The sequence below is a fragment of the Erinaceus europaeus genome, chromosome 7, assembly GCF_950295315.1.
Source record: "Erinaceus europaeus chromosome 7, mEriEur2.1, whole genome shotgun sequence".
Lineage (NCBI taxonomy): Eukaryota > Metazoa > Chordata > Mammalia > Eulipotyphla > Erinaceidae > Erinaceus > Erinaceus europaeus.
In genome coordinates, this window is record NC_080168.1 from 74,490,903 (window position 1) to 74,549,320 (window position 58,418).

Below are 58,418 nucleotides of genomic sequence, written 5' to 3' on the forward strand. Positions count from 1 at the left end.
TTTATCCACTATGCTACCTCCCGGACCACAAGACTACAGAACTTTAACTCAGGCCCTCAGGAGTGGCCAGGGGCAGGAGCTAAAGCCCATCTTGCAATATCCCCAACCTTATCCCTCCAGGCCCACTGTTGGCATGGAGTCTGAGAATCTGAAACAGAAAAAAAAAAAACCCTGAGGCAAGTCTGACTATTGGCTTAGAAGGATGAGCTGGCTTCAGGCGGCGGCGTATGGATGAGCTTGCTCCTGGACCCCACCCTCCACAAGCGGCGGGCTTGGAGTTCACTGAACCCGCGAAGAGCCCGGCGCTAACAAGTTTGTCCCCGCTGCCGCTTCGTAGGCGGCACCTACACGCGCCGCGTCTCGCCGGCCGCCCTGTCATGGCCGCCCACTCGGGAGAGGGACTTCGCTACGCGGAGTACTCGCCGCCCGCGAATAGATTGGCTGACGCGGACATTGACCGGCGCCTGGTGAGTTCTGCTCGCAGTCCTCGCCTCTTGCTGGCTCCTGAATGCCTGGCCTGGCCTGTGTCGCCCCAAGTCCCTGACTCTCTCCTAGACCCCGGCTCCCCCGCCGCCCTGTCCCACCGCTCAGGAGGCTTCTTCAGAGGGAGCCATGGTTAAATGCCAAGACCTGGCTGGGTCCTGGCTGTGGCGCTCCCCGTGGAGCGCACTCTTCCGTGAACGACCCAAGTTCAAGTCCCCAGACCCCACCTGCAGGGGGGAAGCCTCCCAAGGAGTGAAGCGGGTGTGCAGGTGTCTGTGTAACTCCCTCTTCTCTCAATTTCTCTGTCTCTGCCCATACATGAGTAACCTAATAAAAAAAAATTCTTTTGGTGTAGAGGAGATAGCATAATGGCTATGCAGAAAGACAGTCGCGACTGAGGCACCAAAGACCCACGTTCAAACCCCCAACAAGCCAGAGCAGAGCATTGGTGCTGAGGCGCCTTTCCCTCCCCTGCTCTGTGCCTCTGAATTACTCGATCTGGAGTGGTGAAGCTCCAGTTATGATAATAAAAAAAAAGTCAATATACACCTTAAAAAAACAAACAAACAACTAAGCTTTGAAGATTTGAATTAACTTCAGAGACAAGAAGGAAAATGTTTCAGGTGCCAGTAGTTGTGTCTAGAGAGCTGTAGGGCAGAAAACAAGGTCCCATGGGAAAATGTAGAGGCTCAAGTGTAGAGCTGGGGAAGGACCTGCCGAGTAGAAACATAATAAAAATTATGCATGTGCTTTTCAGCTTTTTTAAAATCATCTTAGAGAAAAGTGAGGTAACTGGATATAACTTTAACAGTGAATTATTGTTATTATTTTTACCAGTGTACTGCTTAGCTCCTGCTTTTGGTGGTGCTGGGGATTGAACCAAGGACCTTTTGTGAATCAGGCGTGAAAGTGTTTTTGCATAATTATTATGCTAGTCCCCAGCCTGAAGTATATTTTATTCAACCCATATATACACAATAATATTTTAAGACAAAATTAGGAAGGTTATTATTAATTAACTTATTTATTACCAGAGCACTGCTCAGCTCTGACATATGGTGGTGCAGGAAATTGAACCTGGGACTTTGGAGCCTCAGGCATGAGTCTGTTTGCATAAGCATTATGCTATCCACCCTCGGCCCTATTATTTATTATTATTTGCCACCAGGGTTATCACTGGAATTCAGTGCCTGCAGACTACATTCCTCCTTTGGGGCCCATTTATTTCAGGTAGAGAGTAAGAGAAGAGATACCAGCTCTCATCTGTCACTTGTGAAGCTTCCACCTTGTAGGCACTCCCATGTGGTGGTGTCAGAATCTAACTGAGGTTCTCACCTCCTTACTTGACTTTTTTTTTTTTCAAGAGACTGATTTATTATGAGAGAGATTTCAGCACTGTACAACTCTGGCCCAAAGTGGTGCTGAGAACTGAATCTCTAGCCTCTGGGACCGCAGGCATGCACGTTGGTGTTCTAGCAGGCTGAGCTATCTTCCCAACTTTGTTTGTACAATGTCTTTGAAATCTAGTATGTGTTTTATGTTAACAGTTCATCTCATTTTGAACCACCTATAGTTCAAGTGCTCTGTAGACACTTGTGGCTTGTGCCTGCCATGTTGATCTCATAGCTCCCAGAGATAAATGGGAATTAGAACAAATGAGACATCTGGCAAACCATATGGGAAAATCGGGATATCCTGGGGAAAGTTTTACCATTTTGATGAGTTTTATGCAGAGGAGCAGCAGTCTTACTGTGTACAAGAATAATAAGCTAGATGGAGAGAGTTTGGGATATTTTTTAAAAATGTTTGTTTACTTCCTTTTGTTGCACCTATTGTTTTATTGTTGTAGTTATTGTTGTTATTGATGTCATTGTTGTTGGATAGGACAGAGAGAAATGGAGAGAGGAGGGGAAGACAGAGAGGCGGAGAGAAAGATACTAGACACCTGCAGACCTGCTTCACCACTTGTGAAGTGATTTCCCTGCAGGTGGGAAGCCTGGGGCTTGAACTGGGATCTTTAAGCAGGTCCTTGCACTTTGTGCCACGAGCACTTAACCCACTGCTAGAACAGGGATCCTTATGCTGGTCCTTGAGCTTGGCGCTGTGTGCTTAATCCTATGCGTTCCGCCTGGCCCGGATTTCAGATGTTTTAAGGCATTTGGGTTAGTAGCCCTCCATCCACCAAATATCCATCCTGGTATACAAAGTGTTGTGACAGTGAAAAAAAAAGACTTCATAATTTTGCAGAATGTCCTGTAGGGCCTGGTTAGTGAGTATCACTGGCATGTCAATCATCAATATTGAGGTAGGAGATACAGCTTAGTAATAACTTTGACGGACTTAGAAGCACTAAGTGATGGAAACTAAAAAATGGTGTTAGGAAAGAATAAGTGACCTTTTTGTGTCACATATATAATAACCTTATTAAAAATAGGAAAAGAAGAGGACCTATTGGGGGTTGTAGTGTTATGTGGAAAACTGAGAAATGTTATACATGTACAAACTATTGTATTCACTGTCGACTGTAAAACATTAATCCCCCCAATAAAGAAATTAAAAAATTTTAAAAAATAGGAAAAGAATGACAAGTCGAAACATTTTTTATAATCTATTTATTTTCCCTTTTGTTGCCATTTTTTTTTATTGTTGTTGTAGTACTTGTTGTTGTTGTTAGAAATGGAGAGAGGAGGGGAAGACAGGGGGAGAGAAAGATAGACAACCTGGAGGTCTGCTTCTCTGCCTGTGAAGTGAACACCCTGAAGGTGGGGAGCCTGGGGCTCCAACAGGAATCCTAAGCTGGTGGTGCTTAACCTGCTGAGATACTGCCCGACTTCCGAAACATTTTTCATACCAAGTTTTTAAAAGTGCAGTTTAAGATTTGTGTTTGTTTTTACCAGAGCTCTGCTCTGCTCTAATAGTGGTGTGAGGGATTGGAACTGGGACCTAGGAGCCTCAAGAGTCTTTTTGCATAACCATTATGCTATCACCTCCACCCATTTAAGGTTTTTGAAATACATATCTGTGTTTATATATTGTAACTTTTCAATTAAGAATAAAGAATTAATGTTCATTAGCCTGTTTAGGAGATTAAGGAGATTAAAATGTAGTAAAAAAATGCCTGTTAGTACCTTGAATTAAATAGCATTTTCCACTTGTTTAATAATCAGAGGTCCTAGTCAAATTGTCTTCTATGGAAAAGTAGAATAGGAACTTTGTAAGAGTGTATTATCAATTTCTGAAGCAGTTTGAACAAAACCCAGGGTGTGTATGTGTGTGCCAGCTGGGCCTTCTGCATGTATGATTCTATGCTATGCTACAGGGATGACATTTTATTTCATATAGAAAAAATCTGTTGCTTTTCATCATTTTACACATAAGAAAATGGAGGCTCAACGAGGTAACTAACTCACAGTCATATAGATAATAAATAGTAGTACTAGGCGATGAAACCAACTTTGACTCTATAAAGTCCTTGATTTATTTTTATTTATTTATTTTTACTGTGTCATATTGCTTCTAAATCACATAGATATCAGAACTGAGGAAATTCAACTCTTAAGAAATGATGTGCAGTCATGGGTTTTGTAGTAATTTTCAGAAACTCCAGATACTTCAAGGTTTGTCTTAAAATTCTTTTTTTGGGAGTCGAATGGTAGCGCAGCAGATTAAGTGCACGTGGCGCAAAGCTCAAGGACCAGTGTAAGGATCCTGGTTAGAGCCCCTGGCTCCCCACCTGTAGCGGAAGTCGCTTCACAGGCGGTGAAGCAGGTCTGCAGGTGTCTTTCTCTCCCCTCCTCTGTCTTCCCCTCCTTTCTCCATTTCTCTCTGTCCTATCCAACAACGACGACATCAAAACAACAACAATAACTATAACTACAAAACAAGGGCAACAAAAGGGAAAATAAATAAATATATATATATATATATTTTTTTTTTTTTTTTTTTACCGGAGTACTGCTCATCTCTGGTTTATGGTGGTGCAGGGACTTGAACCTGGGACTTCAGAGCCTCAAGCTTGAGAGTCTCTTTGAGTAACCATTATGCTATCTACCCCCCCAACCCTGTCTTAAAATTCTTAAGCATGAATGCAGAGTTAATTTTATTTGACCTTAACTCAAAAAAGGGAAAGAGTACTGTGTAATGAATTTTAAGCTGTTTTAAGTATTACCACTAAGAAATTGCCATCTTATAGTAATGTAGGCTGATATAAGGGAATAAAATAGTTATCAGAAAGTAGGTTGGTTTTGCAAGGAATAAGCAGAGTTAGAGTGTTGTAGGTGAGGTGTCCTTCAGATGTAAGTCAGGAGAGAATTTAGGGATAATTGTCAGGGACTTCAAAGTCAGTATATAATAAAAACATACGAGAGTACATACTGTAGAGAACTCTAGCCGCAACAACGGAGATGTCACTAATTGTGCAGTGATGCCTTTTCTCTGACTCTTTTTGGCTTTAAAATAAGCTGCTGGGAGCAGTGGAATCTTAAATGTGTGAAAACCGGGGCCATAAAACACAAATAAAGCAGGTGAGAGGGTTTTGTGATTGAAGAGGGTAAATGCATTAAGCCCTTATGAGCAGGTGAGATCATTCCAAGATTTCCCTCTTTTGATAGCTTTTCTTTCTTTCTTTCTTTCTTTCTTTCTTTCTTTCTTTCTTTCTTTCTTTCTTTCTCTCTCTCTTTCTCCCTTCCTTCCTTCCTTTCTTCCTTCCTACCTTCCTTCCTTCCTCCCTCCCTCCCTCTCTTTCTCTCTATTTCTTTCTTTCTTTCTTTCTTTCTTTCTTTCTTTCTTTCTTTCTTTCTTTCTTTTCTCCCTCTCTTTCTTTCTTTTTTTCCCTCTGGGTCATCACTGGGGCTTGGTGTTTGCACTACAAATCCACTGCTCTTGGAGGCTATTTTTCCCATTTTGTTGGCCTTGTGATTGTCGTTGTTGTTGTTGGACAGGACAGAGAGAAATGAGAGAAAAATAGACACCTGCAGACCTGCTTCATCGCTTGTGAAACGACCCCTCTGCAGGTGGGGAGCTGGGGGCTCGAACCAGGATCCTTGTGCTTTGTGCCATGTGCGCTTAACCCACTGTGCTACCGCCCAGCCCCCTTGATAGCTTTTCTTCTTGATTTTTAAAAGAAACAGTGGAATTATAATATCATATAACAGTTACAATAACCATGACTGTCATATTTACAATGTTATGTAACATATTTATACCTAATTTATACCATTTATCCCCACTCAAAGAATAGTTAATCATAATTATCTTCATTTTACAGATGAAGAAGCTATAGTGTAGAGGTTAAGTCTGTAATTGTCATGGAGCTGACAAGTAGAGGTACAGAATTCAAACTGTATTTCATTAATTCCAATGTCTGATCCCAAGACTTTACTTTAGTAATAAAAGATAGAAAGCTAAGAATATATAACAACAGAGCCTTTTGGTAGACATTAGTAAGAATCAAGGAACTCATTATCTGTGCTCTGCAAAGCACCGAGGACTAGCCTGACATTGAACAAAACTTTTTTTTTTTTAACATAGAGACAATGAGACTGAAAGGGACTACATTTCTGATACTCCTACATTGTGATGGGGGCTGGCCTTGAACCTGGGTCGCATACATGACAGAGCAGTGCACTACTTAAGTGCACTACTATTTCGCCAGCTCTGGACAGTATTTTTTTTGTTATTACTTGCTTATTAAAAAAGAAAAAATAAATATATAATTAACACAAGAGAGAAAGAAATCAGAGTCTCACTCTGACATATGGGATGCTGGGGATCAAACTTAGAACCTCACGCTTCCATGTTTCTACCTTATGCCATCTCCCAAGCCCGTTAACTTAATTATTATTATTATTAATTTAATTTTTTATTTTATTTTTTTATCAGAATACTGCTAAACTCTAGCTTAATTAGAGAAAGATAGAGAGACCAGAGTACTGCTCAGCTCTGACTTTTCATGGTGCTGGGGATTGAATCTGGGACCACAGAGCCTCAGGCAGGAAAGTCTTTTGCAGAACTATTATGCTGTTTCCCCAGCCCTGTGACCTACCACACTTAATGTGGACAAGGAAAACAGCTTATGCTATTAGAAGAAAGTAGAGACAGCTTTATGTGATATCAGTGGGTCACTAAATAAAACGTAACTTGAAAAGATTACTCTTGGGCTATAAAATAGCTCAGGTAGTGTAGGGAGCATGCCTTGCCATGTTCACGAGCAGGTTCAAATTGGGTTTGAGCCCCACCACTAAGTAAGAGTGCCACGGCAAGTGGTCGCACTGGTGCTGTGGCACCTGTCCCTCCCTTGTTATTCTGGGCGGGGAGGGGAGAATAATAAATTAGCATGAGAGCTGAAATCACATGTGCAGGAGGTTCTGGAACCACCCCCAAATTTTTGCTTGTCCACATTGACTTTTTCAAATAGACAGAGACAGACAGAGAGAGGGAGCAAGGGAAAGACAGCAGCACCAAATCTTTCTCCATTGCAGTGAGGGCTGCACTCAAATTTCAATCAAGAGCCAGACAAAGCAGGCACCTTCTTCGGGTGAGCTATCTGGTTAGCCCCCCAAAATTATTTTGTTTCATTATTTATTTATTTATTTTTAAGATTTTATTTATTTATGAGAAAGGAGGAGAGAGAAAGAACCAGACAACACTCTGGCACCCATGTGCTGCCGGGGATCGAACTCAGGACATCATGCTTGAGAGTCCAAAGCTTTTCCACTGCACCACCTCCTGGACCACCCAAAAGATTATTTTGAAAGTATCATTTAAGGCTTTAAGTTTTTGGATTTTTTTTTTTTTTGTGTGTGTGTGTGTGTTAATTATGCTAGAGAGTAGGGAATTATTCATTTGGGATTAGCCTAAGAATTTTGTTTCTAAATGTCCGGGTTTTGGTTCATTGTGCTTTGTTTTTGTTTTGTCTCTTTATTTACTCTTAAGTTATGCTGCCGAAATTAGTGCTTACCTGAGGTTTAAGATGAATTAAGTGGTTTTAATGTGAAGCAGATGCAGATGTAGTTTACTTTCTTTGTACTTAATTGAAGGTTTTCATGAAAATTGGTGTTTTGAGAGACTTCAAATATACTTGTTTTGAGCAGTGGAAAAACAATGGTAAGGACCAGATGGATCAATGTGGATTGATACAATTTAAATATGAAAATCTGGACTGGAAAGATAGCATAGTGGTTATGTAAAAAATAAAACAGAATTTTAGTGTCCGAGGCTCTGATGTCCCAGGTTCAATCTCCAGCACCACCACAAAGGAAAACTGAGCAGTGCTGAGGGGAGGGGAGGGGGTGGAAGAATGTATATGGAAATCTATGAAATTTATGTCAGCATGAAGATTGTAGGCAAGAATAATTGTAAAAAAACTTTTTTGTTATATCTAATACTTTTTCTTGAATATAAACTCCCACCCATCCTTCTTTTGATCTGTATGTGTAATAATTCTTCCAAATTCTGCTGAGTTGCCAGCAGCCTTTCTTGTTTCCTCTTTTTTCCTCCTCTTTCACTTGCTGTTGTTTAAATTCAGAGTGCTCTCTTTGTAGAAATTGAACCAAATAATAAGGCAGCATAAAACACTGAGTTCAGCAGTAAGTGATTTGCTTGTGATTAACCCTTGAGAATAGTCACTGCAAGGTAACAAAGAAAGAATATTATTTGAGACAGTCTCCTCATTCTTTTTCTTTAGTAGAGGAGACTCCACCCCTCCCACAAGTATTGTGAGTTCACATGCTATTTTCCTTAGTCTGTATTTATCCTATTTATGTCATGTTCTTAGACAAAGTCCAAAAAGCGAACTTTTGCCTCCCTCCTTCAGTTCCTGTTCTCTGGGTTAGGAGTTCTGGCTTCTGTAGTTGCTTTTCCAGTGGACATGGGCATTGGCAGGTCGATCCATATTCTCAGCCCATTTCTGTCTTTCCTTAGTGATTAAGTTTTTAACCAACAAATCAAATTTGGTGGTACATTGTGAAATGATTACCACATTTAAGGTAATTGACTTGACCATCTCCTCAGTTACTACATGTGTGCTTTGAGATTATTTAATATATACTTTATTTATTTATTTATTTTACCAGAACACTGCTCAATTCTGGTTTATGGTGGTGCCAGGAGGATTGGAGCCTCAGGCATGAGAATCTCTTTGCATAACCACTATAATATCTCTCCCCCCAGCTCTCTTAACTTTTTAAAATATAAACCTTATTTTTCTTATAGCTGCAATTAAAGGTTTCACCAGCATCACCCCATTTCCACTGTCAGTTGCTCCTGATAAGCATCATTCTATTCCACTGTGCACTGAGCATTTTCAAATGCCACATGTAAGACTACATCATTTGTTTTTCTATATGTGGATTATTTTATTTTGCATCATATCCTCCGGTTCATCTATGTTGTCACAAGTTCTGGAATTTTCCTCTTTTATTTTTATTTTTATTTTTATTTAGAAAAAGAAAACACTGACAGGACCATATGATAAGAGGGATACAATGCCACACAATTCCCACCCACCAGAACTCCATTTCCCATCCTTCCCCTGATAGCTTTCCTATTCTTTAACCCTCTGGGAGTATGGACCCATGGTCATTATGGGGTGCAGAAGGTAGAAGGTCTGGCTTCTGTAATTGCTTCCCTGCTGAACATGGGCATTGGCAGGTTGATCCATACTCCCAGCCTGTCTCTCTCTTTCCATAGTGGGGTGGGGCTCTGGGGAATTGGAGCTCCAGGACATATTGGTGGGGTCGTCTGCCCAGGGAAGTCTGGTTGGGATCATGGTAGCATCTGGAACCTGGTAGCTGAAAAAGTTAACATATAAAGCCATACAAATTGTTAATTAATCATGAACCTAAAGGCTGGATTATTTTTTTAAATGACTGTGAATATATTTTATTTTTCACCTTTTTTTTTTTTTTTTTTTTTTTTACCAGAGCACTGCTTAGTTGTGGCTTATGGTGGCGCAGGGGATCAAACCTGGGACTTTGGAGCCTCGGGCATGAGTCTCTTTGTATGACCATTATGCTATCTAACCCCCACCCATATCTTCATGTCTTTAGTTTTGACATACTTATCCTCAATATGACAGCTAAGGATCATTTTTGAATTGTAAGTAAATTCTGAAAACTGCCCAAGATAATCATTCAGAGAAAAAGCCGAGACCACACACCACAGCTTCCTTCAGTGCTATGGGGGCCGGACTTGAACCCTGGGTCAAGCACATGGCAAAGCTGAGTACTGTCCAGGGAAAATGTTATTTTGACAGTCCTCTAGTTTCTCTGATCTCCCTGTTTGTTTTGTCTTGCTTGCTTTGTATTGTTTGTTTTGTCTTGTTTGTTTCTTCTTCCTTACCCACATTCTGCACTGACTTCCTGAGTCTTCAAGTATACCTGGCATGCCCTTATACCTCCTTATTCCTTCTATCACTGTGCTCTTTCTTTAAATACTGACTTTTTAATTTTCTTGTTTGTTTGCTTTTTTTTTCTTCTTTCTTTTCCCCAAAAGACAGTGAAGCTTATTATTATTTTTTTCTCTGAATGTGCCACTCTCACTATATTAGCACACATACACTTCTTTTCTGGTAACACTGGGGCCTTTTGTGTATGTGCCATTCCTACTACTCCTGAGCTAATCCATTTATTTATTTATTTATTTATTTATTTATTTATTTATTTATAAAATAGAAGCACTGGCAAGACCATAGGATAAGAGGTGTACAGCTCCAACCACCAGAGCTCCGTATCCCATCCCTTCCCCCTGGTAGCTCTCATATTCTTTAAGTCTTTGGGAGTATAGACCCAGGGTCATTGTGGGGTACAGAAAGTGGAAGGTCCAGCTTCTGTAATTGCTTCCCCCGATGAACATGGGCGTTGGCAGGTCGATCCATATTTCCAACCTGTCTCTCTCTTTCCCTAGTGGGGCAGGGCTCTGAGGGAGTGGAGCTCCAGGACACATTGGCGGGATCATCTGTCCAGGGAAGTCTGGTTGGGATCATGGTAGCATCTGGAACCTGGTGGCTGAAAAAGAGTTAACATATAAAGCCATACAAATTGTTGATTAATCATGAACTTAAAGGTTGGAATATTGCAGATGAAGGTTTGGGGTCTCTGTTTTAGAAATAGCTAGTAGATCTTTTTTAGTTATATTCCAAAGGACCCATGACTTTATTAGTTTTTGTCCAAGCCTGACATCTGATATGCAGGTGGACCCAGGTTATTATCTGGGGGAGATAATGTCATGGCTGGAAAAAGGGCTAGAAAGCTGGATGAGGGAAGAGAGTAGCTCCCAGATAATGGGAAAAGTATAAATATTGTTGACTGTAAATCCCATCGATTTGATCTGGGGCCCATATTTGGCATAGGAGCCATGTAACCTCTACATCCTTGTAGGTCCGAACTTGCATTCTGTGGTCATCAGTAGGAACATTCCGAGTTGCACCAGTTTCAGGACTCATCTTCTTCAGGTGGTAGAGTATGTTATCCAACCCCCTTTCGGAGGATGGAACATTCTCTACCATTGTTGATTCACATTGAGGGCAAGGTCCTGTGGGGGCCCCAAAGGGGTCCATTATGTTGTTCTTGATGGAGATGATCAGTGATAATGGAGAGAGGGATCTATTTGAGGTCTAGGCTCATCATGTCTGTGTGGGAATCCTAGGACTCCCTGACTAGGGCCTCAGCTGATGGTAGTGACTAAAGAGTCATCATTAAGAGTCTTTTGCCCTTATCCAGCTTTTGTAATCCTTTGACAAGGTTAGCTTTGGAGTGAGTGATTGAGGGACGTGCAATAGGAAGTAGGTGAGGAGGGTATCTAGGTCTAAGTCGAAACTATTTCATTAGGTACTTTAAGGTGTCTTTTTACGTCTTTCTATTTGCTTGCTTCATTTATTGACTGACAGCAAACTATTGTGCACTTTTGCTTTAATTTTCTTATTCTTTATTTCACGTAGAGCCATAGAGAAGGAAAGACACTGCAGCACTGCTCCCCTGCTATAGTGCTGCTCCCATGCATGAGGTGTTGGGGGTTGAGCCTGTATAGGGTGAGCAAGTTCCTGACCCTGCATATACTTCTTTGTCTCTGCAGTACAATGCTATTTCATATGTTTCCCATTTGCATTGTTTCATTGTCTATCTCTTATGCTAAAAATATAGCTTGGCAAGGATTAGAATGTTGTCTGATAAACCCTTCAGTTTTAGAAATGTGACTGGCACAAAGTAGGCACTCTGAATATTTACAGGGATTAGCCATTTAGTCAGACATGGGAGATAGCCTCCAGATGACTGCTTGATAAATTACCTGATTCTTATTAGTTTATTTCTCCATGTATTTATGTAACCTATCAGTTATTTATGGTTTCCTACATGGACATGTGGATATCTGTTTCATTTTTGTAATAAACTTTTCCATATGGACCCTAGCTTCATAGCCTTTGTCTTTTTTTGCCACCAGGTTATTGCTGGAGCTCAGTGCCTGTGCTTTGAATCCACTGCTCAGTGGCTATTTTTTCCACTTTTTTTCTTTTCCCTCTTCTATTTTATTTGGTAGGACAGAGTGAAATTAAAAAGGGGGATGTGGAAATAGGGAGGGAGAGGGAGCTGAACTGTAATGCACTGGGTTAAGCGCATACAGTGTGAAGTGCAAGGACTGTAGCAAGGATCCTGGTTTGAGCCCCAAGCTCCCCACCTGCAGGGGGTTGCTTTGCAAGCAGTGAAACAGGTCTGTAGGTGTCTATCTTTTTCTCCCCCTCCTCTCTCAATTTCTCTCTGTCCTGTTCAACAACAACAGCAGCAGCAATAACGACAGTAACAACAACAATGGAAAAAAAGATGGCATCCAGGAGCAGTGGATTTGTAGTGCAAGCGTCAAGCCCCAGTGATAACCCTAAAGGCAAAAAAAAAAAAAAAAAAAGAGGAGAAAGATAGACATCTGCAGACTTGTTTCATCCCCTGTGAAGTGTCCCTTCTGTAGGTGGAGAACGGGGTCTTGAACCCAGGTCTTTTATTTTTATTTATTTATTGGATAGAGACAGCCAGAAATTGAGAAGGAGGGAGAGACAGAGAGGAAGAGAGACAGACACCTGCAGCACTGCTTCACCACTCTTGAAGCTTTCCCCCTGCAGGTGGGGTCTGGGGGCTTGAACCCAGGTCCTTGTGCTTTATAACATTTACATTTAACCAGGTGCACCATGCAGCCCCCTTGAACCCAGGTCTTTGTGCATGGTTAGGTGATCGCTGAACAGGCTGTGCCATGGAGTCCCCATTTCCTGTCTTTTATCTGTTAGACTTTGCATATATTTACCTCATCCAGGATGTTTTGAGGCATGATTTTGCATTAGTTTCTGAATTAATTTGACTGCTATTGTCCATATTTTCCACTTCAAAAAGTAATTCTTGGGTGGGGGTTGATAGCATAATGGTTATGCAAAGAGACTCTCATGCCTGAGACTCCAAAGTCCCAGGTTTGATTCCATGTACCACCATCAGCCAGAGTTGAGCAGTGCTCTGGTTAAGAAATAAATAAATAGAATAACTTTATAAGAAAAGAGGCATCTGGATGGTGGGGAATGTTTCAGAGACTGTTCTCTTACCACTAGATCAGACTTTTTGAAAAAAATACCAGATTCTCTGCTAGATTTTAGAAATTTAAAGATCACATTCACTACCTCTAGAAAGTTCATTTTGGAATGGATCAAATAGACAGGTAAGTTAGATCTGCTAGTCTATTATAGAGTTTTGCTTTATTGAGGAGGTGGGTGGGGAAAGCTTCACTGCTAGATGACCAGGAAGCTATTTGCTGAAAAATGAGGAATTTTTTCAGTATAGCTGAATAGAGCAACGGAGATGAGTGAGAGTAAAGGCGTGAGTGTGAAGATTGGACTGGCACATAGTATCTCCATTTTTGCAGTATGACTATTTATTTATTAAGATTTTATTTATTTATTCATGAGAAATGATAGGAGAGAGAAAGAACCAGACATCACTCTGATAGATGTGCTGCCGTGGGTTGAACTTGGGACCTCATGCTTGAGAATCCAAAGTGTGCCACCTCCCGGACCACTATTTAAATAAATATTATTTTTTTATTTATTTGTTTTTATCAGAGCACAGTTCAGTTCTTATGGTGGTACTGGGGGTTTAATCTGGGACTTCAGAGTTTCAGGCATGAAAGCCTTTGCATAGCCATTAAGCTTTCTCCTCTTTCCTATTGATCTTATCTCATAAATCATCACAAACTTCCTATAATAGATGTACTCCCATTCCTCATTTTACACATAAGGAAATAGACCTAAGAAAGGTCAATTTTGGCTCAAAACTGCTAAGTATTGAGTTGAAATTAGAGTCCAGCTGTGAAGAACACTGAAGCTCACGGTCTCTTCATAGGACCATAGCTCCTTACATCTCTGTAGAGGTGCATGAATGAATGCTGTCAAGACTTATGAAAAGAAAGTAAAGGTTTAGGATCATAAAGGCAAAACATGAGGGAAAAATATCAGAAGGCTGAGGAAGATGACACTGAGCAGAGCACAAGTACCAGCAGACACAAACCAGACGTTTAACATAATTTTATTATAGATTTAACATTCTAGGAAAAGTGTTCACTATGATAACTCACAGGTCTTTTTTTTCTTTTCTTTTTTTCTTTTTACCAGAGCACAGCTCAGCTCTGGTTTATGGTGGTGCAAGGGATTGAACCTGCAACTTTGGAGCCTGAGGCTTTACAATCTGTTTGTGTAACCATTACGCTATCTACCCCTGCCCCTCACAGGTCATTTTTTAAAAAAATATTTATTTATTTCCTTTTGTTGCCCTTGTTGTAGTTATTGTTGTTGTTGTCGTTGTTGGATAGGACAGAGAGAAATGGAGAGAGGAGGGGAAGACAGAGAGGAGAAGAGAAAGGTAGACACCTGCAGACCTGCTTCACTGCTTGTGAAGCGACTCCCCTGCAGGTGGGGAGCCGGGGGCTTGAACAGGGATCCTTATGCCGGTCCTTGAACTTCACGCGCCATGTGCGCTTAACCCGCTGCGCTACCGCCAGACTCCCCTCACAGGTCATTTTAAGACAAGTGGTTTTATTGAGAACTTACCATTTGTTCGTTTCTAAAGTGTTTATGTTTGGAATTAAAAATAATTCTTTTAAAAATTATCTTTATTTATTTATTGGATAGAGACAGCCAGAAATCGAGAGAGAAGGGGGCTTGAACCCAGGTCCCTGCACAGGGCAACATGTGCGCTCAACCAGCTACACCACCACCCGGCCTCTTGTTTGGAATTTTTATGGTTTTGTTTTATGCGTAGACTGTTTAACATCTTAAATATTCATGCATTATATATGGGTAAAGGCAATGCAGTGAAAACCATCCTTTGGCATTTCTGACAATGTGTAGTTGTCATGAATCTTAAAAGCTGAATGAAATATCATTGCTCATTATCAAATAAATTTGGTGTATGTATGCTATTGTCTTTGTTTTTTTTGTATTTAAATTTTTTAAATTTATTCCCTTTTTGTTTCCCTTTTTAATTGTTGTAGTTACTATTGTTGTTATTGATGTCATTGTTGGATAGGACAGAGAGAAATGGAGAGAGGAGGGGAAGACAGAGAGGGGGAGAGAAAGACAGACACCTGCAGACCTGCTTCACAGCTTGTGAAGAGACTCCCCTGCAGGTGGGGAGCCAGAGCGAACTGGTATCCTTACGTGGGTCCTTGTACTAAGTGCCACCTGCGCTTAACCCACTATGCTATTGCCCGACTCCCCTATTGTCTTTGTTTCTTATGGTGACAATGATGACACTTCTTGGTCATCACTGGGGCTTTTACTACTCCAAACCAGCATTTTTCCAGATATAAAGAGACACAGCATTGAAGCTTCCTCCAGTGTAGTGAGGGCAGGCTTGAACTTGGATGGTATACCAGCCCAATAATGAGACTGTTAACAATTTCTCTTGGGGGGAGAAAGAAAAAAGCCATCTGGATAGTACAAACTAGTTAGGTTCCTGGAAGCTGTGGTAGAGCATCTTGAAATTCTGGTTTTAGAGCCAGTAAATAAAGCTAAATTACACTGAGCTTACTTAGGCCAAAAAGCACAGGTCTAATGGTGATCTGTGCAGCATGAGTTAGTTCTGTCTTCAGTAGGCTTTCTAGGCATCAGCTTCCAAAGATGTTCATCCCCAAAGAGATACCAAGAGAAGAGGGTCTCAAGAGTGAGCTCCTTCCACAAAGTTGGCTCTTAAACAATTTTCAAATCTTGCTTTATAAGACCCTACCCCTCACACATTGTTGTTAGTCCTGTGCTGATGCTAATCAGGCCCACAAGGCCCCACCTTCCTCTTAGTTTACTATCTTCAACAACTAAGTCATGATGAATATGCCCAACAACTTTCTAAATTTGTTATAGACTCAATATTTTATATTTTTCTTATATAAACATATAAACCACTGTTCCAAAACACTAGTTTGGATTAGTTGTAAAACAATCTGTTGATAAAAATTTTGAGTGACTTATAACAGACTTTCCTTTTTTTCCTAAAGATTTTATTTATTTATTTATTTATTATGAGAAATGATAGGAGAGAGAGAAAGAACCATACATCACTGGTACATGTGCTGCCAGGAATTGAATTTAGAACCTTATGCTTGAGAGTCCAGTGCCTTATCCACTGTGCTACCTCCTGACCACTCTTTTCTCTCCCTCTCTCCCTCCCTTCCTTCCTCTCTCTTTCTTTCTCTGTCTCTCTCCTTCCTTCCTTTTTCTTTTTCTCTCTCCCTTCCTTTCTTTTTTCTTTTCCTAGAGCACTGCTTAACTCTGGCTTATGGTGGTTCTGTGGATTGAACCTGAGTAACAGATTTACTTTTAAAGCGCGCGCGCGCACACACACACACACACACACATACGCTATGTGTATACAAATGTATAGAAAGATCCATTTGTTTTTAAGTAGATAATTACCAAGTTTTTATAGCAAAATCAATAAGTAGTATGGAACTATATCTCTATGGGAGTGTGGCAGTTGTGCATTTGGTTAAACATACACATTACAGTGTACAAGGACCCAGGTTTGATCTCTGGTCCCCACTTGCAGGGGGAAAGCTTCACAAGTGGTGAAGCACTGTTGCAGGTATCTCTCTGTCTCTTCCTTATCTCTATCCCCCCTCCCCTCTCAATTTCCCTCTACCTAATAATAAATAAAAGTATTAAAAGTAAATAAATTTATTTAAAAAAAGAATTATACAACTATTACCTTACATTTGTAAATCAACATTAATTCACTAAAAATACATTTAAAAGTAATAGAAATTTAGGTAGATCATTTTCAGGCTTAGAAAATGTTACTTTTCTAATACCTGTATGTTTGAATCTTTAAGTGAAATAGCTCAAAACTTTAAACTGCCCGTGGCAGTCTTGTGGATATTAAAGAGGAGGGTAAGCTCATACCATCCACTGTCTCCTACACACGTGTGATATACCTTTGGCAACTTCAATACAGGCCTGAATTAGAACTCTAAATTTCCCAGATGAAATAGCAGTAGTACTCTACTCTAGTTTCTGTCAAATCACCATGTTAGCCAAATTCAACTTTAAACATTTAACCTGGCTATTGCAATTACTGTGCTTATGATGCTAACACCATACCTGACTCAGCATTTCACACTTTTAACTTGTCTTTTTGGTGCAGTATTTGCTGTTCTGTAACTGAGAATTTCATGTTTTTTGGGGTTTTTTTTGTTTGTTTTTGTTTTTCCTTACCAAAGCACTGCTCAGCTGCTCTGATTTATGGTGGTGTGAGTGGTTGAACCTAGGACTTTGGAGCTTTAGGCATGAGAAAGTTTTTTTTTGCATAACCATTATGCTATCTACTCCCCCACCTCCACAATTTCATTTTAAAACTTCGTTGTAGGGTGGAGGGTAGATAGCATTATGGTTATGCAAACAGACTCTTATGCCTGAGGCACCAAAGTCCCAGGTTCAGTCTCCTGCACCACCATAAGCCAGAGCTTAACACTGCTCTGGTTAAAAAATAAAAAAAAACCTTCATTGTTTTTAAAAAAATTCAAAATAAAAATTATTTTATTTTATTTGTAAAAAGGAAACATTGACAAACCCATAGGATAAGAGGGGTACAGCTCCACACAATTCCCACCACCAGAACTCCATATCCCATCCCTTCCCCTGATAGCTTTCCTATTCTTTAACCCCCTTGGAGTATGGAGCCAAGGTCATTGTGGGGTGCAGAAGGTTGAAGGTCTGGACGAAGTAATTGCTTCCCCACTGAACTTGGACGTTGACAGGTCAATCCATACTCCCAGCCTTTCTCTCTCTTTCCATAGTGGGGTGGGGCTCTGGAGAATCTGAGATCCAGGACACAATGGTGGGGTTGTCTGTTCAGTTAAGTCTGGTTGGCATCATGGTAGCATCTGGAACCTGGTGGCTGAAAAGTGAGTTAACATACAAAGCCAAACAAATTGTTGACTAAATCATGAATCTAAAGTCTGGAATAGTGCAAATGAAGAGTTGGGGGGTGGTCTTCATTTTGTACATAGCTAGTAGGCATATTTTAGTTATATTCCAAATTGAAGCTTATTCTTATGCTTGCCACTGGGCCAAAATGATTGTGTATATAAAAGAAACAACTGTTTGCCTGAGGATACTATGCTGAAGTTTAAGTACATGTGAAATAGCATAGTGGTAAAGCATACATGAATTGTCTTCAACCATAGTAAAATAGTAGAGATGATGATGGAATTTTTTGATATTTACACAGTTATGCTACGAACCAAGGGCTATTTAAAAGCCCCAGTAGGTGTTACTGGTTATTTTATTTTTCAAAATGACAATCAAATAAAGATACAGTCAAGAATTCTATGTAAGCTTCTTGCTTAGCCTCCAGATAACCTCTCTTTGTGCTACTGTTTCCTTCAATCCTTCCCTCCCTCCTTCCCTCCTCCCACCAGGGTTATTGCTGGGGCTTAGTGCCTGCACTATGAAACCTTTGCTCCTAGTGGCCTTTTTGTTGTTGTTGTTAGTGGCCTTTTTTGTTGTTGTTGTTATTGTTGCTGCTGCTGTTGAATAAGACTAAGAAATTGAGAGAGGATGGGGAAGACAGAGGGGGAGCGAAAGATAGACTCCTATGGACCTGCTTCACTGCTTGCAAAGCGAACCCCCTGCAGATTGGGAACCTGTGGCTTGAACCAGGATCTTTGCACTTTGTACTATGTGCACTTAACCTGGTGTGATGCCGCCCAGCCCCCTGTGCCTACACACACACACACACACACACACACACATAAGTGTGTATATATATATATATATATATATATATATATATATATATTTTTTTTTTTTTTTCTTTATCCTATTTTGGTCATTCACAACTATGAAGAATTGAGAGAAATTATTGTTTTAGGGTTATTTAATTTTGTGTCTAAAAAGAAATAATAGCAACTTTTTAGCGAATGAAAAAGGTTAGAGGATAAATATTATTCTGCTAGAATACAAATTATATTCTTAATTTGGGCCAGTGAAGTTTTTAATTTAATTGCTTATCTCTAAATGTCTTGGTTTTTCCTTAGAAAGCTTTATGAGATGGATTTTTATTCTTATTTGAGGGTATAAAATCTAGTTTTAGGGGCCGGGTGGTGGTGCACCTGGTTGAGTGCACGTATTAAAATGTTCAAGACCTGGGTTTGAGCTCCCAGTCCCCACCTGCAGGGGGAAAGCTTTGTGAGTGGTGAAGCAGGGCTACAGGTGTCTCTCTGTCTCTCTCCCTCTCTATCACCCTCTTGATTTCTGGTTGTCTCTACCCAATAAATAAAGATAATAGAAAATAAACATAAAATCTGGTTTTATAGTATAATAATTTTTTACCTTAACTTAAAGTTGTGTTAAACTTTCAAATAATATTTTAAAATTTATAGTTGATTACTTCCAAAAGTAGAAGCTATTTTGAAATTAACTGGAAATGTAAAGTAGTAAGTCACATACTTTTTGTAGAGAAGTAAAAATCTATTTATTACCTTCTAAATATGTCTTTGCAAAAGGTTAATTTTGTAGGAGGGACAACTGTGGCAGAAAGATTACTTTTGAGATAAAGCCTTCTCCTAGGAAGTACCTGATCTGTGGAGAGGACAAAACTTAAGTCTACATGTCTCTTTATTATTATTTATTTTATTTATTTATTTATTCCCTTTTGTTGCCCTAGTTTTATTGTAGTTATTATTGATGTCGTTGTTGTTGGATAGGACAGAAAGAAATTGAGAGGAGGGGAAGACAGAGAGAAGGAGAAAAAGACACCTGCAGACCTGCTTCACCGCCTGTCAAGTGACTCCCCTGGAGGTGGGGAACCAGAACCTGGATCCTTATGCCAGTCCTTGTGCTTTGCCACAAGCGCTTAACCCGCTGCGCTACAGCCGACTCCCGCCCTTTTTGGTAGCTGATGTGGTTGAATTTTCCTTGTCTTTCCAGGAACCATGTTTAGTGCCAAGTAGTGAGTTACTCAGAAGTTTTGAGTCTCAGATGTATGCAGGAGATAAATGTTTAGTCCATTCTTTTTCCTATTAGTAGTTTTCGTCATACTTGTTTGATTATTTTGTCTAGACTCTGAAAAAAACAAAAGGGCAAGGGGTGATTTCTTTCCATGCCTACATCTCTTTCTTCTTCTTTTATCTGCTTCACCGCCTGTGAATCAATGCCCCTGCAGGTGGGGAGGTGGGGAGCAGGGGGCTCGAATGGGTATTCTTACTGGTCCTTGCGGTTCCCGCCATGCCCGACTCCTGCCTACATCTCTCCGACAAGAAATTTTAAGTCTAGTAATAAAAAGTTTTGGATAATTATCTAGACTTTGTCCTCAGCATGAATAAGTAATATTTGATTGTACAGCTCTTAGTCACTTATTGAACAGCCTTATTTGCTCCAGTGATCTACTTAATTTAGTTTGCTTCCGCTATTGTTTTTTAAAGGTTGGAAGGACTTGTGCTTAATCTTTTTTGTTTTTGTTAATTATAGCTGCGGCACCCCCCCCCCCCCCTTATTGCATGGTTGAATGACTGAAGAATGAAATGTAGATGACAGGTCTTTTTTTGTCACTTTGTCATAATAAAAAAAAGTGTGTATGTGTGGGTGGGTGGCACAGAGAAAAAGTGGCCACATGAAGGGAGTGGTGGATTCATTGTGCAGTCACTGAGTGTCAATGATAACCCTGGTGAAAAAATTTTAAAAAGGTAATATAAGGAGTTGGGTGGTAGCTAAGCGTCTGTGGCGGGAAGCACAAGGACTGGCATAAGGATTCCGATTCAAGCCCCCCCCCCCACCTGCAGGGGAGTCACTTCACAGGTAGTAAAGCAAGTTTGCAGGTGTCTGTCTTTCTCTTCCCCTCTGTCTTACCCTCCTCTCGCCATTTCTCTCTGTCTTATCCGACAACGATGACATCAATAGCAACAATAATAACTGTAAACTATAAACAATAAAACAAGGGCAACAAAAGGGAATAAAATAAATGTTAAAAATAATATTTTTAAAACTCAGTTACACTCAAAGTAATAGTTATTATTTTCACTTCATAGGCACGAAGTCTGATAGCTGTTGGACTGGGTGTTGCAACACTTGCATTTGCAGGTAAGAGATAAAAAAGGACATATATAAAAATGTTGAAATATATACATATATAAGAAATGCTTCTGAATAATGGCTTCTGTGGTGATTCATAAGCAGAGTTTAGCAATCTTAGGTTATGACTGGTGGTGGTAGGACTTTGGAGCTTCAGGCATGAGAGTCTCTTTGCATAACTATTATGCTATCTACCTCTGCCCTCTTTCTGATATTTCTTTAATTTTGAGCTATATTGTACTATTAAAAAATCTTTAATATGCTTGTCTGGGAAGTGGAGCTGCAGTGGAACTTAAAAGCATAAGGTCTCAAGTTTTATCTCTGGCATAGTATATACTACAGTGATATTTTATTCATGTTCTTTGTTGTCATAAACAATTTAGAACATGCTTTGCTAGAGGTTGGTTTTTTTTATTTTTTATTTTATTTTATTTTATTTACCAGAGCACTGCTCAACTCTGGCTTATGGTGGTGCAAGGGATTGAACCTGGGACTTTAGAGCCTCAGGCATGAGAGTCTCTTTGCATAACCATTATGTTATCTACCCCTGCCCTTGTTAGAGTTTCTTATTTAACAAAATTAACAATCTTCTCCAAAACAGAAGATTCCGGGTGCCTCTGGGTGACAAGTCTAGCAGATGGAGACTTGTCTCAAGTGGCCTCCCCCAGGGCTCTGTTCTGGCTCCTACGCTATTTAATATTTACATCAGTGACCTCCCAGAAACTTCTTCAAGGAAGTTCATCTACGCCGATGACATCTGCTGTGCAACTCAGGCATCAAAGTTCGACATCCTTGAGGAAACACTCACGAAAGACATGTCTCTGATATCTGATTACTGTAAAAAATGGCGACTAATCCCTAGCACTGCAAAAACGGTATCATCTGTTTTCCATCTACACCATGCCTCAGCCTCGCGTGAGCTTAATGTGCAGCTTGGCGATACGAGAATCTGGCATGAAGCCCAGCCAGTCTATCTTGGCGTTACTCTCGATCTCACTCTGTCATTTCACAAACATCTCATAAAAACTGCAGCAAAGGTGGGCGTGAGGAATAACATCATTGCAAGACTGGCCAGCTCCTCATGGGGCGCGAGCGCTTCCACACTACGATCATCATCTCTGGCATTATGCTATTCCACTGCAGAATACTGTGCCCCAGTATGGTTCCGTAGCCCCCATGTCCACTTGGTCGATTCCAAATTATATTCCTCCATGAGGATAATTTCTGGAACCATCCGTTCTACCCTGGTTCCATGGCTGCCAGTTCTTAGCAACATCGCCCCGCCAGATATTCGTCGGGATGCGGCATCATCTAAGTTCATTTCCCACGTCTACGCTCGACCGGACCTGCCAATATACGCGGATATCTTTGCCCACCCTGTTCAACGCTTGACGTCTTGTCACCCAATCTGGTCCCCTATGCCTACACTGAACTTCTCTGTTCCAGTCTCTTGGAAACAGAGTTGGCAGTCAGCTGAGGTAAAGAACAAACACCTCATCACAGACCCCTGCAAGCGTCAACCCGGCTTTGACCTAGCACGTTATGATTGGGCCCTCCTCAATCGCTATCGAACAGGCCATGGCCGGTGCGCCACTATGTTCCATTGCCAGGGAGCCAGAGAGCCAGGGAGCCAGAGACGACCGGAACTGCCCCTGCGGCTACAGACAATGACCCACATAGTCAATGACTGCCACCTCTCCAGATTCAAAGGAGGTCTCGAAACTTTACATCAGGCTCAACCTGACGCTGTTGACTGGCTACGGAAGAAGGGCAAACGCTAGAAGAAGTAGTAACAAAATTAAGTGAAGTTTTGATTACTAGGGTGCTTATGAAATTAGAGCACTATGGGGTGTACCTGGTAGATTATACATTTTAGCATGTGGTTCATCAACCTGCCTCCCTTCCCAACCTGCAATGCTGCAAGTTCGTTCTCTCTCTCTCTCTCTCTCTCTCTCTCTCTCCCTCTCTCTCCCTCTCTCTCCCTCTCTCTCCCTCTTTCCCTTCCTCCCTCTCCCTTCCCCTCCCCTCCCCTCCCCCTCTCCTCTCCCCCTTCTTCCTCTCCCTCTCTCCCTCTCCCCCTCCCCCCCTTGTCCCTCTCCCTCTCCTTCTCTCTCCAGAGCACTGTTTATCTCTGGCTTATGGTGGTATGGGAGATTGAACCTGGGACTTTGAAGCCTCAGCCATGAGAGTCTCTTTGCATAACCGTTATGCTATCTGCCCCTGCCTTAGCAGGTATTTCTCTATCTTTCAATTTCTCTTGTCTCTATAAGAAGAAATAAAGCACTATGGTCAAATGGGTTTTCATAGTAGTCATCCTCAATGAGAAACTGATAGTAAATATTCATGGTAAATATTTTCAGTATAATTGTTTTTTTCATTTCAGGTAAATTTATAAAATCATTTCTGTGTTATAGACAGTTTTTGTCTTCTATGTCTCAAATTCTGAAAAGTAATATAGTCATTTTATGCTTATGAATATTTTTTATCCATAAAGGGACTTTTAAAATTATTTATTTTAAATTTTATTTTATTTAAAAAAATATTTATTTATTTATTTCCTGTTGTTGCCCTTGTTGTTTTATTGTTGTAGTTATTGCTGTTAATTGATGTCATTGTTGGATAGGACAGAGAGAAATGGAGAGAGGCGGGGAAGACAGAGAGCGGGAGAGACCTGCTTCACTGCAAAGTGACTCCCCTGCAGGTGGGGAGCCAGGGCCTGGAACTGGGATCCTCATGCCGGTCCTTGTGCTTTGCACCACCTGCGCTTAACCCACTGTGCTACTGCCTGACTTCCCATAAAGGGACTTTTTAGGTTATGCAAAGTACCTGTATGTTATTTTGTGACTTGTAACATTGTATAAATGTAAGACAGTCACACTTAAGTTTTCGTCTTTTATCTTCATCACCTAGGACTTGGTGCATTTAATAGTTCTGATGACACTAAAATATGTGAGATTCTTTCCATTAATAGGAATTTGAAAAGAATATGACTGTTGTAAATATTAAAATAGTCACTGGAATAACATGTAAGCTATCAGTGGAGACTCTGGTAAGCACCCTGTGGACATTGATTTTAGTTATAGAAAATATATTTGCTTTCGTCTCTCTTCTTAGGTCGCTATGCATTTCAGATTTGGAAACCTCTAGAACAAGTAATCACAGAAACTGCAAAGAAGATTTCAACTCCTGTAAGTTTCAAGATGCTTTTAATTAGAAACCACATTTTCATTTATGTATATATGTCATATCTGCTAGTAATTCATAAAACGTTTTGGATTATCTACTGTTTGTAGAAGTTTACTTACTTTATTACATTATCAGTTCGTCTAATTTATTGATTTAATTTCTTTTAATTTTTGTGGTCATTTATTTTTCCTTATTTTTTTTTCTTTATTGGGGGGATTAATGGTTTACAGTTGACAGTAAAATACAGTAGTTTGTACATGTGTAACACTTCTCAGTTTTCCACATAACAATCTAACTCCCTCTGCCATTATGTTCCAGGGCCTGTACCCTCCCTCTCCCACCCCAGAGTCTTTTATTTTGGTGCAATACACCAGGTCATTTATTTTTATATCTGATCTTATGCATGGTTTTGATTCTATTAAATTGTTTTAGTTAGCATCACATCAACTTTGAGGTAGTTCATTTCCCTTATTTCCTTAACATTCTTTGATTTATGAATTTAGTACAAAATAGACATGTTCCCTGCCCCAGTGGAGCTTACCCAGGAGTCTTATTTCATCTTTACACTTGAAACTTGTCTTCTCTTTATGTACTACCATATGTGAGCTTCTCAAATATAAAATCATAAGATTTTGACTCTGAAATCCTGCAGAACTTTGAGCTTAATATAAGTTTAGAAACAGTCATACAAAGTATTAAAAAAGCTACAATGTGATGAAATGTGATTCATGACCACTGGAAACAATGCAAAGAAAATTCATTGTAGCATAAATATTGACATCTGAGAAATAGAGGCAGAGCTAGAAGAGATAAGCCTGACTTACAATGACTTGAGAATGGATTACTTCTTTTAATGACAGCAAAAGCATTTTAGGCTTAGTTAGCCAAAGCCAGTGCCCATAATCTTCAGAAAATGATATGACAAACTCAGGTTCAAAAGAATTACAAGTAATTTTTTTGCTGGCCTGTGAATATATATCTGTGATTAGAGGGAGTATGTATTTATTTTCTGTTCTTTACTACTTTTATTTCATTTGGATAAATTATTGGTAGCTATTGAACATTCTTTCAGTAAATTCAAAAAGTACCTTTTAGGGCCAGACATTGTGAAGTGGGGAAGAGTGATGAAATAATTTTCTTTGCTTTATGTTGGATGGAATTTGAAGGAATCATGTTAAATGAGATCAGCCAAAAAGAGAAGGATGAGTACTGAATGATCTCACTCATATGTGGAACTTAAGCAAGGGCAGAAAGTGAAACTTGTATTGGATCTGGTGTATTTCAGTAAAGCAAAGGACTTAGAGGAAGGAGGGGTGGAAGTTGGAGTCTTGATGCATAATAGCGGAAAAGACCTAAGTTAGAGGTCAGAATGTTTTGCAGAAACTTATCATGGGGAGATGAGAAATTTTGTGATGATCCGGGAGGTAGGACCGTGGATAAAACATTGGACTCCCAAGCATGAAGTCTTGAGTTTGATCCCCGGCAGCACATGTACTAGAGTGATATCTGGTTCTTTGGTTCTCTGGTTCTCTCTCTCCCTCTCTCCCTCACTCCTTCTCACTCTCCCTTTCCCTCCTCCCTCCTAGCCCTCTCACTTAACAAATAAAATTTAAAAAAAATGACATTGCATCCATGTGTAGGGAGTATCTGAAGATGTTAGTACCCCCCCCATATATATATATATATATATATTTTAATTGCCACCAGGGTGATTTCTGGGGACCCATGTTGGCACTATAAATCCACTGCCCCAGCAGCCATTTTTTTTCATTTCTCTTTTTTATTTATAGGGAAATTTAGAGGTGGAAGAGCAGATAAAGAGGGAGAATGGTAGACACCTGCATACCTGCTTCACTGCTCATGAAGTTCATGAAGCTTCCTCATCTGCTTTACTGCTCATGAAGCTTCCCCCCTGCAAGTGGAGAGTGGGGTTTTGAATCCAGGTCCTTGAGTACAGGAACATGTACATTCAACCACTGCGTGGCCCCTGTTATTTATTTATTTATTTATTTATTTATTTATTTATTTATGCCTCCAGGGTTATCTCTGGGGCTTGGTGCCTGCACCACAAATCCACTGCTCCTGGAGGCTATTTCCCCCCTTAGTTGCCCTGGTTATTTTATCGTTGTTGTGGTTATTATTGTTGTTGTCATTGATGTCATTGTCGTTGGATAGGACAGAGAGAATTGGAGAGAGGAGGGGAAGACAGAGGGGGAGAGAAAGATAGACACCTGTAGACCTGCTTCATTGCTCGTGAAGTTCAGCTGGGATCCTTATGCCAGTCTGTACGCTTTGCGCCATGTATACTTAACCCACTGCGCTAACGCCCACTCCCCCCATTTTGCTTTTATTTATTTTTTGTTCTATTATGATAGTGGATTTCTCAAATACCTAGTTCTTGACTACTGGTGTATGTTCATTAAGACTGCTGGTTAAAACAAGTGACATTCCTTACAGTTGGTGAATGTACTCTGACAGTTTAATTGAAGGAGAGTGACATGCCTGTCAATTCTGTAAGCAGTCATGCCTTCCAGATTAGTCAACTCAGAGGCAGATCTGGTACTTCCGGAGTCCATGAGCAATTGAAATGATTTGTGTATTTTATTTTATTATTATTTTTTAAAATTTCTTTATTGGGGTATTAATGTTTCACATTTGACAGTAAATACAATAGTTCGTACATACACAACATTTCTCAGTTTTCCACATAACAATACAACCCCCTCTGTCATCCTTTTTGGATCTGTACCCCCCCCACCCCAGATTTGTGTCTTTTATTTCTCAGCATAACTACCCTTCTTCCTGGCCTTTAAGTTTCTTGTTTCTGAAATGTGTTCTGTTGGTACTTCCCTTTGCAAGATCATTGATCTTTTCTTTAGAAAAGCACAGAACTTGAAATCGTGAAGTTTGACGTTTGACACTGCATGTGCCAGGGTGATGCTCTGGTTCTCTCTCCTTTTCAATAATTAAGTCTTTTGTGCTGACAGCATAGCTCACTGGATAGTGCACTGCTTTGCCATATGCATGGCTCAGGTTCAAGCCTGGCCCCTACCGAACTGAAGGAAATGTCAGTGCTATGGCCTCTTTCACTGTCTCTGCCTCTTTATTTCCTGTCTCTCTCTATATCTAAATAAAGTTATCTCAGAGCAGTGAAGCCTCACTGGTGACCAAATATAATAAAATAATAAATATTTAAAATAATTTTCTATCATTAATGTTTAGGCTTCAGTACCCCATGATATATTTTTTATAGTTTGTTGACTTTGAAGTTCCTGAGAAGGGTTTCCTCTTTGCTCTGGTGATTCGGTGTATTGTGATTTCCCTGATAGGATTTTTCTGCTTCTCTTGTGGGTTTTTATTATTGTTGTTTTGTTATGACTACTATGTATTTTTCTTGTTTAAAATATCTACTTTCCTATTTCAAAGGCTCTTTGGAAATCAAAAGATGTTTATCATTCTATTTGCTACTTTAAATTAGTACTCTTACTGGTTGGTCTTTTTTTTTGTAATTTATTTATAAAATGAAAGTATTGACAAAACCATAGGATAGGAGGGGTTACTGGTTGGTTTTTAAAAAAATTATTATTATTATTTATTTATTGGATAGAGACAGCCAGAAATCGAGAGGGAATGGTGGGATAGAGAGGAAGAGAGACAGAGAGACACCTGCAGCCTTGCTTCACCACTTGTGTAGCTTTCCCCCTGCAGATGGGGACCGGGGACTCGAACCAGGGCCCTTGTGCATTGTGACATGTGCATTCAACCAGGTGCGCCACCACCTGGCCCCTACTGGTTGGTTTTTAAGATATTAATGTATATCATTAACTTGATCATTGTCTAATTGCCCTTGTTACCCCCTGAGGGGGTACACCAAGTCATTTATCTCTTAAGGACTTTGTTTTTCAATTTGTAAATTTATCTTTTTATTTAATAGTCTTAAGAATTAATCTTCTATTTTATGAATAAGTGAAAGTCATAATAACACTAATTAGAACCATCCTATAACTCTTATAAATCAAATAGATTATTATAAATATTAAAAGTTTATAGTTTGTGATAAATGCTGTCCTTCTCCTCTATTATTTTTGAGAAAGAGAGAGAGAGAGAGAGAGAGAGAACGAACCAGAGTATCACTTTGGCACATGAGATAGGGGCCTCATACTTGTGAATTCAGTGCTTTATTTGCTGCCCCACCTCACAGGCTACATGCATTTTTTCCCATAAGACTATGAAAAATAAAATTCTTTGCCATGTATGTGACCCAGGTTTGAGCAGTACCCCCACCTCACTGAAGGAAGCTTTTGGTGCAGTGGTCCTGAAAAAAAAAAGGGAGAATTCTCTTGTTATTTAGAGGACTTATATGTTTTACATTATTATTGACTCAGTCAGAGAATGATTTATTTAATGTGATTTATTTCCTATTTCCTTTGATAATATGTGGCACTATAACATTTAATGATAACTTTAGAAGGAAATGATTTTTATTTTTGTTTAAATATGAATAGAATTATGGAAAAAACTATGATTTGTAAATTTTAGGGTGTACTTCAAATAACAGCACAAGACTAGTAAGATCCCACAGCTTTTAAACTTGAAATTTCTATTAGAAAAATATATAATCTGGGGGTCAGCGGTAGCGCAGCAGGTTAAGCGCACATGGCTCAAAGCGCAAGGACTTGCATAAAGAACCTGGTTCGAGCCCCCGGCTCCCCACCTGCAGGGGGTTTGCCTCACAGGCGGTGAAGCAGGTCTCCAGGTGTCTATCTTTCTCTCTCCCTCTCTGTCTTCCCCTCCTCTCTCCATTTCTCTCTGTCCTATCCAACAACAATGACATCAGTAACAACAACAATAATAATAACCACAACACCAATAAAACAACAAGGGCAACAAAAGGGGAATAAATAGCCTCCAAGAGCAGTGGATTCATGGTGCAGGCACTGAGCTCTAGCGATAACCCTGGAGGCAAAAAAATAAAATTAGAAAAAGAAATATATAATCTGTTCTATTTGCTGATACAGTTGTTTCTCACAGTGACTTTTTAAATTTTCTACCAGGGTTGTCTCCGGGGCTCACTACCTGCTTGGGTTCACTTTTCCACATAGTTGTTTCCCCCGTCCCCTTTTTCTTCTTTTTTTGATAGAAAGATAGGGAGGATGGGGCCAGGTGGTGGCACAACTGGTTAAGCGCACACGATAGTGTGCGAGGATCCAGCTTCAAGCCCCTGGTCCTCACCTGCAGGGGAGAAGCTTCACGAGTGGTGAAGCAGGACTGCAGATGTTTATCTTTCTCTCTACCTCTACCTCTACCTCTCTGTCTCCTCCTGCCCTCTCAATTTCTTTCTGTCTCTGTCCAATAATAAATGAATAACACATATATGAAAGGGAGGGAGAGAAAGAAGTATAGCACTGCTTCACCACTGTTGTAGCTGCTGCCCTGCAAGTGGAGGTGACATAAGGCTTGGACCCAAGCCCCAGGTCACAGTAACATATATGCTTTATTGGGTGAATCACTGTCCCCCACCCTTAGTAACCTGATTTTTGCAAATGTAAAAATATTTCTTTAACCCAGTGTTGTCAGAATAATACAGAAGATAGTTCTGCATTATCTTAAGTTCCCACATCCTAATATAAAATACTGTTATATTATTTGCAGTTTAAAAAGTACCTTATAGCTATACATCTGGGGAGTGACATTGGGTATAGATTTAAAATTTTGTGTTTGTTTATGATACCAGGTACTCACTGAAGCAGATTAATGTAGTAAAATACTATAGTAATAATCTTATTCTATTTAAGCTATGTAATACAAAATCTGTATTTCATAAATGTTGAGAAGGTATTATTTCCCCTGAAGAAATGTTCTGAGTAACATGATTATTTTTGTTTTGTTTTCCTTTAGTGTAGTTTTTGGTTTATAGTCTCCAAATATTACTTTTCTATTTTTTTTTAATAACAGTTGTGAGGATTCTATATAAGCAGGTCATTGTTTAGTATATTTAGTATATGAGGCTCATACAGGTACTAGATTTTTAAGAGCTCCTCCCCCTCAAGCAAGAAGTTTATACATTTTCACTGCACTCAGACTGCTTTTTCATTTCTTTAAATTTTTAAAAATATTTATTTATTTCCTTTTGTTGCCCTTGTTGTTTTATTGTTGTAGTTAGTCTTGTTATAGTCGTTGTTGGATAGGACAGAGAGAAATGGAGAGAGGAGGGGAAGACAGAGAGCGGGAGAGAAAGACAGACACCTGCAGACCTGCTTCACCTCCAGTGAAGCAACCCCCCTGTAGGTGGGGAGCCGGGGGCTCGAACAGGGATCCTTATGCTAGTCCTTTGCGCCACCTGTGCTTAACCTGCTTTTTCATTTTTATACAGAGAGAGAGATAAGGAGATTCTACCTCACCAGGTAGAGCCCATGTGGTACAAGGACTCAAACCTGGACCCTGCATGACAAGGCAGGTACCCTTACCAGTGGGCCATCTTTTTGGCCCTAAGTAGCCTTTTCTGACTCTTCTATTCTACCTGGGGCAAAACCAAATATGAAACAATTGTTTGGATATAATACTTGCTTTATTTTAGTTTAGTTTATCTTATATTAGTTTTTACTTATTGGATAGAGACAGAAACTGAGGTGGCAGAGGGAAATAGGGTCCCCCCCCCCTTTACTGCTTATGAAGCTTCTCCCTCACATGTAGGGCATAAGGCTTGAGCCTGGGTCCTTGCATATGGTAACATATGTGCTTAACTGGGTGTGCCACCGACTGGGCCAATAATACTATACTTGCTTTGGGGCCAGGTGGTGACACACTTGGTTAAGTGTTCACATTACAGTGTGCAAGGACCAAGGTTTAAGCTCCTGGTCCCCGCTTGCAAGGGGGAAAGCTTCACGAATGGTGAAGTAGGACTGCAGGTGTCTTTCCTCCACCTCCTTCTCCTTTTTCAGTTTCTCTCTGTCTTTATCTAATAATAAATAAAAATATTTAAAAATACTTTAGGGGTTCTGGTGGTAGCACTCTGGGTTAACCACACACAGTACAAAGCGTCAGGACCTGTGTAAGGTTTGAGCCCCCAGCTCCCCACCTGCAGGGGTGTCACTTCACAAGCAGTGAAGCAGGTCTGCAGGTGTCTATCTTTCTCTCCCCCTCTCTGTTTTCCACTCTTCTCTCAATTTCTTTCTGTCCTAGCCAATAAAAAATGAAAAAAATGGCCTCCAGAAGCAATGGACTTGTAGTGTAGACACAGTACCCCAGCAATAACCTTGGAGGCAAAAAAAAAAAAATTAATCTTTTGAAAAAAGGGGGAGTTAAAGCTGGCATTCATCCTATTAAATCCCACGTTTACATTTCCTATAAGTCTCTTATTCATATATATATATATATTTTCCCCCAATACATACATATGTATACAAATGTGTAACACTTGTCCTCCCCCCTCCCTCCCATGTGGTTCTGGAATTGAACCTGGATCACACTTATGGCAAGGCTCACACCGTACCCATGTAAGCTATCCATCAGCCTCCAGCCATTTTTTCCCCCTTCATTTCTGAACTTATTACCTGCCTTTCTACTTTTACTGATTCCTCTGCACTTTTTAAAGTGTTTTTCTTAAGATTTATTTTACTTACTATATATGAGACAGTAAGAAAAACTAGAGCACCACTCTGGTACTTGTGCTGGGGCTCAAACTGAACATCTCAGCCAGGTTAGTTCATACTCCTCCAGTTAGTTGAACCATCTCCCTTGCATTTTTCCGCCATTTAAACATTTACAGTCTCTAAGGCTCAGTCTTTGGAATTAGCTATATTCACTACTCATTTGATCTCATTTAATCACATGGCTTTACATACTTCAAAATGTATACTTCCATTTCAAATCACTATAACCCATACCATTCTCCAATCTCTGTTACCCACAACAAACAAACTACTCCTTGTCTGCCATTCGATAGTTTAGGCTGGAATCCTTGAAACCATTTGCAGTTGAGGTTCTTCCGGAAAGCAGACTGAGGCAGACACTAACAAGCTGCTAGTTTATTAGAGGGAACTCGTAGGATCAGCAGTTCCAGAAAGGAAGAGAAGTAATAAGGATAGAGATGAGTTAGGCAGCAGTGCAGTCTCCACAGAGACCTCAGCCATTTTTGTGGCTGTGACTGTCCTGAATTGGGGCTAAGAGCCATCACCAGGGAAATGAATACAGATAATCGTATACCTCGCCTTTCAGCCTATCACTAGATAGGTTGACTGGGGCTGAGGAGGTAGCTTAAAGGTTATACAAAAAGATTTTCATGCCTGAGGCAGCAAAGGTCCTAGATTCAATTCTCAGTGCCACCATAAGCCAGAACTGAACAGTGCTCAAGTTAAAAAAAAAAAAAAAAAGTTAGACAGCCTTGAGAAGGATGTAACTTTGACTTTCTTGCCTCAAGGCAATTCATAGAATCTAATGTGTTAGTCCTATTTCATCTAATCAGTGTTATCTGCCAGTAGCCCCTGTAGGTTGTAGGAGTAAATTCTTCCCTTTTGAATGGGAATCTAGAAAACAGAGAGTATTAATCTGTCATGTATAATTCTTCACTTTTTCTCACAGTCTATGTTTAGTCCATCAAGCAAATGTTCTGCTTTCAAAACATCTCTAGCACCTGACTACTGTTTACTGCCTCCTCTACATGGTTGGTTCTTCATCTCCTGTCATTCTGATTCGGTTCTTAGTCTGCTTTCACTCTTGCATCTTTATTTCTAGTGTTATTCTAGTGCTGCTACTGCAAAGAATGTCCCAAATGGTTTTCGTTGCTCACAGCTACAACGTTTACATTACCCTCCTCCTTGCTCACACATCTCCAGCCACACTGACCCATCAGTGCCACTGTTCATCCTCACTTGGCCACTCTGCTTGCTGTTCTGATGTCTCCTCACTCTGCCAGTTCTTCCTCTTTCCTGCCAGCCACTCTAGTAGGTTTATAAAAGTCTGTTATATGTATCAGCAGTGGTCAGGATTATGCAGTGAGGAAATTACCAAAGAGTTTAATGAAAGTTCAGGTTGGAGCCAAGTGGTGGTGCACCTGGTTGAGCTGAGGATGTGGGTTCAAGTCCTAGTTCCTATCCATAATGGGGGAGCTTCCAAGAGTGGTGAAGCAGTGCCACAGGTGTCTGTCTTTCTCCCTCTCTACCTCCCTCTTCTTGACTTTTCTCTGTCTCTTATATATATATATATGTTTTGTTTTGTTTTTTAACCAGAGCATTGATCAGCTCTGGTTTATGGTGATGCAGGGGACTGAACCTGGGACTTTGGAGTCTCAGGCATGAGAGTCTCTTTGCATAACCATTATGCTATTTACCTCTGCCCAACTTTTTTTTTTTTTAATAAATATCTTTTTTATAAAGCATCTGTTGAGCATCTATTTAAAAAATTAAGTAAAAAGTTCAGGTCTTTTGCTTCTGTCAATTTCTTTATTCATTTTTTAAAAATTATCTTTATTTGTTTATTGGATAGAGACAGAAATCAAGAGGAAGGGAGAGAGATACCTGCAGCCCTACTTCACACCACTCGTAAAGCTTTCCCCCTGCAGGTGGGGACTGGGGACTTGAACCCGGGTCCTTGTGCACTGTAACATGTGGCTCAACCAGGTCACCACCCACCTCCTCAGTTTCTTTACTTCTTAGAAAGAAAGCAATGTGTTTGAAAATGTAAAGAATTGTTACTTTTTGTTTTTGAGTTGTTCATCTTGGTCATAGATTTTTTTGTTTGTTTGTTTATAAAATGGAAATACTGACAAGACTATAGGTAAGAGGGGCACAATTCCACACAATTCCCACCACCAGAACTCTGCATCCAATCCCCTCCCTTGATAGCTTTCCTATTCTTTATCTCTCTGGGAGTATGGACCCAGGATCATTATGCAGTGCAGAAGGTGGGAGGTCTGACTTCTGCAATTGCTTCTCCACTCAACATGAGTGTTGACAGGTTGATCCATACTCCCATCCTGTCTCTGTCTTTCCCTGCTAGGACAGGGATCTGGAGAGGTGAGGTTCTGGGATACTTGGTGAGGTAGTCTGCCCAGGATACTTTCCTCATATTTGGGAACTATATTCTGCCCTAATCCAGTGAGAGACAGGCTGGGAGTATGGATCCTTCTCACTGCTGTCGCTGGTCATCTCCGTCAGGTCATATTGTTACTGCCTCCCTTCTGCACCCACCACCACCCCCCATTTCAAATTGCCCCCAGCAGACATTACTCTTCCTGTAGCTATGTGATGGGATTATGTCAGACTACACAGACATGGAATTAACCATTTCTTGTGCTTTTCTTTGCAGAGCCTTTTGTCATACTACAAAGGAGGATTTGAACAGAAAATGAGTAGACGAGAAGCTAGTCTTATTTTGGGTGTAAGGTAGGTATTCTGTGTACGAATTAGTTTTCTCTGTGGCTAAGCTTGTCTTGAAAAAGGAGAAAAATGTTACAGTAAAGTTATTCATATATTTTAAATTATGAATAGGAGATAGAGGAGGTAGCATCAGATTTTTACATTTCAAAAATCTCCAATTTAAGAGTCAGTCCTGTCCTCTTTAGAAAGTAAAGCAAAACTGTTTCTAAGACTTGAGAACTGTAGTGGTTATTTTTGGGAGGTGAGAAGGTGGGATACAGAACTTTGGTGGTTGATGTGGTGGGAGCTATATATTATAATTTTAAAATCTTGTAACATGCTACTATCACAAATAAAATACTAATAGTCCAGAGTTATGATTCCTTATAAGGAGCTATTGTATTTGAATGACAGGGTTTCAACACCATTGTCAAAATACTCCTTAGTGCAACACTGAATTCTTAGTGTATGTAGTTTTATAATTTGATGGATTCATCTTTTCACTTATAATATGGAATCTGCTTTTTAAATTAAATCAAATTTAATTTTTTTACCAGAGCACTGCTCAGCTCTGGCTTTTGGTGGTAGGGGGATTGAACCAGGGTCTTTGGAGCCTCAGGCATGAGAGTCTGAGTAACAGTTATGCTATCTATCCTCCACCCTGGAATCTGCTTACAATTCTTTTTTAGCTCTATGATTTGATTAATATTAGTCTGTTTTCTTGACTAGCTGGTGCTTTGTGCATGTGCTATCTCACTGCTTCTGAATGGTACCTTTTCACTCAGAGATAGAAAGGGGGGAGACACCTTGAGGTTCCCCTAATACTGCAGTACTTGTGTGATGCCAGGACTAAGCCAAGCCCCCTAATCCCTTAAAACATGTTTTTTTAAAATTTTATCAGGAAGAAACACTAGAGCAGCATTCTGGCTTAATGTGTGATACAAGTAATGAAGTGTTTTTTAAAAATTTTATATTATCTTTATTTATTTATTGGCTAGAGACAATGAGAAATTGAAAGGGGAGGAGGAAGAGAGGGAGATACCTGCAGCCCTGCTTCACCACTCGCAAAGCTTTCCCCCTGCAGGTGGGGACAGGTGGAGTGTGGGGGGCTCAAACCTGGGCCCTTGTGCATTGTAAACCTGTGCGCTCAGCTAGGTGCACCATCACTGACCCCCATGTGATGAAGTTTTCTTGAATCATTCAGGAATTATTAAATTAGGTTCTCTTTTTAAAAGTTGGAAATATGCAATGTATTTTACAATACCGCCTTTATATTCATAATAATATATGCTCTTTTTTGACCACTAATTATATTCTAGGTCGTGCTAATTCTTTTACTTATCTTATTTATCCTTAGAATACTTCTGGAAGGCAAATATGTCCTTTTATTTATTTTTTAATGCTCAACTAGGTGTGCCAATCCCCTTCTTATTATTCTTTTTTAAATAAATATTTATTTATTCCCTTTTGTTGCCCTTGTTTTATTGTTGTAGTTGTTGTTGTTGATGTTGTCATTGTTGGATAGGACAGATAGAAATGGAGAGAGGAGGGGAAGACAAAGAGTGGAAGAGAAAGATAGATACCTGCAGACCTGCTTCACCACCTGTGAAGCAACTCTCCTGCAGGTGGGGAGCTGGGATCCTTACACGGGTCCTAGTGCTTTGCGCCATGTGCGCTTAACCCACTGCGCTACTGCCTGACTCCCTCTTTTTTTTCTTTTTTTAAGATTTTACTTATTAATGAGAAAGATGGGGGGAGAGAGAAAGAGAGAGAACCAGACATCACTCTAGTATATGTGCTGCCGGGATTGAACTCAGGACCTCATGTTTGAGAGTCCAGTGCTGTATCTACTGTGCCACCTCCTGGACCACTATCCATTTTACATAGAAGAAAATAGTATCTAAGAAAAGTTAAAGTACTACAGAGTTTCATATCTGTGTGGTAAAATCATGATTTCTGAACCTGTGTCTGAATATTTTTAACAAAGTACTTGGTTTTGTTTGTTGTACTGTAGTTTATTCATACAAATTAAGCTGCCCCCCCCCAAATTAAACCATTTTGAGCTTTACAACAATCATTCTATAATTGGTTAGTAACTGTTACCCTATTTGAAACCTGGATAAATTAGATAGATTAGGTAACCTAGTATATCTATCTAATATGAAATAAATGAAAAAAATCTGAAAGGGTGGGGAGTGTGAGTGAGTGACTGAGAGAGAGAGAGAGAGAGAGAGAGTGTGTGTGTGTGTGTGTGTGTGTGTGTGTGTGTGTGTCCCGAGACAAGGACACTACTCAGCCCTGGCTTATGGTGGGGCTGGGAATTGAACCTATAATCTCAGAACCTCAGGCATCAAAGTTATGTAAAGTCTTTTGCATAACCATTATTCTGTCTCCCCAGCCCTGTTTCTTTATTACTTACACACTCTCTCTCTCTCTCTCTCTCTCTCTCATCCTTTCAGGTTTTTTTTCATTTATTTCATATTGCATAGATGGCTTCATATTAAGGGAGAGAAGTCTAAGCATCACTGCTAGGTCTGGAACTGGGAGCTTCAGGCTTGATTCCTTCAAAGCTGCTAGTGTAGATTTCTTATGAAGATAAAAATAATTTTGAAATATGATGGGTTTTAAGGAAATCTATTAAAAGATAGTAATAATAAAAGCAAAGTACTGGGCCTGGGGAGATAGCATAATGATTCTACAAGAAGACTTTCATGCCTGAGGCTCTTAACGTTCCAGGTTCAATCCCCAGCTCCACCATAATTCAGCGCTGAGCAGTGCTCTGGCCTGTCTGTATCTCTATCTCTGTCTCTCTCCCCCCCATCTCTATCTCAGTCATTAAAATAAGGAAACACACTATTTTTAAAAATAGAAAAATAAACACTCCAATAAAGAAAAAGGGAAACACTGGCCAACACATTAGCTATACAATGTAACAACAACAACAAAAAAAAAAAAAACCCAAAGCATTTTATTTAAAAAAAAAAAATTACTGTGGAACATTTACTACAGACTAAGTAAGATCTGTTCTAGCACTTTGTAGGTATTAACTAAATTCTTTTCTTAAATGTATTGGGAGAATAATGGTTTATAGGATAGTTGTTGATGCAGGAATACAGTTCCTGACCTCCCTGTGATAGCTGTCTGCACATCACTCCTATCACCAACCCAGGTCCCTCTTCACTGCTGTGCACTGGATAACCAGTACCCTCCCCTCCCACTGCCTACCTTTCCCCACCGCCTAGTCCAGAGTCCTTTCCTTTGCTGCAATGCATCCTACCCAATCCAAACTCTACTGTTTTCCTTTTCTTCCCTTGTTTTTTAAATACTACCTGTAAATCAGAACATTTGGTACTCATCCAACTTCTGGCTTATCACATCGTCCAAGTTCTATTCAAGATGTGGGAGATTCCATCATCATCATCATCTTCTTCATCATCTTTTTTTTTTTTTTTTTTTTACAGCTTAGTAGATATGATTGCTTCTTGGGGAGTATATTGTTCCTAACCTGCTTATAAAGAAGAAGCTGAACCACAAAAATGTTTAAAAATTTGTTTTGCACACTGTGACTTCTTTACCCTATATATTGTGCTATATTTTTTAAGCTGGTTGAGCATAAGGACTAGCATTACAAAGGACTCAAGAAAAATACAAGGAGCATTGAATTAGCAATTCATTTTGGTGGCTAGTGAAATTGAGTGACAAGCTGTAATTTCATATTTATCCACAAGATGGTGAAATTTTCATTATTTTTAATTTATTACAATTCATATACACTATTAATTTGTAATCTGCATTCAACACTGTTTATTACAAGCACTTTTTTGTTTTTCTCTATTGCAGCCCATCTGCTGGTAAAGCCAAGATTAGAACAGCTCACAGGAGAATCATGATTTTGAACCACCCAGATAAAGGTAAATAAAATTCCTACTTTCCATATTTGGATCAGAGTATGCTCTGAATTGCTTCCCTTTTTCATCAACTTATTTTGAGAGTTGGAAGTTTTTGTGCCATATGTACTGTGATTTCACTTATAGACAAATGAGCCATTATGTTAGAATACCGTGATATAGAGTCAATGTATTTACTTTAGCAGCTTTCAAGAAGTTAGGCGCCATTTTTATGTATGAGAACCTAACACTCTGAGCCTGCTAGCATTTTGATTAAGGGAAAACATGAGTTGTGGACTATTGATTGTATCATATAAACCAATTTGGGCACAGTGAGTTATTTTTAAGTTTAAATTAAAACACTAGATTTAGAGGGTATCCTAAGTGTAATATATCATAGATGGCTCTAATTTTTTTTCTTATCCTGGAAGGCTCTGATACTAAGCCATTTGTTTTAACTGGCCAGGTTTTTAATGTAAATTTATCTTACAGAAAGACAATTATTATAACTTTAACTACACTACAGCTGCCTGAAAGAGAAGGCCCATATGTTCATTACTGTTTCATCTCTAAAATAACAGATGGTAAAAAGTTACACTGTATTTTAGAAGTCAAAGGGTGGGGGAGGAAAGTGAAGGTGTGTGTGTGTCCCGTTGCCCCCCCCCCCCCCCCCAGCACTGCTTAGCTCTGGCTTATGGTGGTGTGAGGAGTCAAACCTGGGACTTTGGAGTCTCAGGCCTGAGAGTCTTTTTGCATAACCATTATACTATCTACCCCTGCCTGAATTTTTTAGGTTTTTATTTATAAGTTTTCAGTTTTCTGGTTATTTTGAGGGGAAAAAACGTTGGATTCCTAACTCAAAAATAAGGTATTTGGGCTAGGTAGTGGCACGCCTGGTTGAGTGTACACATTAACATGCACAAGGACCCGGGTTCAAGCCTCTAGTCTCCACCTGCAGAAGGAAAGCTTTGTGAATGGTGAAGCAGTGTTGCAGATTTCTCTGTCTCTTTCTCTATCTTCCCCTTCCCTCTTGATTTCTGGCTGTCTCTATCCAATAATTAAAAATAATAAAAGTATTAAAATCTAGAAAACCACCATAAAAATAAGGTGTTATTTTTCAGCTTTCTCACTTAATTACCATATATATTAATTAATATATATATCTTTTCACTAAATACTGTCTCATTTGGTTTTTGCACTTGCCATTCTTTAGTGAGAATAAATAAGAGAATAAACTTTTGAAAAAACAGTTTTGCTTAAAATATCTAAACAATTTTTACAGTTACTGAGAGATCCACTCAGCTAATTTATTATGCATTGTGGGCTTTCAGAATAATTGACTCAGAAAGAAATGTATTTAAATGCCTCATTGAAATCCTCTGTCTCCTAAATGTCCTCATTTCCTCCCAGGTCAAGTATATGTCTTCTGATAGACTGCAGTAGGATCAGACACTTCTGTCTTTCACATGATTGACAAGTTGTACCTTCTGGCAAGATAGAGAGATCTAAAATTTATCAAAGAGAATATGTATTTTTTGATACCTCTAGTGGGAAAGAAAATGTTTGGTTATCTTATGAGCCAGTAGTGTTCTAAGAACCACTTGATTGACTGAGATTGACTAAGGTATTTATCAGATAATGGAATTATTGGCTGCCTGTAGTCTGCCAGTATCTCCTGTCTGATGCAGTAATAGAAATGGAACCTGGGAACAGGAAGCCAGCATGTTTTTCTTTGTCCTCTGCTTTTGGCTGCCAGTATGGTCTGGAGTGTCCACTTTAATCTCATCAGTGTCCATTTTCTTACCTAGGAAATAGGGTGGGAGAGATAGCAAAATAATTATGCACAAAGACTTCCCTACCTAAAGTTCAAAGCCCCAGGCCAGTCACCACCATAAACCAGAGCTCAGCAGTGCACTAGTTAAAAAACAAATAACTAGGGCAGTAGTAGATAGCATAATGGTTATGCAAAGAGACTTTCAAGCCTGAGGCTCCAGTGTCCCAGGTTCAATCCCCCACACCACCACAAACCAGAGCTGAACAGTGTTTAGAACCTGTTTGTCACGTATCTTCATTTTTTCTTTTTCTTTTTTTTTAATATTTATTTTATTTATTCCCTTTTGTTGCCCTTGTTGTTTTATTGTTGTAGTTATTATTGTTGTTGTCGTTGTTGGATAGGACAGAGAGAAATGGAGAGAGGAGGGGAAGACAGAGAGGAGAGAAAGATAGACACCTGCAGACCTGCTTCACCGCCTGTGAAGCGACTCCCCTGCAGGTGGGGAGCCGGGGTTCGAACCGGGATCCTTATGCCGGTCCTTGTGCTTTGCGCCACCTGCGCTTAACCTGCTGCGCTACAGCCCGACTCCCCACGTATCTTCATTTTTAAAATGTTTTTATTATCTTTATTTATTGGATAGAGACAGAAATAGAGAGGGGGAGGGAGTGATAGGGAGAGAGATAGCGAGACACTCGCAACACTGCTTCACCCACTTGCAAAGCTTTCCCCCTTCAGGTGGGGACTGGGAGCTCCAACTCAGGTCCTTGCACATGGTAACATGCACTCAACCAGGTGCGCCACCACCCATCTCCCTTTGTAAAAACTAAGTAAATTATTATTATTATTATTATTATTACTAGAGCACTGTTTAGCTCTTATGGTGGTGTGGGGGATTGAACCTGGGATTTTGGAGCCTCAGGCATAAAATTCTCTTTGTATAATCATAATGCTATCTACCCCCACTTTTATATATCTTCATATGCGTGTTTAGCTAATAAAGACCATACATCCTATTTCTATTCACATTTTAAGCTTAAGTAAGAAGCTTTTAATCTTTTGACTGTGTTAACAACTATGGCTATTTTATCCAAATAATTGCTTATTAACCACAAATTTAAAAACATTTGGAGTTTTAGAGAACTAATAGGCTTCCTAAAACCCTTATGTTAACAAATTCTGCGGTGGTAAAAATATGGTGGCTTAAGGTATATTGAAAGCTCTAGAGGGAAAGAATTTGTGTACGATGAAGTGGGAAGTTATAAACTTGGAATTTGCCTCTTGGGGAGGAAGGTTTTTTAACTTTATTTATTTTCCCTTTTGTTGCCTTTGTTGTTTTATTGTTGTAGTTATTATTGTTATTGATGTTGTCATTGTTGGATAGGACAGATAGAAATGGAGAGAGGAGGGGAAGACAGAGAAGGGGATAGAAAGATAGACACCTGCAGGTGATTCCCCTGCAGGTGGGGAGCCAGGTGCTCAAACTGGGATCCTTACCCGGGTCCTTGTGCTTTGCCCCACTTGCACTTAACCCGCTGCACTACTGCCTGACTCCCTGTTTTGTTTTTTATATATAATGCAATGCTGGTGATCTAAGTCAGAGTATCCCACAGCAAGTGCTTTGCTACAAAGTCACTTTCTCAGCCTACTTTCTTCATGGAAGGAATGTAAATGGTGTTGAAGAGCACAGAATACTGCTGTGTGGAATTCCCTTCCCTCCCCATCTTTTTTTAGTCTTCATTGCTTTTATATGGCATCAAGGATCTTCTCAGGGTCTAACCTTACACATACTCGGGCTCTGCTACCAAGCCAGCTACTTCCCCAACCTCTTGTATTATTACTATTGTTACTATTATTGATAGAAGCAGAGAGAGAATGAAAGAGTCCACACATAGCACCGAAGATTCCTTCAGTGTGGTGGGAGCCAGGCTCTATCCTGGGTCATACACATGGTAAGTAAAGCAGCACACTATCCAAGTGGGCTCTTTCACTGTGCCTCTCTGCTTTATTTTTTTTGCCACCAGAGTTTTTACCGGGGCATCACACCTGTAGGATTCTATCACCCCCAGTGGATTTTCTTTTTTAATTTTTTTTCCATAGAGGAGACAGAGACAAGAGAGACACTGCTTGTGAAGCTTCCCCTGTGCATGGTGGTGTCATGTGGTAGTCGGGCTCAAACCCAGATCCTCATGCATGATAGTTTGTGTTTTACTGGGTGACTTCTCTTCCAGCCCCTTCTTATTTATTTCTTAATAAGAAAAAGTGGGGGTGGGTTGGGTGTAGGAGGTGACACATCTGGGAGAGCACACACATTACAGTGCCCCAAAACTGAAGCCCTATCTCTACCTGCAGGGGGAGCAGGGGAACTCCATGAGCAGAGAAGCAGTGCTGTAGGTGTCTTTACATCCCCATCTCTTATCTCCCCCTTACCTCTCAATTTTTTTTTTTTTTTAGATTTTATTTATTTATTCATGAAGAAGATAGGAAGAGAGAGAGAAATAACCAGACATCACTCTGGTGCATGTGTTGCTGGGGATTGAACACAAGACCTCATGTTCGAGAGTTGAAGGCTTTATCCACTGCACTACTGCCTCCCATACCACCCCTCTCAATTTCTGTCTCTATCCAAAATAAATAAAATTTAAAAATTAACAGATCTTTCACACAAATATATCTTTAGAGAAAGATATATGAATTTAGAGAAAGTCAGGAGTATTTTCTGAGAAGTATGAGAATGGGCAACTCTTATTTTTGCCTTTGTGTAATGCCTCACCCTATTGCTTTGGTTGGGTCACCGCTGAGAGCTGTCGGTGGTAGTAAAGACTTGGATTATTTTCACAGTATGTCTAGCATTTATGGATGATCTTCCATGCATTCTGCCAAGTCACTTTCCTGTGTGTTGGTCTTGCTGCCAGTAAGATAAAGTTAGAACTTCAAAGGTGTGATCAACTATAATTTTTTTTACACATTTCATTATCAGCTTGTACAAAGAAAGTAACACCAGAAAATTAGGTGTGAGAAATGACTGAAAATAATTTTTTTGAAAATAGTTTTAAATGAGCATTCAGATGTTTTTTTTTTTTTTTTTTTTCTCTTTCGGATTTTATTTTTTGATTAACATAAGATTGGGAGAGAGAACCAGGGAGTCACTCTGGCATGGAAGGTGCCAGGGGGTCCAGCTCATGACCTCTTGCTTCTGAGTCTGGCACCCGACTTACCGTGCCATTTCCTGGGCCCTTCACACATGTTTTAATAACAATTAAAGATTGCTTGGAAGTAGTAATAGGTATAGTTGTGACTTAGAAAGGAAGAGAAGACAGGACCATGGGGGTGGGGGGAAAGGGAGAATTGGGTGGTAGTGCAGCAGGTTAAGCACAAGGACCAGCGTAAGGATTGCTGTTTGATCCCCAGGCTCCCCACCTGCAGGGGAGTCGTGGTGAAGCAGATCTACAGGTGTCTATCTTTCTCTCCCCCTCTCTGTCTTCCCCTCCTCTCTCCATTTCTCTCTGTCCTAACAACGATGACATCAGTAACAACAATAATAACTACAACAACAATTAAGAAAAACCAAGGGCAACAAAAGGGAAAATAAATATAACTATAGACAGATAGTTATAGAAATAATAGTCATCCACATCTGTGACCTTGAGGGAACCACTGCAGTTTCCAGTGGAGAGAATGGGAACACAGAACTCTGGTGGTGGGACTGGTGTGAAATTATATTCCTGTCACCCATAACTTTTAAAATCAATATTAAACCACTAATAAAAAGGAAAGAAAGGCGGGGAGTAAAATTTTTTTCTTTCACTATAGTGGGATAAAAGGTGAATGCAGAGCCAACAAATAGTTCTAGGTTTGAGCCCAGTCCCCATAGGATTAGAGGAACCTTCAGTGCTATGGTCTTTCTTTCCCTGTTTCTGTCTCTGTCCCTGTTTCTCTGTCTCTGAAAAAATCATCATGGACTGGTAAAACCTTTGTAATGATATAAAAAGTTAATACAGGAGTCAGGCGGTAGTGCAGCAGCTTAAGCACACATGGCTTAAAGCGGAAGGACCAGCAGAAGGATCCCGGTTCGAGCCCCCGGCTCCCCACCTGCAGGGGAGTTGCTTCACAAGTAGTGAAGTAGGTCTGCAGATGTCTATCTTTCCTTCTCTCTGTCTTCCCCTCCTCTCTCCATTTCAGGTGTCTGTCTTTCCTCCTCTCTCCATTTCAGGTGTCTGTCTTTCCTCCTCTCTCCATTTCAGGTGTCTGTCTTTCCTCCTCTGTGTCTTCCCCTCCTCTCTCCATTTCTCTCTGTCCTATCCAACAACGAAGACCGACAACAATAATAATTACAACAGTAAAGCAACAAGGGCAACAAAAGGGAATAAATAAATAAATTTTTAAAAAGTTAATACATCTTAGTTAATATGTCAGTAAATCTGAAGTCTTTGATCTAATACTTTTAGAGTGGTTATCTTTTTTATTATTTACTTATTTATTTATTTATCTGTGTATTTTTACCCTAGCACTGCTCATTTCTGACTTTTGGTGGTGTTGGGAATTAAGACTTCCAAGGTTTAGGCATGGAATTTTTTTTCCATAATCACTAGCTATTCCCCAGCCTAGAGTGATATATTTAGATTATACTTCTTTAATTGCTTAAAGAAAGAGAGACAGAGAGAGGCGGTGGGGGGTGGGGGGAGATACAATCAGTGGTTCGGGAGGACCAGGAGATGATGCAGCAAAGTGATGAACTGTCTTCCAGAAGGTCCCAAGTTCAGCCCCCCCAGCACTCCTTGTTGCCAGAGTGATGTTCTGGCTCTCCACCCTTCAGCAAAAATGAAACCACTGGGCTTGGTATTCATACCCAACATAGAATATTTAATGGAGACATAATAAGTTTCAAAAACTGTAGTCACAGAGATCTCTTTCAGGCTAAGTCAGTGCTACTCACATGTAGTTCTCCTGTTCAGGCCAGTTTATCAGCTTTGGGCAACAAGAACAGATAAAGTAAGCACTGAGAAACCGTTATAGCAACTGAACATTGTGGTGACGTCCAAATGTGTGATAGTGTATTTTGTGAAAGCACTGGTCCATGATCAAGTGAAAAAAAAAAAAACTTTTTTAATGCTTTTTCATCATACTTTGAGAGACACTGATCAATAAAAGCTGCCTTCTAGCACAAGATTATATCTGTTCCCTCCTGGGGGTGGGGGGGGGGGGAGGCTTGTTCAATCTTATTAGAGAATTTCCTGCTTTGCAAGCTCTATTTACTAGAAAGCTCCCCTGTACATTTATGTAAAATCTGCTTTCCTGAAGCAAAGAGATTCTCGTTCTTTTTCCATTATGCTCTAGTACACATACATTACTATCTCTTATTTTTAAATAGCATTTGAAATTAGAATTAAATTAAATACTGGAATTAAAAACAAATCAAAGTAATTATACTGTTGAATGGATTTTCCCTAATTCTCATTGTTGAAGCTAGATTTGACATAAAACCATAGCAATTATATATTACAATTTATTACATTTAAAAATGTATTATAAACACTTAGAAATAGAAAGGTATGATTACCAGGGGTGTACATGGATTCACTAAGAAAAGGTGATACATAATTAGCTTGATTCCCTTTTTTTTCGATAGATGTATTAGACTATTAATTGTTTCTAGGGAGTCAGTTTTCCTCCCCCTTCATTTCAGGGCTTTAATTTGATCTAAGGCTTTGCATCTGCGCTAATTATTATTTCTTTTTGCTAAAACTGTAACTTTATCACACACGGATTTTTCCTTGATAAATGGTGAGAGCTCTAAACATAGAGAACATGGTGTGTTTATCTTTCTAATTTGTGACTGGCACTTAATCAACTTATTTTTTTCTCCATGAGTGAATAAATCAGCAGATGGAGTTAAAAAAAAATACAAATAAAATTTACAGAGAAATTGGTAGTGGCACAATGGTTTGAGAATAGAGAGGGAAAGAGATGCTTTTCTTTTTATTTTAATCTCTGTTTTTAACTGTACAATGTATTAAAGTACAGTATAAGGACAGAAAATGCACAAACACAGTAAGTGTATAAATTGGTAAGTTTTCACAAGTACACAGATGAAGAACTAGAACGTAACTACACTCCTCAGACACCCACATGATCCCTTCCAGTCTACTTCATCTTAAAAAAAAAAAACACTTTGTTTTGTCTTTATGTTTATTTATTTATTTATTACCAGAACACGGTACAGCTCAGGCTTCTGGTGGACTTAGTTTTGACAGCTTAAGAAGTGGCAGTTGCAGCAATACTTATTGCCATCTGAAGAAATTATTTCAGGTAGAAGTAATAGCAGGAGCAAAGGGTTTGAAATGAGAACACATTACAGTGTTTTGTAATTGTCAAAACATTGACTAGAGTATATGCCAGGAGAAGAGTAGTAGGACATACACTGCAAGTCTGAGAAGCTAACCCAAGGGAAAAAGAATTTTGAGAAAGAATTTGAACTGAACCTGCCCCATATATTTAATTTTCTTTCTTTTTTTTATTAATATTTTTTATTCCCTTTTGTTGCCCTTGTTGTTTTATTGTTGTAGTTATTATTAATGTTATTGTTGTTGGATAGGGCAGAGAGAAATGGAGAGAGGAGGAGAAGACAGAGGGGGAGAGAAAGACACCTGCAGACCTGCTTCACTGCTTGTGAAGCGACTCCCCTGCAGGTGGGGAGCCAGGGGCTTGAACCGGGATCCTTACGCCAGTCCTTGTGCTTTGCACCACCTGTGCTTAAACCGCTGCACTACCACCTGACTCCCTGAATTTAATTTTCTATGAGGCCAGAAAGTTTCATTCATTCAAAACTGGCTAGCCAGTTTTCCCAGCACCATTTGCTAGTTTCCCTTCATTGGATGATCAGAATTTCTTTGTCATAGTACATTCTTTTTTTAAAAATGTATTTATTTATTTATTTATTTATTTATTTATTTATTTATTTAAATGATAGAGACACACACAGCAAGAGACCAAAGTACTGCTCAGCTCTGGCTTATGGTGATGCTGAGGATTGAACCTAAGACTCAGAGTCTCAGTCATGAAAGCCTTTTGCATAACCATTATGCTGTCTGCTCAGACCTCACAGTACATTCACGTGGGTTTATTTCTGGGCTTCTGATTCTATTCCATTGATCTGTATATTCTTTTATTTCAATACTGTATTTTATTACTGTCACTTTGTATTACAGTTTGATATATCTATACAGATAACATGATGTCTCCATTTTACTTATTAACCATCATTACTAAGGGAACAGGCAGTGGTGCACCTGGTTGAGTGCACATGTTACCATGCTCAAGGACCTGGACTCAAGCCCCTGTTCCCCATTATTTCATCTCCATGAGAGATGAAATAATGCTTTAGGTCTGTCTCTGTCTCTCTCTCATATTCTCTCTTTCAGTTTCTCTGCCATATCAAAAATAGTTAAATGAATAAAATTTTAAAAAATTATTATTGAATGTCCCGTTTCCATCTCTAGTAACATTTTTTGTTTATCTCCTGTGAGTGGACCCACTCTGGCTTTTCTGTGGTTGCTGTGTTTATTATGATAAATCTTTTTCCATCATTTGCTTTTACTCTGTCTTTGAACCTGAACTATGTCCTGTGGACAAAAGTTTGCCAGCACAGTCTTGTTCAATTGGATTGTTTAACCTATTGACATTTAATGTTGCTGTTGATTTAGTCAATGTATGTGTGTACTTTTTGTTTTCCGTTTCATGTCTTTTTTTACTACTCTTATTCCTCCTTTATTGCATTTTTTTGCACTGAGTGGATGGATACTTTTATATTGTAGCATTTTAAATTCTTCAATTATTTTTTTCACTGAGTTAACCAAGAAATTAATTTTATTAGAGAGAGAAGGTTGGGAACCAGAATCAGGTCATCACACTTGCTTACATGATACTAACCATCAAACTGGGGACCTTGAGCTTTTAAGTTCAATCAATGTTCCTGTCACTGTGCCACCTTCTGAAAATTATTTAAGGTGGAATTAGGATGTGTCTTGTACATTCTAACTTATCACAGTCACCATCAAATATAGGCTAGTTTAACTCCATGAGAATAGAAACATGACTCCCAAGTAGCTCTGTTCACTTTTCCCCATCTGTGTTATTTTTACACATATTACATCAACTAATGTTACAAACCCAATAATACATTGTGAGAATTATCACTTTACCATCTGCTGTTATTTCTTTAGTCTCTAAAACCTTTACTGGTACCCACTTCCTTCAATTGTAACAATCAAATCATGTGTTCTATGTATTTATAATATATGTAACATCAATATGCATTTACATGTTATAGGCATAGTTGTTGGGACCATGTGTAAGCCTGATAGAGCTTAGGGAGAACCACCCCCGTCCTTGGATGGAGGTCTGAGAAGATACCCTCTTGGTAAGTCTCTCTCAACCGAGGTGAGCCTCAGGGGGAACTCAGACTTGGTTCTTTCCTTCTTGACTCTCAGGCCCACAGAAACCCCAGTACTTCCCTCCATTAACCGCAGGCCACATGGCCGCAGATTCACTTATTCAAAGTCACCTTCTGATCACAGAAGAGCACACCTTATCACACACTTCATCACACACCTCAGACCCCAGACAAGAGAAATTCCAAACTATATGGCTCTTTGATATCCATCTTCTCTCTGTCTCACCCTACGGGTTTAACCCCTATGCTTCTCTCAAATACCTTTGGATAATTAAGTTGCTTGTGTCATGGAGAATAACTGTCTTGTATCTCATCAATTCCTGTCATACCAGCCCCCTACCTTAGGGGCATGCCAACCGTTAAGAAACCTGTAATTTCTGACATATTTAAACAATAATTCCCTTTGTTGCTTTTTTATTTAACTCATGTCCACTTTGCAAATAAACGGATTCTACGGATTCTAGGATTCTAGGCACGCTAAGAGTCCCCTGGTGTCTTTTACTTTGTGTCACCCCTGTCATGAGCGAGAAAGAACCAGCCCGTTACCTTTCCCCTGGAGTTCACCCCAGAACCAGAGTGAGTGAGAGAGAGAGAGAGATACCGAAATCTGGCGCCCAGAGCGTGGGGCAGAATTTCCCCAAACCAGAGAGAGAGAGATACCGAAACATAGTAAGATACTCTTTTATATATTTTATTTATTAATGAGAAAGATAGGAGGAGAGAGAGAACCAAATATCACTTTGGTACATGCGCTGCTAGGGATTGAACTCAGGACCTCCTGCTTGAGAGTCCTGTGTTTTATCCACTGCACCACTTCCCAGACCACAGTAAGGTATTCTATACATAATATTTCATACAGTTGCTCTTCCAACTAGTTAAAAGAAGAAAGGAGAAATATACATATATCTTTTATATATACATATAGTTACTTTTTTTTTGCATGTACAAACTATTGTATTTACTGTTGAATGTAAAACATTAATTCCCCAATAAAGAAATAAAAAAGTTACTTTTATATATACATATAGTTAGTTACCTTTTTTGTTTCTTATGTATATGAATTTAAATCTGAGGCCACTTGCTTGTAGCCTAGAGAACTTATAGCCTAGAACAACAAATTCTTTCATTTACCTGGAATAGTGCTTGCTTCTTTATTTTTGAGTACATTGCTGGCCCTAGGGCTTTTGGTTAATAGTGTTTGTTCTAACACTGCTCCTGGTCTCCAAAATTTTTAGCAAGTTAACTATTAATCTTATTAGGAGCTTCTTTTTTTTTTTTAAGAATTTTTTATTTGTTAATGACATGAGAGAGAGAGGAGAGGAGAGGAGAGGAGAGGAGAGGAGAGGAGAGGAGAGGAGAGGAGAGAGCACAGGGTCACTCTGGCACATGTGATGCCTGGGATCAAACTCAGAACCTCTTTCTTGTGAGATGAGTGGTTTAGCCACTGAGTCACTTCCCAGACTGTGGGAGTCTCTTTACAAGTGATACATTTTTTTCTTGTTACTCTTAGAAAATTAAACCAAAGCATATTAACATTTTATTTATGTATTTGTTTTAGTAATTTTTCTTCACAGAACAGAGAGAAATTGAGAGGCGTGAAGGAGGGAGATAGGGAAGGGAAAGAGAGACACTTGCAGTCCTGCTTCATTGCTCTTGAAGCTTCCCCCTTGCAGGTGGGGACTAGGGACTTGGCCAACGTCCTTGTGCACTGTAACACATAATGCTCAATGGGGTGCACCACCATGCAGCCCTGTATTTTTTATCTTATAAGACACAGAGAAAAATTAAGAGTTGTGTGTTGGGGGTAGAGAGGGAGAAGGATAGAAACCTGCAACACTGCTTCACTGCTCCTGAAGCTTGCCTCTAGTATGTGTGGTGCACGTTTGCAAAAGTTTGCAGTCTCAAAGTCAAGCTCTTATCTGTTAGAGGCTTGAACCTGGGTCCTTGTGTGTGGTATCACATGTGCTCAACCAGGTGCACCACTACTCACCACTGCTCACTGAACGTTTTGAAAAGTTTGAGTGTCTAAGTAGATGGCTCAGCATGTTGTGCAGACTTGTATTCTTTAGGTCCGATATTCAAGCTTTGGTACCCCTATATCCCAGAGAAGTACTCTGTCTGTCATCTTAGAAAAATAAGTAAATGATACTTTAATAAAGATTATTCATGTAGACATTCATTTGAATTTGACAGTACCTAACTGGAAATAGTGTTCCACCAGGACTTAGAGACAAGACTTGCATAGAAAAGAGGCAGAAACAGCACAAGGTGATTATTTGATTAACTAGTTAGTAGTTGCTTTATTTGTTGAGGGATCAGTTTGTTTATTTCTTTGTTTTCACTAGAGCATTACTCAGCTCTGGCTTATGAGGGTGATAGTTCTGAGAAGTGAATCTAGGATCTTTGGTGCCTCAGGCACACAAATTATTTTTGCAAAACCATGATACTGCCTCCCTAGCCCTTGCTTAGGGAGCCCTTCTCAGAAAAAAAGAATGGGTGCACATTTGCAAAAGTTTAGAACATTTGATTATAGTTTCAAAGTCAAACTCTTATCTGCCTGCATATAATTTTAACATTTGTGATATTTCCTTTTAAGAAATGAGTGGCCTTTAAGAAGCCTTCACAGTAGCAGATGGTGATGCTTATTTCTGGCTTGCAGATTTGGGATCTAGACACTCATATGTTTTCATTATAACTTAGGAATATAAGGAAATCTTTAATAAGATGTGTTTTAGACCCAGGCATAAAAAGGAACTTGGATCTTTGTAATTCTCAATAGTTATTTTCTCTTACTTTTTAATTCTAGATGTTTTGCAAATATTCATGTATTTTGGAAGTACCCACTCCTAATAGTTATCTAACTGTAAACTGTATCTTTGTGGTGGTTTTATTAGGGTAGGGTTACCTGACTTTTTTTTTTTTTTTTTTATTCTCAACATTTCAGCATGAGATAAATGCTTAGCTTCAAGCAGCAAGAGTTACACTTTTTTTTTAAATTTCTTTATTACATATCACAGAGTTTCACTTGAGGCAGAGAGAGAGAGAGGAGTCAGAGCTTTCTACTCTGATACATGTGTTACTAGGGATCAAACTCAAGTACCTTAGGAATGAAATCTGATGCTTTACCAGTTGATCTATTTCCCCAGCCTCAGCAAAGGTTAATTTCAAAAGTAATGGAATGGACTATTCCCACTGACTGTTGGGTGGGACCTTTTTTTTGAGTCCCCTCTATTGTGTACCAGTTGGGGTGGGGCAGGAGGTGCCAGGGGAAAGGTGGGGGGCCAGGGGTTTGAACTGGGATCCTCAAACAGGTCCTTGCACTTTGTACTATGTGCACTTAACCTGGAGCACCACCACCCGGCACCCCCTGTTTTATTTTATGTTAAAATCATCTCTTCTGTTTCATGTGGACATTGTAATCTCTTACCTTTACATTCATTCACAGATTTGGGATAATGATTGCTACCTATCTGTAGGTCTCTTGAGAGAATTGATGTCTTTAGCATATTAAATAAAATGGGCCAGGCAGTAGTAGCCCAACAGGTTAAGCGTACACGATGCAAGCACAATGACCCGCACAAGGACCCCAGTTCGAACCCGGCTCCCCACCTGTGGGGGGTGGGGGGTTTGCTTCACAAGTGGTGAAGCAAGTATGCAGATGTCTATCTTTCTCTTCCCCTCCTCTTTAGATTTCTCTTTGTCCTATCCAACAGAAGGGCAACAAAATGGGAAAAGTGGCCTCCAGGAGCAGTGGATTTGTAGTGTAGGCACTGATCCCCAGCGGTAACGCTGGAGGCAATAAAAAAAAAAAGAATGAAACACACCTTCCAGTTGTTTAGATCACCTTTAACTTACTTTAATTATTTTCTTCAGCAATCTGGGTTGCAATAAAATTCCTAATTTATTAAATTTATTCCTAGGTATTGATTTTTTTATATTTTTGTATTTTTATTTATTTATTTATTTTATTTAAGAAAGGATTAATTAACAAAACCATAGGGTTGGAGGGGTACAACTCCACACAATTCCCACCACCCAATCTCCATATCCCACCCCCTCCCCTGATAGCTTTCCCATTCTCTATCCCTCTGTGACCATGGACCTAGGGTCATTGTGGGTTGCAGAAGGTGGAAGGTCTGGCTTCTGTAATTGCTTCCCCATTGAACATGGGAGTTGACTGGTCGGTCCATACTCCCAGTCTGCCTCTCTCTTTCCCTAGTAGGGTGTGTCTCTGGGGAAGCTGAGCTCCAGGACACATTGGTGGGGTCTTCAATCCAGGGAAGCCTGGCCAGCATCTTGATGGCATCTGGAACCTGGTGACTGAAAAGAGTGTTAACATACGAAGCCAAACAAATTGTTGAGCAATCATGGACCCAAAGCTTGGGATAGTGGAGAGGAAGTGTTAGGGAGGTACTCACTGCAAACTCTAGTGTACTTCTGCTTTCAGCTATATATTTTGCAGTAGTTTATGGATACGTGTGAATATATGCTCTCTCTCACAGAAACTGGTGTATATCTAGGTTTTGGGACTTTGTTAGAAAGTGAACCACCTGAGATGAAATTAGAGTATACTATGAAAGGAAAGGTCTCACCCGAGTAATGAAGCTGAAGGGTTGTCATTCCACATGTGAAGTCTCTGGACACAGTCTGAAGTGAAGCATGTTGAGGTGGCAATCGTTGCGTTGGTTAGGTTGTGATTGGCGGATGCAATATTATTTGATATGGATTGGGAGAGGCATACGGGAAAGTGGGCCCTATCCTAGGGTTCCAGGACTGGGGGAAGTAGGGGCTCTATAGTGGAGATGTGAGGTTCCTGCTGTCTTAGGGTTCAAAAAGACAATCCATAGTTAATGTTATCATCACATTATTTGTTAATTGGGTTAACTTTAAAAAGTCCTTTTGTTAGGGTTTGCTATACAGTACCCAGTATCTTGTATATAGCTGTGTTATTGGATGCTTCTGATCTACTTGGTCTAGGCTTTTGAGAGAGTCCGCATATCAAATACACAGCCTATATATTAAAAAGATTCAGTTTGTGTTTTGAAAAACTTTGAGACATACAATTGATTTCCCCCTCTCATATTAATTAACTAGTGATTTATATGTCTGCATTTTGCTAGGAGTGTACATAAACACCATTCCCACCACCAAAAGACTGTGACCCATTTCCTTTTTGAACCACTAGAGCACTGCTCAGCTCTGGCATATGGTGGTGCCTGGGATTGAACTTGGATCCAGGAAGCCTCAGCATCAGTCTTTTTGCATAACTATTATACTATCTCTCCCAGCCTTTAGGTATTGATTTTTTAAACCATTATAAATTATTGTTTCAAACATTTATATTGTTTACTTACTTTTTCTAAACTAGAAAAATGTTTTTTAATAGATTGCTAATATATGCTGCAACTTTTTTTTTTATATTTATTTTATTTTATTTTTTCCCTTTTGTTGCCCTTGTTTTATTGTTGTAGTTATTATTGTTGTTGTTGTTGTTGGATAGGACAGAGAGAAATGGAGAGAGGGAGGGGAAGACAGAGAGGAGGAGAGAAAGATAGACACCTGCAGACCTGCTTCACCGTCTGTGAAGCAACTCCCCTGCAGGTGGGGAGCTGGGGTTCGAACCGGGATCCTTATGCCGATCTTTGTGCTTTTCGCCACCTGCGCTTAGCCCGCTGTACTACAGCCCGACTCCCTATGCTGCAACTTTTAAATTAGTTTAGTAATCAAATGGTTTTGTTTTTAAACCCCTTTGTATTTTCTACATACTCAGTTATATCATTTTGAAAATGACAGGTTCCTCCCTTACAGTCTTTATTTCCTTTTTAGTTAGGGATGAAATAAGAATGCTTTAAAATTATTATGAAGATTAGAACCTCCAGGCATTTATGGCGTATGACTTAAATATCCTGACTGCACATCAACCAGTTATAGATTTTGCTTGAATTCAGTTATAATTTGAATACATACTATATATTGACATTACCTTGTCAACTCTAAAAATTCAAACAATTTATGAAGACTGACATCTGTTTCCAAGGTCATATATAATCAATTTATTTTATAACCAAGTTCATACAGAAACTTCATTAATCTCAGTTGTAATTCAAGGGCACTCTATGATATTCCTTAGGTGTTTATAGTGATTCAGGTCTTGATTTGATAATGTCAGTGGCATCCTCAAGGGCAAAAAGTTAAACATAGCTTCCTTCAGCATTACTCTTTCTGCTGCAACTTTGTTGACCCTCCCCCCAGATTGCCGTTTGTTTACTTTATTTAGCTTTCTTTTTCCTTTGTAGGGTTGGTGTTATTATATCTTTTAGAGGCCTAAATAAAATAGGACATTTAAACTAGTGCTATATTTTGATTTGTGAACTACTGAAGTCTTAGGGTATTCTTAACTGCCATAGATGATTAGTAGTCAGGGGGAGACTACACATGGAACAACACAGAGAGACTGGTGAACTTGAACATTACACAAAAAAAGTGTTCAGGATCTAAAGACAGAATGCTTAAATAGCCTTAAAGTGACAGTTTGAGGCTAGTATTTTTTAGTGTCAAATGTTTGTGATTTATCATGATTCTGAATTTGAAATTGACCTCCATTTTCTTCTTGCTGCTTGCATTAGAAAGAATTCATTTCAAAGAGCTCTAAAAAAATAACTGGCTTTATTATATTTTAGGACATAAGTACTTCCAACAGGGCTATTTCACTGACAGAGAACACTTCTTTAACAGTTGTTTTTAATCAGTCATTTATTACTTTACCTGTATTGGTAAATACAATTTTTGAAAACTGTAGTGTAAAGTTAATTTTTCTCAAATGTATTTTTATTTTTTGTAAAAATATAAGACTTGGTAAGACTCTAACTGGATTGCTTTATTTATATTCTTTCATAGAGAAATATCCTCTCCTTTTAAATAAAGGGATAAAGATCATCATTTTATCAATCCATCCACTTAATTTTAGAAAATTGGTTAAATGGTAATGTCTGGCTAGTGAAATGTTTGGGTGGTTTTTAGTTTATTCCTGTTTGTAACTTTTCTTTCATTGTTTTTCTCAAAGTTTATCTTTGATGGTTAAATGCCTGTAGTGTTTTACTAAGTAAATTTAATTTTTACTGATTTGATTTCGAGTCAGTTTGTAAAATACTTTGTCAGCTCCCTGGGCAAAAGGCCTCACCAATGTATGTCAGAACCTCACTTCTCTAGAGCCTTACCCAACTAAGAAAAGATAGACAGTCTGGGGGTATGGACCAACCTGCCAATGCCCATGTCTAGCAGAGAAGCAATTACAGAAGCCAGAACTCCCACCTTCTGCACCTGAAAAAGAACTTTAGTCCATACTGTCAGAGTGGGAAATGTCAGGAGAAGATGATCAGCGGGCTCTGAAACCAGCTTCATCAGTATCCAGAATTTTTGTGACCAGGAACCTTTGTTTAATCCCATCACTGAAAGGGAAGAAAATCTGGAGAACACCTAGGTCAGCTGCTGTTTCCCTTGTCTGAGAGGGACATAGAAACAGAAAGGACACTTCCTTAGAAAGGAAGTAAAGATAGGACCTTAGACATGAATAAAAATGAGCATCAACTTCCACTTGGGGTTAGCCAACTTTGCTCAAATGACCCACGTGTTTCTCTTGTGCATTCCTTTTCATTTTCTTGATTAAAAGTTTAAAATACTGGGAAAAATAAAAACCTTAGGAGAAATGCTTAGAGTTGGGGAGAGCTTTGTCAATGGAATAAAAATCATTCATTTGAGTCTTATAAGTACAGAAAAAAAAAAAATAGTAGTAGTGATAGGATATATACTTAATGGATATTAAACTTAACTCAGCAGATAATAAGGCTGTGTAGAGTTCAGGACAAAATGAATAGAACTGACAGTGATTATGCTTAGGGAAATAAGGAAGTGAGGGACAACTATGGGATGATTTCACTTATATGGAATATAGAGAATTGAAACACATGAACTGGAAAAGAGTGTGTGTGTAGTCATCCTATATCTTGGGAGAACTTTGGTGCTTATTGTGAAGGAGGGTGGGAGTGTTATAGAATTATACCCCTATTATCATCTTGTAAATCACTAATAAAAAATTGTCAGGATAAATGCATGGGGAAATATCAAAGAATAATAATTGATTTTTTTCCTGCATTTGAGACTTTAAAAAATATCATTAATGAAGTATATTTTAATTCTCTATTATTTTTCTTTGTCTTTTCAGGTGGATCTCCTTACTTAGCAACCAAAATAAATGAAGCAAAAGACTTGCTCGAAGCAACCACTAAGCACTGATTGATGTTCAAGTATCACTCTGAAGGGAAAAAGGAAAAGGATAACTTGAAAAATCAAAGTCCTGCAAGTGAATCTCAACTACAGCATTCATAATTGCCGTACCTGAACTGTACATCAAAAGCTATAGAATAATAAAAGATTAATGATCTGTCTTTTTATTATATTTTAAAGGAACTCTTTAAATTTTTACAACTGATTTTTAGAACTTGTTTTTCTTCCCTTTCCTGTAATAGTCTTACATTGAAGGATTTTTATTCTGTTTGTCTTTAAATACACCTTCTGCCCACCCTCACTTTCCACTCCCCCCCACAAAGGTATGTAACGAAGTATGATCACTAGTTGTGTAATTGGAATTTGTAAGCAAGGAGTGGAAGTTTTCTTACTGCTTATTTGTATTGTCCCTTATTTTCTCAGAAGAATTGGTAGTCTGCATATGTACATACACACACACACACATTTATATTTATATGTATATTTCTACTTAAATGCTTTGAGACCAAACATTGAATGCCACCCCTTGAGGAAATGATCAAAAGCTTAATGGAATTTACTAAATGATATTTTGTAAAGTAGTGGGGAGTACTAGGTAAAGAACTCTGTTCTCTGAGACCCTATAGCTCAAGAATGAGAACTTGGAGAGCTACTAAAATGATTAAAGCTTTACAAAATGAATCCTAGGAGGACAGACTGAAAAGAACTAGAAGTAGGAGTAGTTCATAGTTATAGTCTTCTGGCACTGTGTGTTTATTCAATTATTCATCTACAAATATTTATTGGCCACCTATAATGTACAAGGCGTCCTAGTGTGTCCTTTGAGATTTCTGGGCATGATGCAGTCACGGATCCTGACCCAAAGGAACTTGTATTTAGAAGGAAGGCAAATCACATGAACACTACTGGAGATGTGGAGCCGATGTGCTAGAAGAAGAAAATGGTATTCCAACTGAGAACATACGGGAGCTTCATAGAATAATCAGCACAGACCTGATTTAAAAACAGTAAGACAGTGGTCTGAGAGGTGGTGCAGTACATAAAGCACTGAACTCTCAAGCATGAGGTCCTGAGTTCAACCCCTCGGCAGCACATGTACCAGAGTAATGTCTGGTTCTTTCTCTCCTCCTTTCTCATTAACGATAAAATATTTTAAAGAAAATATTAAGCCATATCTTATGATTAGTAAATTGGCTTTGTTTAGTAAATTTGGCTTTGTGGAATTAATATAACTAAGTTAATTAGTGGTTAGAATATAGCCCTTTAAAAAAATTTTTTTATGTTTATTTACTCCCTTTTGTTGCCCTTTTTTATTGTTGTAGTTATTATTGTCATTATTTATGTTGACGTTGTTAGGTAGGACAGAGAGAAATGGAGAGAGGAGGGGAAGACAGAGGAGGAGAGACACCTGCAGACC

The 58,418-nt window shown here is 39.3% G+C and overlaps 1 protein-coding gene across 1 annotated transcript; it reads left to right on the forward strand.

Moving 5' to 3' along the window:
* The first annotated feature begins 212 nt into the window (after window positions 1-212).
* On the forward strand, window positions 213-57,158 carry DNAJC15 (DnaJ heat shock protein family (Hsp40) member C15). The gene is made up of 6 exons (XM_016189773.2): window positions 213-467; window positions 21,025-21,076; window positions 24,182-24,255; window positions 34,559-34,635; window positions 38,449-38,519; window positions 56,940-57,158. The coding sequence occupies exons 1-6, from the start codon at window positions 228-230 to the stop codon at window positions 57,008-57,010; spliced, it is 585 nt and encodes a 194-aa protein (XP_016045259.1). The 5' UTR covers window positions 213-227; the 3' UTR covers window positions 57,011-57,158.
* Window positions 57,159-58,418: the final 1,260 nt, after the last annotated feature.

Bases quoted from the DNA above. Each gene is read 5' to 3' on its own strand.
- DNAJC15 (XM_016189773.2), top strand. From the start codon at position 228: ATGGATGAGCTTGCTCCTGGACCCCACCCTCCACAAGCGGCGGGCTTG. The intron at 21,077-24,181 runs GTAAGAGATAAA...CTCTCTTCTTAG, and splicing joins TGCAACACTTGCATTTGCAG to GTCGCTATGCATTTCAGATT. The intron at 38,520-56,939 runs GTAAATAAAATT...TTGTCTTTTCAG, and splicing joins TTTGAACCACCCAGATAAAG to GTGGATCTCCTTACTTAGCA.